Source organism: Schistocerca gregaria, unplaced genomic scaffold (genome assembly GCF_023897955.1).
Source record: "Schistocerca gregaria isolate iqSchGreg1 unplaced genomic scaffold, iqSchGreg1.2 ptg000174l, whole genome shotgun sequence".
Classification (NCBI taxonomy): Eukaryota; Metazoa; Arthropoda; class Insecta; order Orthoptera; family Acrididae; genus Schistocerca; species Schistocerca gregaria.
In genome coordinates this window covers 3,981,413-4,053,501 of record NW_026061726.1, presented here as the reverse complement: position 1 = coordinate 4,053,501, position 72,089 = coordinate 3,981,413, and positions in this window count along the sequence as shown.

The window sequence follows — 72,089 nt, the reverse complement described above, 5'->3', positions numbered from 1 at the left end:
ATTACTCTCCTGGAGAAACGGCCGCATGGTGCTCATTGTGTACAACGCTGATTCAACTTCTGTGTTTCATAAACACTCTGAAGGTCCACAGATTACAGAATGCCTCCAGATGTGCTTCGGAAACAACTACTAGTCTTCCAGTGAACGATCAAAGCGTAGACAGTGTAAGACATTACTCCCATGGAGAAAAGTCCTCATGGTGCTTATTGTGTTCAATGCCGATGCAATTTCTGTGTTTCATAAACACACTAAAGTTCCACAGATTACAGAATGCCTCCAGATGTGCTTCGGAAACTACTACTAGCCTTCCAGTGAACGATCAAAGCGTAGACAGTTTAAGACATTACTCTCATGGAGAAAGTCCACATGGTGCTTATTGTGCTCAATGCCGATTCAATTTCTGTGTTTGATCAACACTCTGAAGGTCCACAGAATACAGAATGCCTTCAGATGTGCTTCGTAAACTACTACTAGTCTTCCAGTGAACGATCAAAGCGTAGACAGTTGAGGACTTTACTCCCATGGAGAAAAGTCCGCATGGTGCTTATTGTGTTCAATGCCGATGAAATTTCTGTGTTTCATCAACACTCTGAAGGTCCACAGATTACAGAATGCCTCCAGATGAGCTTCGGAAACTACTACTTGTCTTCCAGTGAACGATCAAAGCGTAGACAGTTTAAGACATTACTCTCATGGAGAAACGTCCGCATGGTGCTTATTGTGTACAACGCTGATTCAACTTCTGTGTTTCATCAACACTCTGAAGGTCCACAGATTACAGAATGCCTCCAGATGTGCTTCGGAAACAACTACTAGTCTTCCAGTGAACGATCAAAGCGTAGACAGTGTAAGACATTACTCCCATGGAGAAAGGTCCTCATGGTGCTTATTGTGTTCAATGCCGATGCAATTTCTGTGTTTCATAAACACTCTAAAGTTCCACAGATTACAGAATGCCTCCAGATGTGCTACGGAAACTACTACTAGCCTTCCAGTGAACGATCAAAGCGTAGACAGTTTAAGACATTACTCTCATGGAGAAAGTCCACATGGTGCTTATTGTGCTCAATGCCGATTCAATTTCTGTGTTTGATCTACACTCTGAAGGTCCACAGATTACAGAATGCCTCCAGATGTGCTTCGGAAACTGCTACTAGTCTTACAGTGAACGATCAAGTCGGAGACACTTTAAGACATTACTGTCATGGGGAAATGTCCGCATGGTGCTTATTGTGTTCAATGGCGATGCAATTTCTTTGTTTCATCAACACTCTGAATGTCCACAAATTGCTGAGTTCATCCAGATGTGCTTCGGAAACTACTACTAGTCTTCCAGTTAACGATCAAAGCGTCGACAGTTTAAGACATTACTCCGATGGAGAAAAGTCCAGATGGTGCTTATTGTGTTCAATGCCGATGCAATTTTTGTGTTTCATCAACACTCTGAAGTTTCACAGATTACAGAATGCATCCAGATGTTCTTCGGAAACTACTACTAGTCTTCCAGTGAACGATCAAAGCGTAGACAGTTTAAGACATTACTCTCATGGAGAAACGTCTGCATGGTGCTTATTGTGTATAACGCTGATTCAACTTCTGTGTTTCATCAACACTCTGATGGTCCACAGATTACAGAATGCCTCCAGATGTGCTTCGGAAACAACTACTAGTCTTCCAGTGAACGATCAAAGCGTTGACAGTGTAAGACATTACTCCCATGGAGAAAAGTACTCATGGTGCTTATTGTGTTCAATGCCGATACAATTTGTGTGTTTCATAAACACTCTAAAGTTCAACAGATTACAGAATTCCTCCAGATGTGCTTCGGAAACTACTACTAGTCTTCCAGTGTACGATCAAAGCGTAGACAGAGTAAGACATTAGTCCCATGGAGAAAAGTCCGCATGGTGCTTATTGTGTTCAATGCCGATGCACTTTCTCTGTTTCATCAACACTCTGAAGGTCCACAGACAACAGAATGTCTCCAGATGAGCTTCGGAAATTACTACTAGTCTTCCAGTGAACGATCAAAGCGTAGACAGTTTAAGACATTACTCCCATGGAGAAAAGTCCGCATGGTGCTTATTGTGTTCAATGCCGAGTCAATTTCTGTGTTTCATCAACACTCTGAAGGTCCACAGATTACAGAATGCCTCCAGATGAGCTTCGGAAACTACTACTAGTTTTCCAGTGTACGATAAAAGCGTAGACAGTTTAAGACATTACTCTCATGGAGAAAGTCCACATGGTGCTTATTGTGTTCAATGCCGATTCAATTTCTGTATTTGATCAACACTCTGAAGGTCAACAGAATACAGAATGCTTCCAGATGTGCTTCGTAAACTGCTAATAGTCTTCCAGTGAACGATCAAAGCGTAGACAGTTTAAGACATTACTCCCATGGAGAAAAGTCCGAATGGTGCTTATTGTGTTCAACGCCAATGCAAGTTTTGTGTTTCATCAACACTCTGAAGGTCCACAGATTACGGAATGCTTACAGATGTGCTTCGGAGACTGCGACTGGTCTTCCAGGGAACGATCAAAGTATAGACAGTTTAAGACATTACTCCCATGGAGAAAAGTCCGCATGGTGCTTATTGTGTTCAATGCCGATGAAATTTCTGTGTTTCAACAACACTCTGAAGGTCCACAGATTACAGAATGCCTCCAGATGAGCTTCGGAAACTACTACTAGTCTTCCAGTGAACAATCAAAGCGTAGACAGTTTAAGACATTACTCTCCTGGAGAAACGTCCGCATGGTGCTCATTGTGTACAACGCTGATTCAACTTCTGTGTTTCATAAACACTCTGAAGGTCCACAGATTACAGAATGCCTCCAAATGTGCTTCGGAAACAACTACTAGTCTTCCAGTGAACGATCAAAGCGTAGACAGTGTAAGACATTACTCCCATGGAGAAAAGTCCTCATGGTGCTTATTGTGTTCAATGCCGATGCAATTTCTGTGTTTCATAAACACACTAAAGTTCCACAAATTACAGAATGCCTCCAGATGTGCTTCGGAAACTACTACTAGCCTTCCAGTGAACGATCAAAGCGTAGACAGTTTAAGACATTACTCTCATGGAGAAAGTCCACATGGTGCTTATTGTGCTTAATGCCGATTCAATTTCTGTGTTTGATCAACACTCTGAAGGTCCACAGAATACAGAATACCTTCAGATGTGCTTCGTAAACTACTACTAGTCTTCCAGTGAACGATCAAAGCGTAGACAGTTGAGGACTTTACTCCCATGGAGAAAAGTCCGCATGGTGCTTATTGTGTTCAATGCCGATGAAATTTCTGTGTTTCATCAACACTCTGAAGGTCCACAGATTACACAATGCCTCCAGATGTGCTTCGGAAACAACTACTAGTCTTCCAGTGAACGATCAAAGCGTAGACAGTGTAAGACATTACTCCCATGGAGAAAGGTCCTCATGGTGCTTATTGTGTTCAATGCCGATGCAATTTCTGTGTTTCATAAACACTCTAAAGTTCCACAGATTACAGAATGCCTCCAGATGTGCTACGGAAACTACTACTAGCCTTCCAGTGAACGATCAAAGCGTAGACAGTTTAAGACATTACTCTCATGGAGAAAGTCCACATGGTGCTTATTGTGCTCAATGCCGATTCAATTTCTGTGTTTGATCTACACTCTGAAGGTCCACAGATTACAGAATGCCTCCAGATGTGCTTCGGAAACTGCTACTAGTCTTACAGTGAACGATCAAGTCGGAGACACTTTAAGACATTACTGTCATGGGGAAATGTCCGCATGGTGCTTATTGTGTTCAATGGCGATGCAATTTCTTTGTTTCATCAACACTCTGAATGTCCACAAATTGCTGAGTTCATCCAGATGTGCTTCGGAAACTACTACTAGTCTTCCAGTTAACGATCAAAGCGTCGACAGTTTAAGACATTACTCCGATGGAGAAAAGTCCAGATGGTGCTTATTGTGTTCAATGCCGATGCAATTTTTGTGTTTCATCAACACTCTGAAGTTTCACAGATTACAGAATGCATCCAGATGTTCTTCGGAAACTACTACTAGTCTTCCAGTGAACGATCAAAGCGTAGACAGTTTAAGACATTACTCTCATGGAGAAACGTCTGCATGGTGCTTATTGTGTATAACGCTGATTCAACTTCTGTGTTTCATCAACACTCTGATGGTCCACAGATTACAGAATGCCTCCAGATGTGCTTCGGAAACAACTACTAGTCTTCCAGTGAACGATCAAAGCGTTGACAGTGTAAGACATTACTCCCATGGAGAAAAGTACTCATGGTGCTTATTGTGTTCAATGCCGATACAATTTGTGTGTTTCATAAACACTCTAAAGTTCAACAGATTACAGAATTCCTCCAGATGTGCTTCGGAAACTACTACTAGTCTTCCAGTGTACGATCAAAGCGTAGACAGAGTAAGACATTAGTCCCATGGAGAAAAGTCCGCATGGTGCTTATTGTGTTCAATGCCGATGCACTTTCTCTGTTTCATCAACACTCTGAAGGTCCACAGACAACAGAATGTCTCCAGATGAGCTTCGGAAATTACTACTAGTCTTCCAGTGAACGATCAAAGCGTAGACAGTTTAAGACATTACTCCCATGGAGAAAAGTCCGCATGGTGCTTATTGTGTTCAATGCCGAGTCAATTTCTGTGTTTCATCAACACTCTGAAGGTCCACAGATTACAGAATGCCTCCAGATGAGCTTCGGAAACTACTACTAGTTTTCCAGTGTACGATAAAAGCGTAGACAGTTTAAGACATTACTCTCATGGAGAAAGTCCACATGGTGCTTATTGTGTTCAATGCCGATTCAATTTCTGTATTTGATCAACACTCTGAAGGTCAACAGAATACAGAATGCTTCCAGATGTGCTTCGTAAACTGCTAATAGTCTTCCAGTGAACGATCAAAGCGTAGACAGTTTAAGACATTACTCCCATGGAGAAAAGTCCGAATGGTGCTTATTGTGTTCAACGCCAATGCAAGTTTTGTGTTTCATCAACACTCTGAAGGTCCACAGATTACGGAATGCTTACAGATGTGCTTCGGAGACTGCGACTGGTCTTCCAGGGAACGATCAAAGTATAGACAGTTTAAGACATTACTCCCATGGAGAAAAGTCCGCATGGTGCTTATTGTGTTCAATGCCGATGAAATTTCTGTGTTTCAACAACACTCTGAAGGTCCACAGATTACAGAATGCCTCCAGATGAGCTTCGGAAACTACTACTAGTCTTCCAGTGAACAATCAAAGCGTAGACAGTTTAAGACATTACTCTCCTGGAGAAACGTCCGCATGGTGCTCATTGTGTACAACGCTGATTCAACTTCTGTGTTTCATAAACACTCTGAAGGTCCACAGATTACAGAATGCCTCCAAATGTGCTTCGGAAACAACTACTAGTCTTCCAGTGAACGATCAAAGCGTAGACAGTGTAAGACATTACTCCCATGGAGAAAAGTCCTCATGGTGCTTATTGTGTTCAATGCCGATGCAATTTCTGTGTTTCATAAACACACTAAAGTTCCACAAATTACAGAATGCCTCCAGATGTGCTTCGGAAACTACTACTAGCCTTCCAGTGAACGATCAAAGCGTAGACAGTTTAAGACATTACTCTCATGGAGAAAGTCCACATGGTGCTTATTGTGCTTAATGCCGATTCAATTTCTGTGTTTGATCAACACTCTGAAGGTCCACAGAATACAGAATACCTTCAGATGTGCTTCGTAAACTACTACTAGTCTTCCAGTGAACGATCAAAGCGTAGACAGTTGAGGACTTTACTCCCATGGAGAAAAGTCCGCATGGTGCTTATTGTGTTCAATGCCGATGAAATTTCTGTGTTTCATCAACACTCTGAAGGTCCACAGATTACACAATGCCTCCAGATGAGCTTCGGAAACTACTACTTGTCTTCCAGTTAACGATCAAAGCGTAGACAGTTTAAGACATTACTCTCATGGAGAAACGTCCGCATGGTGCTTATTGTGTACAACGCTGATTCAACTTCTGTGTTTCATCAACACTCTGAAGGTCCACTGATTACAGAATGCCTCCAGATGTGCTTCGGAAACAACTACTAGTCTTCCAGTGAACGATCAAAGCGTAGACAGTGTAAGACATGACTCCCATGGAGAAAGGTCCTCATGGTGCTTATTGTGTTCAATGCCGATGCAATTTCTGTGTTTCATAAACACTCTGAAGTTCCACAGATTACAGAATGCCTCCAGATGTGCTTCGGAAACTACTACTAGCCTTCCAGTGAACGATCAAAGCGTAGACAGTTTAAGACATTACTCTCATGGAGAAAGTCAACATGGTGCTTATTGTGCTCAATGCCGATTCAATTTCTGTGTTTGATCTACACTCTGAAGGTCCACAGATTACAGAATGCCTCCAGATGTGCTTCGGAAACTACTACTAGTCTTCCAGTGAACGATCAAGGCGGAGACACTTTAAGACATTACTGTCATGGAGAAATGTCCGCATGGTGCTTATTGTGTTCAATGCCGATGCAATTTCTTTGTTTCATCAACACTCTGAATGTCCACAAATTGCTGAATGCATCCAGATGTGCTTCGGAAACTACTACTAGTCTTCCAGTGAACGATCAAAGCGTCGACAGTTTAAGACATTACTCCCATGGAGAAAATTTCGCATGGTGCTTATTGTGTTCAATGCCGATGAATTTTTGTGTTTCATGAACACTCTGAAGATCCACAGATTACAGAATGCCTCCAGATGTGCTTCGGAAACTACTACTAGTCTTCCAGTGAACGATCAAAGCGTAGACAGTGTAAGACATTACTCCCATGGAGAAAAGTCCTCATGGTGCTTATTGTGGTCAATGCCGATGCAATTTCTGTGTTTCATAAACACACTAACGTTCCACAGATTACAGAATACCTCCAGATGTGCTTCGGAAACTACTACTAGCCTTCCAGTGAAGGATCAAAGCGTAGACAATTTAAGACATTAATCTCATGGAGAAAGTCCACATGGTGCTTATTGTGCTCAATGCAGATTCAATTTCTGTGTTTGATCAACACTCTGAAGGTCCACAGAATACAGAATGCCTTCAGATGTGCTTCGTAAACTACTACTAGTCTTCCAGTGAACGATCAAAGCGTAGACAGTTGAAGACATTACTCCCATGGAGAAAAGTCCGCATGGTGCTTATTGTGTTCAATGTCGATGAAATTTCTGTGTTTCATCAACACTCTGAAGGTCCACAGATTACAGAATGCCTCCAGATGAGCTTCGGAAACTACTACTAGTCTTCCAGTGAACGATCAAAGCGTAGACAGTTTAAGACATTACTCTCATGGAGAAACGTCCACATGGTGCTTATTGTGTTCTATGTAGATGCAATTTCTGTGTTTCATAAATACTCTAAAGTTCCACAGATTACAGAATGCATCCAGATGAGCTTCGGAAACTGCTACTAGTCTTCCAGTGAACGATCAAAGCTTCGACAGTTTAAGACAATACTCCCATGGAGAAAAGTCCAGATGGTGCCTATTGTGTTCAATGCCGATGCAATATTTATGTTTCATCAACAGTCTGAAGGTCCACTGATTACAGAATGCATCCAGATGTGCTTCGGAAACTACTACTAGTCTTCCAGTGAACGATCAAAGCGTAGACAGTTTAAGACATTACTCTCATGGAGAAACGTCTGCATGGTGCTTATTGAGTATAACGCTGATTCAACTTCTGTGTTTCATCAACACTCTAAAGGTAAACAGATTACAGAATGCCTCCAGATGTGCTTCGGAAACAACTACTTGTCTTCCAGTGAACGATCAAAGCGTAGACAGTGCAAGACATTACTCCCATGGAGAAAAGTACTCGTGGTGCTTATTGTGTTCAATGCCGATCCAATTTCTGTGTTTCATAAACACTCTAAAGTTCCACAGATTACAGAATGCCTCCAGATGTGCTACGGAAACTACTACTAGTCTTCCAGTTTACGATCAAAGCGTAGACAGTTCAAGACATTACTCCCATGGAGGAAAGTCCGCATGGTGCTTATTGTGTTCAATGCCGATGAAATTTCTGTGTTTCAACAACACTCTGAAGGTCCACAGATTACAGAATGCCTCCAGATGAGCTTCGGAAACTACTACTAGTCTTCCAGTGAACAATCAAAGCGTAGACAGTTTAAGACATTACTCTCCTGGAGAAACGTCCGCATGGTGCTCATTGTGTACAACGCTGATTCAACTTCTGTGTTTCATAAACACTCTGAAGGTCCACAGATTACAGAATGCCTCCAAATGTGCTTCGGAAACAACTACTAGTCTTCCAGTGAACGATCAAAGCGTAGACAGTGTAAGACATTACTCCCATGGAGAAAAGTCCTCATGGTGCTTATTGTGTTCAATGCCGATGCAATTTCTGTGTTTCATAAACACACTAAAGTTCCACAAATTACAGAATGCCTCCAGATGTGCTTCGGAAACTACTACTAGCCTTCCAGTGAACGATCAAAGCGTAGACAGTTTAAGACATTACTCTCATGGAGAAAGTCCACATGGTGCTTATTGTGCTTAATGCCGATTCAATTTCTGTGTTTGATCAACACTCTGAAGGTCCACAGAATACAGAATACCTTCAGATGTGCTTCGTAAACTACTACTAGTCTTCCAGTGAACGATCAAAGCGTAGACAGTTGAGGACTTTACTCCCATGGAGAAAAGTCCGCATGGTGCTTATTGTGTTCAATGCCGATGAAATTTCTGTGTTTCATCAACACTCTGAAGGTCCACAGATTACACAATGCCTCCAGATGAGCTTCGGAAACTACTACTTGTCTTCCAGTTAACGATCAAAGCGTAGACAGTTTAAGACATTACTCTCATGGAGAAACGTCCGCATGGTGCTTATTGTGTACAACGCTGATTCAACTTCTGTGTTTCATCAACACTCTGAAGGTCCACTGATTACAGAATGCCTCCAGATGTGCTTCGGAAACAACTACTAGTCTTCCAGTGAACGATCAAAGCGTAGACAGTGTAAGACATGACTCCCATGGAGAAAGGTCCTCATGGTGCTTATTGTGTTCAATGCCGATGCAATTTCTGTGTTTCATAAACACTCTGAAGTTCCACAGATTACAGAATGCCTCCAGATGTGCTTCGGAAACTACTACTAGCCTTCCAGTGAACGATCAAAGCGTAGACAGTTTAAGACATTACTCTCATGGAGAAAGTCAACATGGTGCTTATTGTGCTCAATGCCGATTCAATTTCTGTGTTTGATCTACACTCTGAAGGTCCACAGATTACAGAATGCCTCCAGATGTGCTTCGGAAACTACTACTAGTCTTCCAGTGAACGATCAAGGCGGAGACACTTTAAGACATTACTGTCATGGAGAAATGTCCGCATGGTGCTTATTGTGTTCAATGCCGATGCAATTTCTTTGTTTCATCAACACTCTGAATGTCCACAAATTGCTGAATGCATCCAGATGTGCTTCGGAAACTACTACTAGTCTTCCAGTGAACGATCAAAGCGTCGACAGTTTAAGACATTACTCCCATGGAGAAAATTTCGCATGGTGCTTATTGTGTTCAATGCCGATGAATTTTTGTGTTTCATGAACACTCTGAAGATCCACAGATTACAGAATGCCTCCAGATGTGCTTCGGAAACTACTACTAGTCTTCCAGTGAACGATCAAAGCGTAGACAGTGTAAGACATTACTCCCATGGAGAAAAGTCCTCATGGTGCTTATTGTGGTCAATGCCGATGCAATTTCTGTGTTTCATAAACACACTAAAGTTCCACAGATTACAGAATACCTCCAGATGTGCTTCGGAAACTACTACTAGCCTTCCAGTGAAGGATCAAAGCGTAGACAGTTTAAGACATTAATCTCATGGAGAAAGTCCACATGGTGCTTATTGTGCTCAATGCAGATTCAATTTCTGTGTTTGATCAACACTCTGAAGGTCCACAGAATACAGAATGCCTTCAGATGTGCTTCGTAAACTACTACTAGTCTTCCAGTGAACGATCAAAGCGTAGACAGTTGAAGACATTACTCCCATGGAGAAAAGTCCGCATGGTGCTTATTGTGTTCAATGTCGATGAAATTTCTGTGTTTCATCAACACTCTGAAGGTCCACAGATTACAGAATGCCTCCAGATGAGCTTCGGAAACTACTACTAGTCTTCCAGTGAACGATCAAAGCGTAGACAGTTTAAGACATTACTCTCATGGAGAAACGTCCACATGGTGCTTATTGTGTTCTATGTAGATGCAATTTCTGTGTTTCATAAATACTCTAAAGTTCCACAGATTACAGAATGCATCCAGATGAGCTTCGGAAACTGCTACTAGTCTTCCAGTGAACGATCAAAGCTTCGACAGTTTAAGACAATACTCCCATGGAGAAAAGTCCAGATGGTGCCTATTGTGTTCAATGCCGATGCAATATTTATGTTTCATCAACAGTCTGAAGGTCCACTGATTACAGAATGCATCCAGATGTGCTTCGGAAACTACTACTAGTCTTCCAGTGAACGATCAAAGCGTAGACAGTTTAAGACATTACTCTCATGGAGAAACGTCTGCATGGTGCTTATTGAGTATAACGCTGATTCAACTTCTGTGTTTCATCAACACTCTAAAGGTAAACAGATTACAGAATGCCTCCAGATGTGCTTCGGAAACAACTACTTGTCTTCCAGTGAACGATCAAAGCGTAGACAGTGCAAGACATTACTCCCATGGAGAAAAGTACTCGTGGTGCTTATTGTGTTCAATGCCGATCCAATTTCTGTGTTTCATAAACACTCTAAAGTTCCACAGATTACAGAATGCCTCCAGATGTGCTACGGAAACTACTACTAGTCTTCCAGTTTACGATCAAAGCGTAGACAGTTCAAGACATTACTCCCATGGAGGAAAGTCCGCATGGTGCTTATTGTGTTCAATGCCGATGCACTTTCTGTGTTTCATCAACACTCTGAAGGTCCACAGATTACAGAATGCCTCCATATGAGCTTCGGAAACTACTACTAGTCTTCCAGTGAACGATCAAAGCGTAGACAGTTTAAGACATTACTCTCATGGAGAAACGTCTGCATGGTGCTTATTGTGTATAACGCTCATTCAACTTCTGTGTTTCATCAACACTATGAAGGTCCACAGATTACAGAATGCCTCCAGATGTGCTTCGGAAACAAATACTAGTCTACCAGTGAACGATCAAAGCGTAGACAGTGTAAGACATTACTCCCATGGAGAAAAGTACTCATGGTGGTTATTGTGTTCAATGCCGATGCAATTTCTGTGTTTCATAAACACTCTAAAGTTCCACAGATTACAGAATGCCTCCAGATGTGCTTCGGAAACTACTACTAGTCTTCCAGTGTACGTTCAAAGCATAGACAGTTTAACACATTACTCCCATGGAGAAAAGTCCGCATGGTGCTTATTGTGTTCAATGCCGATGCAATTTCTGTGTTTCATCAACACTCTGAAGGTCCACAGATTACAGAATGCCTCCAGATGTGCTTCGAAAACTACTACTAGTCTTCCAGGGAACGATCAAAGCGTAGACAGTTTGAGACATTCCTCCATGGAGAAAAGTCCGAATGGTGTTTATTGTGTTCAATGCCGATGCAATTTCTGTGTTTCATCAAGACTCTGAAGGTCCACAGATTACAGAATGCCTTCAGATGAGCTTCGGAAACTACTACTAGTCTTTCAGGGAACGATCAAAGCGTAGACAGTTTGAGTCATTCCTCCCATGGAGAAACGTCCGCATGGTGCTTATTGTGTTCTATGCCGATGCAATTTCTGTGTTTCATAAACACTCTAAAGTTCCGCAGATTACAGAATGCATCCAGATGAGCTTCGGAAACTACTACTAGTCTTCCAGTGCACGATCAAAGCGTAGACAGTTTAAGACATTACTCCCATGGAGAAAACTCCGCATGGTGATTATTGTGTTCAATGCCGATGCAATTTCTTTGTTTCATCAACACTCTGAAGGTCCACAGATTGCTGAAGGCATCCAGATGTGCTTCGGAAACTACTACTAGTCTTCCAGTGAACGATCAAAGTGTCGACAGTTTAAGACATTACTCCCATGGAGAAAAGTCCAGATGGTGCTAATTGTGTTCAATGCCGATGCAATATTTATGTTTCATCAACAGTCTGAAGGTCCACAGATTACAGAATGCATCCAGAGGTGCTTCGGAAACTACTACTAGTCTTCCAGGGAACGATAAAAGCGTAGACAGATTGAGACATTACTCCCATGGAGAAAAGTCCGCATGGTGCTTATTGTGTTCAATGCCGGTGCAATTTCTGTGTTTCATCAACACTCTGAAGTTCCACAGATTACAGATTGACTCCAGATGTGTATCGGAAACTACTACTAGTCTTCCAGTGTACGATCAAAGCGTAGACAGTTTAAGACATTACTCCCATGGAGAAAAGTCTGCATGGTACTTATTGTCTTCAATAAGGATGCAATTTTTATGTTTCATCAACACACTGAAGGTCCACAGATTACAGAATGCATCCAGATGTGCTTCGGAAACTACTACTAGTCTTCGGGGAACGATCAAAGCGTAGACAGTTTGAGTCATTCCTCCCATGGAGAAAAGTCCGCATGATGCTTATTGTGTTCAATGCCGATGCAATTTTTGTGTTTCATGAACACTCTGAAGTTACACAGATTACAGAATGCCTTCAGATGAGCTTCGGAAACTACTACTAGTCTTCCAGGGAACGATCAAAGCGTAGACAGTTTGAGACATTCCTCCCATGGAGAAACGTCCGCATGGTGCTTATTCTGTTCAATGCCGATGCAATTTTTGTGTTTCATCAACACTCTGAAAGTCCACAGATTACAGAATGCATCCAGATGTGCTTCGGAAACTATTACTAGTTTTCCAGGGAGTGATAAAATCGTAGACAGTTTGAGACATTCCTCCCATGGAGAAAAGTCCGCATGGCGCTTATTGCGTTCAATACCGATTCAATTTCTGTCTTTCTTCAACAATCTGAAGGTCCACAGATTACAGAATGCCTCCAGATGTGGTTCGGAAAGTACTACTACACTTCCAGGGAACGATCAAAGCGTAGACAGTTTAAGACATTACTCCCATGGAGAAAAGTCCCCATGGTGCTTATTGTGTTCAATGCCGTTGCAATTTTTGTGTTTCATCAACACTCTGAAGGTCCACAGATTACAGATTGCACCCATATGTGCTTCGGAAACTACTACTAGTCTTCCAGGGAACGATCAAAGCGTAGACAGTTTAAAACATTACTCCGATGGAGAAAAGTCCGCATGGTGCTTATCCTGTTCAATGCCGATGCAATTTCTCTGTTTCATCAACACACTGAAGGTCCACAGATTACAGAATGCCTCCAGATGAGCTTCGGAAACTACTACTAGTCTTCCAGTGAACGATCAAGGCGGACACACTTTAAGACATTAGCGTCATGGATAAAAGTCCGCATGGTGCTTATTGTGTTCAATGGAGATGCAATTTCTTTGTTTCATCAACACTCTGAAGGTCCACAGATTGCAGAATGCATCAAGATGTGCTTCGGAAACTACTACTTGTCTTTCAGTGAACGATCAAAGCGTCGACAGTTTAAGACATTACTCCCATGGAGAAAAGTCCGAATGGTGCTTATTGTTTTCGACGCCAATGCTAGGTTTGTGTTTCATCAATACTCTGAACGTCCACAGATTACGGAATGCTTACAGATGTGCTTCGGAGACTGCTACTGGTCTTACAGGAAACGATCAAAGTACAGACAGTTTAAGACATTACTCCCATGGAAAAAAGTCCGCATGGTATTTATTGTATTCAATGCCGATGCAATTTTTGTGTTTCATCAACACTCTGAAGGTCCACAGATTAAAGAATGCCTCCAGATGTGCTTCGGAAACTACTACTAGTCTTCCAGGGAACGATCAAAGCGTAGACAGTTTAAGACATTACTCCCATGGAGAAAAGTCCGCATGGTGCTTATTGTGTTCAATGCCGATGCAATTTCTGTGTTTCATCAACACTCCGAAAGTCCACAGATTACAGAAAGCCTCCAGATGTGCTTCGGAAACTACTACTAGTCTTCCAGGGAACGATCAAAGCGTAGACAGTTTAAGACATTACTCCCATGGAGAAAAGCCCGCATGGTGCTTATTGTGTTCAATGCCGATGCAATTTCTGTGTTTCATCAAGACTCTGAAGGTCCTCAGATTACAGAATGCATCCAGATGTGCTTTGGAAACTACAACTAGTCTTCCAGGGAACGATGAAAGTGTAGACAGTTTAAGACATTACTCCCATGGATAGAAGTCCGCATGGTGCTTATTGTTTTCAATGCCGATGCAATTTTTGTGTTTCATCAACACTCTGAACGTCCACAGATTACAGAATGCCTCCAGATGTGCTTCGGATACTACTACTAGTCTTTCAGGGAACGATCAAAGCATAGACAGTTTAAGACGTTACTCCAATAGAGATAAGTCCGCATGGTGCATATCGTATTCAATGCCGATGCAATTATTGTGTTTCATCAACACTCTGAAAGTCCACAGATTGCAGAATGCATCCAGATGTCCTTCGGAAACTACTACTAGTCTTACAGGGATCGATCAAAGCGTAGACAGTTTAAGATATTACTCCCATGGAGAAAAGCCCGCATGGTGCTTATTGTGTTCAATGCCGATGCAATTTCTGTGTTTCATCAAAACTCTGAAGGTCCACAGATTACAGAATGCATCCAGATGTGCTTCGAAAACTACTACTAGTCTTCCAGAGAACGATCAAAGCGTAGACAGTTTGAGTCATTCCTCCCATGGAGGAAAGACCGCATGGTGCTTATTGTGTTAAATGCCGATGCAATTTTTGTGTTTCATCAACACTCTGAAAGTCCACAGATTACAGAATGCCTTCAGATGAGCTTCGGAAACTACTACTAGTCTTCCAGGGAACGATCAAAGCGTATACAGTTTGAGACAATCCTCCCATGGAGAAAAGTACGCATGGTGCTAATTGTGTTCAATTCCGATGCAATTTTTGTGTTTCATCAACACTCTGAAGGTCCACAGATTACAGAATGCATCCAGATGTACTTCGGAAACTACTACTAGTCTTCCAGGGAGCGATCAAAGCGTAGACATTTTAAGACATAAGTCTCATGGAGAAAAGTACGCTTTGTGCTTATTGTGTTTAATGCCGATGCAATTTCTTTGTTTCATTAACACTCTGAAGGTCCACAGATTACAGAATGCATCCATATGTGCTTCGGAAACTACTTTTATCCTTCCAGGGAACGATCAAAGCGTAGACAGTTTAAGACATTACTCCTATGGAGAAAAGTCTGCATGGTGCTTAATGTGTTCAATGCCGATTCAATTTCTGTGTATCATCAACACTCTGAAGGTCCACAGATTACAGTATGCATCTAGATGTGCTTCGGAAAGTACTACTAGTCTTCCAGGGAACGATCAAAGCGTAGTCAGTTTAAGACATTACTCAAATAGAGAAAAGTCCGCATGGTGCTTATTGTGTTCAATGCTGATGCAATTTCTGTGTTTCATCATCATTCTGAAGGTCCACAGATTACAGAATGCCTCCAGATGTGGTTCGGAAAGTACTACTAGTCTTCCAGGGAATGATCAAAGCGTAGACAGTTTAAGACATTACTCCCGTGGAGAAAAGTCCGCATAGTGCTTATTGTTTTCAATGCCGATGCAATTTTTGTGTTTCATCAACACTCTGAAGGTCCACAGATTACAGAATGCCTCCAGATGTGCTTCGAAAACTACTACTAGTCTTTCAGGGAACGATCAAAGCGTAGACAGTTTAAGACATTACTCCCACAGAGAAAAGTTCGCATGGTGCATATTGTATTCAATGCCGATGCAATCTTTGTGTTTCATCAACACTCTGAAGCTCCACAGATTACAGAATGCATCCATATGTGCTTCAGAAACTACTACTAGTCTTCCAGGGAACGATCAAAACGTAGACAGTTTAACACATTACTCCCTTGGAGAAAAGTCCGAATTGTGCTTATTGTGTTCAATGCCGATTCAATTTCTGTGTTTCATCAACACCCTGAAGGTCCACAGATCACAGCGTGCATCTAGATGTGCTTCGGAAACTACTACTAGTCTTCCAGGGAACGAACAAAGCGTAGACAGTTTAAGACATTACTCCCATGGAGAAAAGTCCGCATGGTGTTTATTGTGTTCAATGCCGATGCAATTTCTGTGTTTCATCAACACTCCGAAGGTCCACAGATTACAGAATGCCTCCAGATGTGCTTCGGAAACTACTACTAGTCTTCCAGGGAACGATCAAAGCGTAGACAGTTTAAGACATTACTCCCATGGAGAAAAGCCCGCATGGTGCTTATTGTGTTCAATGCCGATGCAATTTCTGTGTTTCATCAAGACTCTGAAGGTCCACAGATTACAGAATGCATCCAGATGTGCTTTGGAAACTACAACTAATCTTCCAGGGAACGATCAAAGTGTAGACAGTTTAAGACATTACTCCTATGGATAGAAGTTCGCATGGTGCTTATTGTGTTCACTGCCGATGCAATTATTGTGTTTCATCAACACTCTGAAGGTCCACAGCATACAGAATGCCTCCAGATGTGCTTCGGAGACTACTACTAGTCTTTCAGGGAACGATCAAAGCGTAGACAGTTTAAGACGTTACTCCAAAAGAGAAAAGTCCGCATGGTGCATATTGTATTCAATGGCGATGCAATTTTTGTGTTTCATCAACACTCTGAAAGTCCACAGATTACAGAATGCATCCAGATGTCCTTCGGAAACTACTACTAGTCTTCCAGGGATCGATCAAAGCGTAGACATTTTAAGACATTACTCCAATGGAGAAAAGTCAGTATGGTGCTTATTGTGTTCAATGCCGATGCAATTTTTGTGTTTCATCAACACTCTGAAGGTCCACAGATTACAGCTTGCATCTAGATTTGCTTCGGAAACTACTACTAGTCTTCCTTGGAACGAACAAAGCGTAGACAGTTTAAGACATTACTTCCATGGAGGAAAGTCTGCATGGTGCTTATTGTGTTCAATGCCGATGCAATTTCTGTGTTTCATCAACACTCTGAAGGTCCACAGATTACAGAATGCATCCAGATGTGCTTCGAAAACTACTACTAGTCTTCCAGAGAACGATCAAAGCGTCGACAGTTTGAGACATTCCTCCCATGGAGAAAAGTCCACATGGTGCTTATTGTGTTAAATGCCGATGCAATTTCTGTGTTTCATCAAGACTCTGAAGGTCCACAGATTACAGAATGCATCCGGATGTTCTTCGGAAACTACTACTAGTCTTCCAGGGAGCGATCAAAGCGTAGACATTTTAAGACATTACTCCCATGGAGAAAAGTACGCTTTGTGCTTATTGTGTTTAATGCCGATGCAATATCTTTGTTTCATTAACACTCTGAAGGTCCACAGATTACAGAATGCATCCATATGTGCTTCGGAAACTACTTCTATCCTTCCAGGGAACGATCAAAGCGTAGACAGTTTAAGACATTACTCCTATGGAGAAAAGTCTGCATGGTGCTTAATGTGTTCAATGCCGATGCAATTATTATGTTTCATCAACACTCTGAAGGTCCACAGATTACAGAATGCCTTCAGATGAGCTCCAGAAACTAGTACTAGTCTTCCAGGGAACGATCAAAGCGTAGACAGTTTGAGACATTCCTCCCATTGAGAAAAGTCCGCATGGTACTTATTGTGTTCAATGCCGAAGCAATTTTTGTGTTTCATCAATACTCTGAAGGTCCAAAGATTACAGAATGCCTCCAGATGTGCTTCGGAAACTACTACTAGTCTTTCAGGGAACGATCAAAGCGTGGACAGTTTAACACATTACTCCCACAGAGAAAAGTTCGCATGGTGCATATTGTATTCAATGCCGATGCAATTTTTGTGTTTCATCATCATTCTGAAGGTCCACAGATTACAGAATGCCTCCAGATGTGCTTCGGAAACTACTACTAGTCTTTCAGGGAACGATCAAAGCGTAGACAGTTTAAGACATTACTCCCACAGAGAAAAGTTCGCATGGTGCATATTGTATTCAATGCCGATGCAATTTTTGTGTTTCATCAACACTCTGACAGTCCACAGATTACAGAATGCATCCAGATGTCCTTCGGAAACCACTACTAGTCTTCCAGGGAGCGATCAAAGCGTAGACATTTTAAGACAGAACTCCCATGGAGAAAAGTACGCTTTGTGCTTATTGTGTTTAATGCCGATGCAATTTCTTTGTTTCATTAACACTCTGAAGGTCCACAGATTACAGAATGCATCCAGATGTGCTTCGGAAATTACTACTAGTCTTCCAGGGAACGATCAAAGCGTAGACTGTTTAAGACATTACTCCCATGGAGAAAAGTCCGCATGGTGCTTTTTGTGTTCAATGCCGATGCAATTTTTGTGTTTTGTCAACACTCTGAAGGTCCACAGATTACAGAATGCCGCCAGATGTGCTTTGAAAACTACTACTAGTCTTCCAGAGAACGATGAAAGCGTAGACAGTTTGAGACATTCCTCCCATGGAGAAAAGTCCGCATAGTGCTTATTGTGTTCAATGCCGATGCAATTTCTGTGTTTCATCAAGACTCTGAAGGTCCACAGATTACAGAATGCCTTCAGATGAGCTTCGGAAACTACTACTAGTCTTCCAGGGAACGATCAAAGCGTAGACAGTTTAAGACATTACTCCCATGGAGAAAAGCCCGCATGGTGCTTATTGCGTTCAATGCCGATGCAATTTCTGTGTTTCATCAAGACTCTGAAGGTCCACAGATTACAGAATGCATCCAGATGTGCTTCGGAAACTACTACTAGTCTTCCAGGGAACGATCAAAGTGTAGACAGTTTAAGACATTACTCCCATGGAGAAAAGTCGGCATGGTGCTTATTGTGTTCAATGCCGATGCAATTATTGTGTTTCATCAACACTCTGAAGGTCCACAGATTACAGAATGCCTTCAGATGAGCTTCAGAAACTACTACTAGTCTTCCAGGGAACGATCAAAGCGTAGACAGTTTGAGACATTCCTCCCATGGAGACGAGTCCGCATGGTGCTTATTGTGTTCAATGCCGATGCAATTTTTGTGTTTCATCAACACTCAGAAGGTCCAAAGATTACAGAATGCATCCAAATGTGCTTCGGAATCTACTACTAGTCTTCCAGGGAGCGATCAAAGCGTAGACATTTTAAGACATAACTCCCATGGAGAAAAGTACGCTTTGTGCTTATTATGTTTAACGCCGATGCATTTCTTTGTTACATTAACACTCTGAAGGTAAACAGATTACAGAATGCATCCAGATGTGCTTCGGAAATTACTACTAGTCTTCCAGGGAACAATCAAAGCGTAGACAGTTTAAGACATTACTCCCATGGAGAAAAGTACGCATGGTGCTTTTTGTGTTCAATGCCAATGCAATTTCTGTGTTTCATCAACGCTCTGAAGGTCCAGAGATTACGGTATGCCTGCAGATGTGCTTCGGAGGCTGCTACTGGCCTTCCAATTAACGATCAAAGCATAGACAGTTTAAGACATTACCCCCATGGAAAAAAGTCCGTATGGTTTTTAGTGTATTCAATGCCGATGCAATTATTGTGTTTCATCAACACTCTGAAGGTCCACAGATTACAGAATGCCTCCAGATGTGCTTCGAAAACTACCACTAGTCTTCCAGGGAACGATCAAAGCGTAGACAGTTTAAGACATTACTCCCATGGAGAAAAGCCCGCATGGTGCTTATTGTATCAATGCCGATGCAATTTCTGTGTTTCATCAACACTCCGAAGGTCCACAGATTACAGAATGCCTCCAGATGTGCTTCGAAAACTACCACTAGTCTTCCAGGGAACGATCAAAGCGTAGACAGTTTAAGACATTACTCCCATGGAGAAAAGCCCGCATGGTGCTTATTGTGTTCAATGCCGATGCAATCTCAGTGTTTCATCAAGACTCTGAAGGTCCACAGATTACAGAATGCCTTCAGATGAGCTTCGGAAACTTCTACTAGTCTTCCAGGGAACGATCAAAGCGTAGACAGTTTGAGACATTCCTCCCATGGAGAAAAGTACGCATGGTGCTTATTGTGTTCAATGCCGATGCAATTTTTGTGTTTCATCAACACTCTGAAGGTCCACAGATTACAGCTTGCATCTAGATTTGCTTCGGAAACTACTACTAGTCTTCCTTGGAACGAACAAAGCGTAGACAGTTTAAGACATTACTTCCATGGAGGAAAGTCTGCATGGTGCTTATTGTGTTCAATGCCGATGCAATTTCTGTGTTTCATCAACACTCTGAAGGTCCACAGATTACAGAATGCATCCAGATGTGCTTCGAAAACTACTACTAGTCTTCCAGAGAACGATCAAAGCGTCGACAGTTTGAGACATTCCTCCCATGGAGAAAAGTCCACATGGTGCTTATTGTGTTAAATGCCGATGCAATTTCTGTGTTTCATCAAGACTCTGAAGGTCCACAGATTACAGAATGCATCCGGATGTTCTTCGGAAACTACTACTAGTCTTCCAGGGAGCGATCAAAGCGTAGACATTTTAAGACATTACTCCCATGGAGAAAAGTACGCTTTGTGCTTATTGTGTTTAATGCCGATGCAATTTCTTTGTTTCATTAACACTCTGAAGGTCCACAGATTACAGAATGCATCCATATGTGCTTCGGAAACTACTTCTATCCTTCCAGGGAACGATCAAAGCGTAGACAGTTTAAGACATTACTCCTATGGAGAAAAGTCTGCATGGTGCTTAATGTGTTCAATGCCGATGCAATTATTATGTTTCATCAACACTCTGAAGGTCCACAGATTACAGAATGCCTTCAGATGAGCTCCAGAAACTAGTACTAGTCTTCCAGGGAACGATCAAAGCGTAGACAGTTTGAGACATTCCTCCCATTGAGAAAAGTCCGCATGGTACTTATTGTGTTCAATGCCGAAGCAATTTTTGTGTTTCATCAATACTCTGAAGGTCCAAAGATTACAGAATGCCTCCAGATGTGCTTCGGAAACTACTACTAGTCTTTCAGGGAACGATCAAAGCGTGGACAGTTTAACACATTACTCCCACAGAGAAAAGTTCGCATGGTGCATATTGTATTCAATGCCGATGCAATTTTTGTGTTTCATCATCATTCTGAAGGTCCACAGATTACAGAATGCCTCCAGATGTGCTTCGGAAACTACTACTAGTCTTTCAGGGAACGATCAAAGCGTAGACAGTTTAAGACATTACTCCCACAGAGAAAAGTTCGCATGGTGCATATTGTATTCAATGCCGATGCAATTTTTGTGTTTCATCAACACTCTGACAGTCCACAGATTACAGAATGCATCCAGATGTCCTTCGGAAACCACTACTAGTCTTCCAGGGAGCGATCAAAGCGTAGACATTTTAAGACAGAACTCCCATGGAGAAAAGTACGCTTTGTGCTTATTGTGTTTAATGCCGATGCAATTTCTTTGTTTCATTAACACTCTGAAGGTCCACAGATTACAGAATGCATCCAGATGTGCTTCGGAAATTACTACTAGTCTTCCAGGGAACGATCAAAGCGTAGACTGTTTAAGACATTACTCCCATGGAGAAAAGTCCGCATGGTGCTTTTTGTGTTCAATGCCGATGCAATTTTTGTGTTTTGTCAACACTCTGAAGGTCCACAGATTACAGAATGCCGCCAGATGTGCTTTGAAAACTACTACTAGTCTTCCAGAGAACGATGAAAGCGTAGACAGTTTGAGACATTCCTCCCATGGAGAAAAGTCCGCATAGTGCTTATTGTGTTCATTGCCGATGCAATTTCTGTGTTTCATCAAGACTCTGAAGGTCCACAGATTACAGAATGCCTTCAGATGAGCTTCGGAAACTACTACTAGTCTTCCAGGGAACGATCAAAGCGTAGACAGTTTAAGACATTACTCCCATGGAGAAAAGCCCGCATGGTGCTTATTGCGTTCAATGCCGATGCAATTTCTGTGTTTCATCAAGACTCTGAAGGTCCACAGATTACAGAATGCATCCAGATGTGCTTCGGAAACTACTACTAGTCTTCCAGGGAACGATCAAAGTGTAGACAGTTTAAGACATTACTCCCATGGAGAAAAGTCGGCATGGTGCTTATTGTGTTCAATGCCGATGCAATTATTGTGTTTCATCAACACTCTGAAGGTCCACAGATTACAGAATGCCTTCAGATGAGCTTCAGAAACTACTACTAGTCTTCCAGGGAACGATCAAAGCGTAGACAGTTTGAGACATTCCTCCCATGGAGACGAGTCCGCATGGTGCTTATTGTGTTCAATGCCGATGCAATTTTTGTGTTTCATCAACACTCAGAAGGTCCAAAGATTACAGAATGCATCCAAATGTGCTTCGGAATCTACTACTAGTCTTCCAGGGAGCGATCAAAGCGTAGACATTTTAAGACATAACTCCCATGGAGAAAAGTACGCTTTGTGCTTATTATGTTTAACGCCGATGCATTTCTTTGTTACATTAACACTCTGAAGGTAAACAGATTACAGAATGCATCCAGATGTGCTTCGGAAATTACTACTAGTCTTCCAGGGAACAATCAAAGCGTAGACAGTTTAAGACATTACTCCCAGGGAGAAAAGTACGCATGGTGCTTTTTGTGTTCAATGCCAATGCAATTTCTGTGTTTCATCAACGCTCTGAAGGTCCAGAGATTACGGTATGCCTGCAGATGTGCTTCGGAGGCTGCTACTGGCCTTCCAATTAACGATCAAAGCATAGACAGTTTAAGACATTACCCCCATGGAAAAAAGTCCGTATGGTTTTTAGTGTATTCAATGCCGATGCAATTATTGTGTTTCATCAACACTCTGAAGGTCCACAGATTACAGAATGCCTCCAGATGTGCTTCGAAAACTACCACTAGTCTTCCAGGGAACGATCAAAGCGTAGACAGTTTAAGACATTACTCCCATGGAGAAAAGCCCGCATGGTGCTTATTGTGTTCAATGCCGATGCAATTTCTGTGTTTCATCAACACTCCGAAGGTCCACAGATTACAGAATGCCTCCAGATGTGCTTCGAAAACTACCACTAGTCTTCCAGGGAACGATCAAAGCGTAGACAGTTTAAGACATTACTCCCATGGAGAAAAGCCCGCATGGTGCTTATTGTGTTCAATGCCGATGCAATCTCAGTGTTTCATCAAGACTCTGAAGGTCCACAGATTACAGAATGCATCCAGATGTGCTTTGGAAACTACTATTAGACTTCCAGGGATCGTTCAAAGTGTAGACTGTTTAAGACATTACTCCCATGGAGAAAAGTCCGCATGCTGCATATTGTGTTCAATGCCGATGCAATTATTGTGCTTCATCAACACTCTGAAGGTTCACAGATTACAGAATGCCTTCTGATGAGCTTCGGAAACTACTACTAGTCTTCCAGGGAACGATCAATGCGTAGACAGTTTCAGACATTCCTCCCATGGACAAAATTACGCATGGTGCTTATTGTGTTCAATGCCGATGCCATTTTTGTGTTTCATCAACACTCTGAAGGTCCACAGATTACAGAATGCATCCAGATGTGCTTCGGAAACTGCTACTAGTCTTCCAGGGAGCGATCAAAGCGTAGACATTTTAAGACATAACTCCCATGGAGAAAAGTACGCTTTGCGCTTATTATGTTTAATGCCGATGCAATTTCTTTGTTTCATTAACTCTGTGAAGGTCCACAGATCACAGAATGCATCCAGATGTGCTTCGGAAATTACTACTAGTCTTGCAGGGAACGATCAAAGCGTAGACAATTTAAGACATTACTCCCATGGAGAAAAGGCTGCATGGTGCTTTTTGTGTTCAATGCCGATGCAATTTTTGTGTTTCATCAACACTCTGAAGGTCCACAGATTACAGAATGCCTCCAGATGTGCTTCGAAAACTACTACTAGTCTTCCATAGAACGATCAAAGCGTAGACAGTTTGAGACATTCCTCCCATGGAGAAAAGCCCGCATGGTGCTTATTGTGTTCAATGCCGATGCAATTTCTGTGTTTCATCAAGACTCTGAAGGTCCACAGATTACAGAATGCCTTCAGATGAGGTTCGGAAACTACTACTCGTCTTCCAGGGAACGATCAAAGCGTAGACAGTTTAAGACATTACTCCCATGGAGAAAAGCCCGCATGGTGCTTATTGTGTTCAATGCCGATGCAATTTCTGTGTCTCATCAAGACTCTGAAGGTCCACAGATTACAGAATGCATCCAGATGTGCTTTAGAAACTACTATTAGTCTTCCAGGGAACGATCAAAGTGTAGACAGGTTAAGACATTACTCCCATGAAGAAAAGTCCGCATGGTGCTTATTGTGTTCAATGCCGATGCAATTATTGTGGTTCATCAACACTCTGAAGGTCCACAGATTACAGAATGCCTTCAGATGAGCTTCGGAAACTTCTACTAGTCTTCCAGGGAACGATCAAAGCGTAGACAGTTTGAGACATTCCTCCCATGGAGAAAAGTACGCATGGTGCTTATTGTGTTCAATGCCGATGCAATTTTGTGTTTCATCAACACTCTGAAGGTCCACAGATTACAGAATGCATCCAGATGTGCTTCGGAAACTACTACTAGTCTTCCAGGGAGCGATCAAAGCGTAGACATTTTAAAACATAACTCCCATGGAGAAAAGTACGTTTTGTGCATATTGTGTTTAATGCCGATGCAATTTCTTTGTTACATTAACACTCTGAAGGTCTACAGATTACAGAATGCATCCAGATGGGCTTCGGAAATTACTACTAGTCTTCCAGGGAACGATCAAAGCGTAGACAGTTTAAAACATTACTCCCATGGAGAAAAGTCCGCATGGTGCTTTTTGTGTTCAATTCCGATGCAATTTCTAAGTTTCATCAACACTCTGAAGGTCCAGAGATTACGGAATGCCTACAGATGTGCCTCGGAGACTGCTAATGGCCTTCCAGTTAACGATCAAAGCATAGACAGTTTAAGACATTACCCCCATGGAAAAAAGTCCGTATGGTTTTTAGTGTATTCAATGCCGATGCAATTTTTGTGTTTCATCAACACTCTGAAGGTCCACAGATTACAGAATGCCACCAGATGTGCTTCGGAAACTACTACTAGTCTTCCAGGGAACGATCAAAGCGTAGACAGTTTAAGACATTACTCCCATGTTGAAAAGTCTGCATGGTGCATATTGTATTAAATGCCGATGCAATTTTTATGTTTCATCAACACTCTGAAGGTCCACGGATTACAGAATGCCTCCAGATGGGCTTCGAAAACTGCTACTAGTCTTCCAGTGAACGATCAAAGCGTAGACAGTTTAAAACATTACTCCCATGGAGAAAAGTCCGCATAGTGCTTTTTGTGTTCAATGCCGATGCAATTTCTGTGTTTCATCAACACTCTGAAGGTCCAGAGATTACGGAATGCCTACAGATGTGCTTCGGTGACTGCTACTGGCCTTCCAGTTAACGATCAAAGCATAGACAGTTTAAGACATTACCCCCATGGAAAAAAGTCCGTATGGATTTTAGTGTATTCAATGCCGATGCAATTTTTGTGTTTCATCAGCACTCTGAAGGTCCACAGATTACAGAATGCCACCAGATGTGTTTCGGAAACTACTACTAGTCTTCCAGGGAACGATCAAAGCGTAGACAGTTTAAGACATTACTCCCATGTTGAAAAGTCTGCATGGTGCATATTGTATTAAATGCCGATGAAATTTTTATGTTTCATCAACACTCTGAAGGTCCACGGATTACAGAATGCCTCCAGATGTGCTTCGAAAACTACTATTAGTCTTCCAGTGAACGATCAAAGCGTAGACAGTTTAAGACATTACTCCCATGGAGAAAAGTACGCATGGTGCTTATTGAGTTCAATGCCGATGAAAAATTCTGTGTTTCATCTACACTCTGAAGGTCCACAGATTACAGAATGCCTCCAGATGTGCTTCGGAAACTACTACTAGTCTTCCAGTGTACGATCAAAGCTTAGACAGTTTAAGACATTACTCCCATGGAGAAAAGTCCGCATGGTGCTTATTTTTTTCAATGCCGATGCAATTTTTGTGTTTCATCAACACTCTGAAGGTCCACAGATTACAGAATGCATCCAATTGTGCTTCGGAAACTACTACTAGTCTTCCAGGGAGCGATCAAAGCGTAGACATTTTAAGACATAACTCCCATGGAGAAAAGTACGCTTGTGCTTATTGTGTTTAATGCCGATGCAATTTCTTTGTTTCATTAACACTCTGAAGGTCCACAAATTACAGAATGCATCCAGATGTGCTTCGGAAACTACTACTGGTCTTCCAGGGTGCGATCAAAGCGTAGACATTTTAAGACATAACTCCCATGGAGAAAAGTACGCTTTGCGCTTATTGTGTTCAATGCCGATGCAATTTCTGTGTTTCATCAAGACTCTGAAGGTCCACAGATTACAGAATGCATCCAGATGAGCTTTGGAAACTACTACTAGTCTTCCAGGGAACGATCAAAGTGTAGACAGTTTAAGACATTACTCCAATGGAGAAAAGTCCGCATGGTGCTTACTGTGTTCAATGCCGATACAATTATTGTGTTTCATCAAGACTCTGAAGGTCCACAGATTACAGAATGCCATCAGATGTGATTAGGAAACTACTACTAGTCTTCCAGGGAACGATCAAAGCGTAGACAGTTTAAGACATTACTCCCATGTTGAAAAGTCTGCATGGTGCATATTGTATTAAATGCCGATGAAATTTTTATGTTTCATCAACACTCTGAAGGTCCACGGATTACAGAATGCCTCCAGATGTGCTTCGAAAACTACTATTAGTCTTCCAGTGAACGATCAAAGCGTAGACAGTTTAAGACATTACTCCCATGGAGAAAAGTACGCATGGTGCTTATTGAGTTCAATGCCGATGAAAAATTCTGTGTTTCATCTACACTCTGAAGGTCCACAGATTACAGAATGCCTCCAGATGTGCTTCGGAAACTACTACTAGTCTTCCAGTGTACGATCAAAGCTTAGACAGTTTAAGACATTACTCCCATGGAGAAAAGTCCGCATGGTGCTTATTTTTTTCAATGCCGATGCAATTTTTGTGTTTCATCAACACTCTGAAGGTCCACAGATTACAGAATGCATCCAATTGTGCTTCGGAAACTACTACTAGTCTTCCAGGGAGCGATCAAAGCGTAGACATTTTAAGACATAACTCCCATGGAGAAAAGTACGCTTGTGCTTATTGTGTTTAATGCCGATGCAATTTCTTTGTTTCATTAACACTCTGAAGGTCCACAAATTACAGAATGCATCCAGATGTGCTTCGGAAACTACTACTGGTCTTCCAGGGTGCGATCAAAGCGTAGACATTTTAAGACATAACTCCCATGGAGAAAAGTACGCTTTGCGCTTATTGTGTTCAATGCCGATGCAATTTCTGTGTTTCATCAAGACTCTGAAGGTCCACAGATTACAGAATGCATCCAGATGAGCTTTGGAAACTACTACTAGTCTTCCAGGGAACGATCAAAGTGTAGACAGTTTAAGACATTACTCCAATGGAGAAAAGTCCGCATGGTGCTTACTGTGTTCAATGCCGATACAATTATTGTGTTTCATCAAGACTCTGAAGGTCCACAGATTACAGAATGCCATCAGATGTGATTAGGAAACTACTACTAGTCTTCCAGGGAATTATCAAAGCGTAGACAGTTTAAGACATTACTCACATGTGGAAAAGTCTGCATTGTGCATATTGTATTAAATGCCGATGATATTTTTATGTTTCATCAACACTCTGAAGGTCCACGGATTACAGAATGCCTCCAGATGTGCTTCGAAAACTACTATTAGTCTTCCAGTGAACGATCAAAGCGTAGACAGTTTAAGACATTACTCCCATGGAGAAAAGTACGCATGGTGCTTATTGAGTTCAATGCCGATGAAAAACTCTGTGTTTCATCAACACTCTGAAGGTCCACAGATTACAGAATGCCTCCAGATGTGCTTCGGAAACTACTACTAGTCTTCCAGTGTACGATCATAGCTTAGACAGTTTAAGACATTACTCCCATGGAGAAAAGTCCGCATGGTGCTTATTTTTTTCAATGCCGATGCAATTTTTGTGTTTCATCAACACTCTGAAGGTCCACAGATTACAGAATGCATCCAATTGTGCTTCGGAAACTACTACTAGTCTTCCAGGGAGCGATCAAAGCGTAGACATTTTAAGACATAACTCCCATGGAGAAAAGTACGCCTTGTGCTTATTGTGTTTAATGCCGATGCAATTTCTTTGTTTCATTAACACTCTGAAGGTCCACAGATTACAGAATGCATCCAGATGTGCTTCGGAAACTACTACTGGTCTTCCAGGGAGCGATCAAAGCGTAGACATTTTAAGACATAACTCCCATGGAGAAAAGTACGCTTTGCGCTTATTGTGTTCAATGTCGATGCAATTTCTGTGTTTCATCAAGACTCTGAAGGTCCACAGATTACACAATGCATCCAGATGTGCTTTGGAAACTACTACTAGTCTTCCAGGGAACGATCAAAGTGTAGACCGTTTAAGACATTACTCCAATGGAGAAAAGTCCGCATGGTGCTTACTGTGTTCAATGCCGATGCAATTATTGTTTTTTATCAACACTCTGAAGGTCCACAGATTACAGAATGCCTTCACATGAGCTTCGGAAACTACTACTAGTCTTCCAGGGAACGATCAAAGCGTAGACTGTTTGAGACATTCCTCCGATGGAGAAAGGTCCGCATGGTGCTTATTTTGTTCAATGCCGATGCAATTTTTGTGTTTCATCAAGACTCTGAAGGTCCACAGATTACACAATGCATCCAGATGTGCATGGAAACTACTACTAGTCTTCCAGGGAACGATCAAAGTGTAGACAGTTTAAGACATTACTCCCATGGAGAAAAGTCCGCATGGTGCTTATTGTGTTCAATGCCGATGCAATTATTGTGGTTCATCAACACTCTGAAGGGTTACAGATTACAGAATGCCTTCAGATGAGCTTCGGAAACTACTACTAGTCTTCCAGGGAACGATCAAAGCGTAGACAGTTTGAGACATTCCTCCCATGGAGAAAAGTACGCATGGTGCTTATTGTGTTCAATGCCGATGCAATTTTGTGTTTCATCAACACTCTGAAGGTACACAGATTACAGAATGCATCCAGATGTGCTTCGGAAACTACTACTAGTCTTCCAGGGAGCGATCAAAGCGTAGACATTTTAAGACATAACTCCCATGGAGAAAAGTACGCTTTGTGCTTATTGTGTGTAATGCCGATGCAATTTCTTTGTTACATTAACACTCTGAAGGTCCACAGATTACAGAATGCATCCAGATGTGCTTCGGAAATTACTACTAGTGTTCCAGGGAACGATCAAAGCGTAGACAGTTTAAAAAATTACTCCCATGGAGAAAAGTCCGCATGGTGCTTTTTGTGTTCAATGCCGATGCAATTTCTGTGTTTCATCAACACTCTGAAGGTCCAGAGATTACGGAATGCCTACAGATGTGCCTCGGAGACTGCTAATGGCCTTCAAGTTAACGATCAAAGCATAGACAGCTTAAGACATTACCCCCATGGAAAAAAGTCCGTATGGTTTTTAGTGTATTCAATGCCGATGCAATTTTTGTGTTTCATCAACACTCTGAAGGTCCACAGATTACAGAATGCCACCAGATGTGCTTCGGAAACTACTTCTAGTCTTCCAGTTAACGATCAAAGCGTAGACAGTTTAAGACATTACTCCCATGTTGAAAAGTCTGCATGGTGCATATTGTATTAAATGCCGATGCAATTTTTATGTTTCATCAACACTCTGAAGGTCCACGGATTACAGAATGCCTCCAGATGTGCTTCGAAAACTACTACTAGTCTTCCAGTGAACGATCAAAGCGTAGACAGTTTAAAACATTACTCCCATGGAGAAAAGTCCGCATGGTGCTTTTTGTGTTCAATGCCGATGCAATTTCTGTGTTTCATCAAAACTCTGAAGGTCCAGAGATTACGGAATGCCTACAGATGTGCTTCGGTGTCTGCTAGTGGCCTTCCAGTTAAAGATCAAAGCGTAGACAGTTTAAGACATTACTCCCATGGAGAAAAGTACGAATGGTGCTTATTGAGTTCAATGCCGATGAAAAATTCTGTGTTTCATCAACACTCTGAAGGTCCACAGATTACAGAATGCCTCCAGATGTGCTTCGGAAACTACTACTAGTCTTCCAGGGAGCGATCAAAGCGTAGACATTTTAAGACATAACTCCCATGGAGAAAAGTACGCCTTGTGCTTATTGTGTTTAATGCCGATGCAATTTCTTTGTTTCATTAACACTCTGAAGGTCCACAGATTACAGAATGCAACCAGATGTGCTTCGGAAACTACTACTGGTCTTCCAGGGAGCGATCAAAGCGTAGACATTTTAAGACATAACTCCCATGGAGAAAAGTACGCTTTGCGCTTATTGTGTTCAATGTCGATGCAATTTCTGTGTTTCATCAAGACTCTGAAGGTCCACAGATTACACAATGCATCCAGATGTGCTTTGGAAACTACTACTAGTCTTCCAGGGAACGATCAAAGTGTAGACCGTTTAAGACATTACTCCAATGGAGAAAAGTCCGCATGGTGCTTACTGTGTTCAATGCCGATGCAATTATTGTTTTTTATCAACACTCTGAAGGTCCACAGATTACAGAATGCCTTCACATGAGCTTCGGAAACTACTACTAGTCTTCCAGGGAACGATCAAAGCGTAGACAGTTTGAGACATTCCTCCGATGGAGAAAGGTCCGCATGGTGCTTATTTTGTTCAATGCCGATGCAATTTTTGTGTTTCATCAAGACTCTGAAGGTCCACAGATTACACAATGCATCCAGATGTGCTTTGGAAACTACTACTAGTCTTCCAGGGAACGATCAAAGTGTAGACAGTTTAAGACATTACTCCCATGGAGAAAAGTCCGCATGGTGCTTATTGTGTTCAATGCCGATGCAATTATTGTGGTTCATCAACACTCTGAAGGGTTACAGATTACAGAATGATTTCAGATGAGCTTCGGAAACTACTACTAGTCTTCCAGGGAACGATCAAAGCGTAGACAGTTTGAGACATTCCTCCCATGGAGAAAAGTACGCATGGTGCTTATTGTGTTCAATGCCGATGCAATTTTGTGTTTCATCAACACTCTGAAGGTACACAGATTACAGAATGCATCCAGATGTGCTTCGGAAACTACTACTAGTCTTCCAGGGAGCGATCAAAGCGTAGACATTATAAGACATAACTCCCATGGAGAAAAGTACGCTTTGTGCTTATTGTGTGTAATGCCGATGCAATTTCTTTGTTACATTAACACTCTGAAGGTCCACAGATTACAGAATGCATCCAGATGTGCTTCGGAAATTACTACTAGTGTTCCAGGGAACGATCAAAGCGTAGACAGTTTAAAAAATTACTCCCATGGAGAAAAGTCCGCATGGTGCTTTTTGTGTTCAATGCCGATGCAATTTCTGTGTTTCATCAACACTCTGAAGGTCCAGAGATTACGGAATGCCTACAGATGTGCCTCGGAGACTGCTAATGGCCTTCAAGTTAACGATCAAAGCATAGACAGCTTAAGACATTACCCCCATGGAAAAAAGTCCGTATGGTTTTTAGTGTATTCAATGCCGATGCAATTTTTGTGTTTCATCAACACTCTGAAGGTCCACAGATTACAGAATGCCACCAGATGTGCTTCGGAAACTACTTCTAGTCTTCCAGGGAACGATCAAAGCGTAGACAGTTTAAGACATTACTCCCATGTTGAAAAGTCTGCATGGTGCATATTGTATTAAATGCCGATGCAATTTTTATGTTTCATCAACACTCTGAAGGTCCACGGATTACAGAATGCCTCCAGATGTGCTTCGAAAACTACTACTAGTCTTCCAGTGAACGATCAAAGCGTAGACAGTTTAAAACATTACTCCCATGGAGAAAAGTCCGCATGGTGCTTTTTGTGTTCAATGCCGATGCAATTTCTGTGTTTCATCAAAACTCTGAAGGTCCAGAGATTACGGAATGCCTACAGATGTGCTTCGGTGTCTGCTAGTGGCCTTCCAGTTAAAGATCAAAGCGTAGACAGTTTAAGACATTACTCCCATGGAGAAAAGTACGAATGGTGCTTATTGAGTTCAATGCCGATGAAAAATTCTGTGTTTCATCAACACTCTGAAGGTCCACAGATTACAGAATGCCTCCAGATGTGCTTCGGAAACTACTACTAGTCTTCCAGGGAACGATCAAAGTGTAGACAGTTTAAGACATTACTCCCATGGAGAAAAGTCCGCAGGGTCCTTATTTTTTTCAATGCCGATGCAATTTTTGTGTTTCATCAACACTCTGAAGGTCCACAGATTACAGAATGCATCCAATTGTGCTTCGGAAACTACTACTAGTCTTCCAGGGAGCAATCAAAACGTAGACATTTTAAGACATAACTCCCATGGAGAAAAGTACGCTTTGTGCTTATTGTGTTTAATGCCGATGCAATTTCTTTGTTTCATTAACACTCTGAAGGTCCACAGATTACAGAATGCATCCAGATGTGCTTCGGAAACTACTACTGGTCTTCCAGGGAGCGATCAAATCGTAGACATTTTATGACATAACTCCCATGGAGAAAAGTACGCTTTGCGCTTATTGTGTTCAATGCCGATGCAATTTCTGTGTTTCATCAAGACTCTGAAGGTCCACAGATTACAGAATGCATCCAGATGAGCTTTGGAAACTACTACTAGTCTTCCAGGGAACGATCAAAGTGTAGACAGTTTAAGACATTACTCCAATGGAGAAAAGTCCGCATGGTGCTTACTGTGTTCAATGCCGATGCAATTATTGTGTTTCATCAACACTCTGAAAGTCCACAGATTACAGAATGCCTTCACATGAGCTTCGGAAACTACTACTAGTCTTCCAGGGAACGATCAAAGCGTAGACAGTTTGAGACATTCCTCCCATGGAGAAAGGTCCGCATGGTGCTTATTTTGTTCAATGCCGATGCAATTTTTGTGTTTCATCAAGACTCTGAAGGTCTACAGATTACACAATGCATCCAGATGTGCTTTGGAAACTACTACTAGTCTTCCAGGGAGCGATCAAAGCGTAGACATTTTAAGACATAACTCCCATGGAGAAAAGTACGCTTTGTGCTTATTGTGTTTAATGCCGATGCAATTTCTTTGTTACATTAACACTGTGAAGGTCCACAGATTACAGAATGCATCCAGATGGGCTTCGGATATTACTACTAGTCTTCCAGGGAACGATCAAAGCGTAGACAGTTTAAAACATTACTCCCATGGAGAAAAGTCCGCATGGTGCTCTTTGTGTTCAATGCCGATGCAATTTCTGTGTTTCATCAACACTCTGAAGGTCCAGAGATTTCGGAATGCCTACAGATGTGCTTCGGAGACTGCTACTGGCCTTCCAGTTAACGATCAAAGCATAGACAGTTTAAGACATTACCCCCATGGAAAAAAGTCCGTATGGTTTTTAGTGTATTCAATGCCGATGCAATTTTTGTTTTTCATAAACACTCTGAAGGTCCACAGATTACAGGATGCCATCAGATGTGCTTAGGAAACTACTACTAGTCTTCCAGGGAACAATCAAGGCGTAGACAGTTTAAGACATTACTCCCATTTTGAAAAGTCTGCATGGTGCATCTTGTATTAAATGCCGATGCAATTTTTATTTTTCATCAACACTGTGAAGGTCCACGGATTACAGAATGCCTCCAAATGTGCTTCGAAAACTACTACTAGTCTTCCAGTGAACAATCAAAGCGTACACAGTTTAAGACATTACTCCCATGGAGAAAAGTCCGCATGGTGCTTTTTGTGTTCAATGCCGATGCAATTTCAGTGTTTCATCAACACTTTGAAGGTCCAAAGATTACGGAATGCCTACAGATGTGCTTTGGAGACTGCTACTGGCCTTCCAGTTAACGATCAAAGCATAGACAGTTTAAGACATTACCCCCATGGAAAAAAGTCCGTATGGTTTTTATTGTATTCAATGCCGATGCAATTTTTGTGTCTCATCAACACTCTGAAGGTCCACAGATTAAAGAATGCCATCAGATATGCTTAGGAAACTACTACTAGTCTTCCAGGGAACCTTCAAAGCGTAGACAGTTTAAGACATTACACCCATGTAGAAAAGTCTGCATGGTGCATATTGTATTAAATGCATATGCAATTTTTATGTTTCATCAACACTCTGAAGGTCCACAGATTACAGAATGTCTCCAGATGTGCTTCGAAAACTACTACCAGTCTTCCAGTGAACGATCAAAGCGTAGACATTATAAGACATTACTCCCATGGAGAAAAGTACGCATGGTGCTTATTGAGTTCACTGCCGATGAAAAATTTTGTGTTTCATCAACACTCTGAAGGTCCACAGATTACAGAATGCATCCAGATGTGCTTCGGAAACTACTACTAGTCTTCCAGTGAACGATCAAAGCGTAGACAGTTTAAGACATTACTCTCATGGAGAAACGTCTGCATGGTGCTTATTGTGTATAACGCTGATTCAACTTCTGTGTTTCATCAACACTCTGAAGATCCAGAGATTACGGAATGCCTACAGATGTGCCTCGGAGACTGCTAATGGCCTTCCAGTTAACGATCAAAGCATAGACAGCATAAGACATTACCCCCATGGAAAAAAGTCCGTATGGTTTTTAGTGTATTCAATGCCGATGCAATTTTTGTGTTTCATCAACACTCTGAAGGTCCACAGATTACAGAATGCCACCAGATGTGCTTCGGAAACTACTACTGGCCTTCCAGTTAACGATCAAAGCGTAGACAGTTTAAGACATTACTCCCATGGAGAAAAGTACGTATGGTGCTTATTGAGTTCAATGCCGATGAAAAATTCAGTGTTTCATCAACACTCTGAAGGTCCACAGATTACAGAATGCCTCCAGATGTGCTTCGGAAACTACTACTAGTCTTCCAGTGTACGATCAAAGCTTAGACAGTTTAAGACATTACTCCCATGGAGAAAAGTCCGCAGGGTCCTTATTTTTTTCAATGCCGATGCAATTTTTGTGTTTCATCAACACTCTGAAGGTCCACAGATTACAGAATGCATCCAATTGTGCTTCGGAAACTACTACTAGTCTTCCAGGGAGCGATCAAAGCGTAGACATTTTAAGACATAACTCCCATGGAGAAAAGTACGCTTTGTGCTTATTGTGTTTAATGCCGATGCAATTTCTTTGTTTCATTAACACTCTGAAGGTCCACAGATTACAGAATGCATCCAGATGTGCTTCGGAAACTACTACTGGTCTTCCAGGGAGCGATCAAAGCGTAGACATTTTAAGACATAACTCCCATGGAGAAAAGTACGCTTTGCGCTTATTGTGTTCAATGCCGATGCAATTTCTGTGTTTCATCAAGACTCTGAAGGTCCACAGATTACAGAATGCATCCAGATGAGCTTTGGAAACTACTACTAGTCTTCCAGGGAACGATCAAAGTGTAGACAGTTTAAGACATTACTCCAATGGAGAAAAGTCCGCATGGTGCTTAGTGTGTTCAATGCCGATGCAATTATTGTGTTTCATCAACACTCTGAAGGTCCACAGATTACAGAATGCCTTCACATGAGCTTCGGAAACTACTACTAGTCTTCCAGGGAACGATCAAAGCGTAGACAGTTTGAGATATTCCTCCCATGGAGAAAGGTCCGCATGGTGCTTATTTTGTTCAATGCCGATGCAATTTTTGTGTTTCATCAAGACTCTGAAGGTCCACAGTTAACACAATGCATCCAGATGTGCTTTGGAAACTACTACTAGTCTTCCAGGGAGCGATCAAAGCGTAGACATTTTAAGACATAACTCCCATGGAGAAAAGTACGCTTTGTGCTTATTGTGTTTAATGCCGATGCAATTTCTTTGTTACATTAACACTCTGAAGGTCCACAGATTACAGAATGCATCCAGATGGGCTTCGGAAATTACTACTAGTCTTCCAGGGAACGATCAAAGCGTAGACAGTTTAAAACATTACTCCCATGGAGAAAAGTCCGCATGGTGCTTTTTGTGTTCAATGCCGATGCAATTTCTGTGTTTCATCAACACTCTGAAGGTCCAGAGATTACGGAATGCCTACAGATGTGCTTCGGAGACTGCTACTGGCCTTCCAGTTAACGATCAAAGCATAGACAGTTTAAGACATTACCCCCATGGAAAAAAGTCCGTATGGTTTTTAGTGTATTCAATGCCGATGCAATTTTTGTTTTTCATAAACACTCTGAAGGTCCACAGATTACAGGATGCCATCAGATGTGCTTAGGAAACTACTACTAGTCTTCCAGGAAACAATCAAGGCGTAGACAGTTTAAGACATTACTCCCATGTTGAAAAGTCTGCATGGTGCATATTGTATTAAATGCCGATGCAATTTTTATTTTTCATCAACACTGTGAAGGTCCACGGATTACAGAATGCCTCCAGATGTGCTTCGAAAACTACTACTAGTCTTCCAGTGAACGATCAAAGCGTACACAGTTTAAGACATTACTCCCATGGAGAAAAGTACGCATGGTGCATATTGTATTCAATGCCGATGCAATTTTTGTGTTTCATCAACACTCTGAAGGTCCACAGATTACAGAATGCCACCAGATGTGCTTCGGAAACTACTACTAGTCTTCCGGGGAACGATCAAAGCGTAGACAGTTTAAGACATTACTCCCATGTTGAAAAGTCTGCATGGTGCATATTGTATTAAATGCCGATGCAATTTTTATGTTTCATCAACACTCTGAAGGTCCACGGATTACAGAATGCCTCCAGATGTGCTTCGAAAACTACTACTAGTCTTCCAGTGAACGATCAAAGCGTAGACAGTTTAAAACATTACTCCCATGGAGAAAAGTCCGCATGGTGCTTTTTGTGTTCAATGCCGATGCAATTTCTGTGTTTCATCAAAACTCTGAAGGTCCAGAGATTACGGAATGCCTACAGATGTGCTTCGGTGACTGCTACTGGCCTTCCAGTTAACGAGCAAAGCGTAGACAGTTTAATACATTACTCCCATGGAGAAAAGTACGCATGGTGCTTATTGAGTTCAATGCCGATGAAACATTCTGTGTTTCATCAACACTCTGAAGGTCCACAGATTACAGAATGCCTCCAGATGTGCTTCGGAAACTACTACTAGTCTTCCAGTGTACGATCAAAGCTTAGACAGTTTAAGACATTACTCATATGGAGAAAAGTCCGCAGGGTCCTTATTTTTTTCAATGCCGATGCAATTTTTGTGTTTCATCAACACTCTGAAGGTCCACAGATTACAGAATGCATCCAATTGTGCTTCGGAAACTTCTACTAGTCTTCCAGGGAGCGATCAAAGCGTAGACATTTTAAGACATAACTCCCATGGAGAAAAGTACGCTTTGTGCTTATTGTGTTTAATGCCGATGCAATTTCTTTGTTTCATTAACACTCTGAAGGTCCACAGATTACAGAATGCATCCAGATGTGCTTCGGAAACTTCTACTGGTCTTCCAGGGAGCGATCAAAGCGTAGACATTTTAAGACATAACTCCCATGGAGAAAAGTACGCTTTGCGCTTATTGTGTTCAATGCCGATGCAATTTCTGTGTTTCATCAAGACTCTGAAGGTCCAAAGATTACAGAATGCATCCAGATGAGCTTTGGAAACTACTACTAGTCTTCCAGGGAACGATCAAAGTGTAGACAATTTAAGACATTACTCCAATGGAGAAAAGTCCGCATGGTGCTTACTGTGTTCAATGCCGATGCAATTATTGTGTTTCATCAACACTCTGAAGGTCCACAGATTACAGAATGCCTTCACATGAGCTTCGGAAACTACTACTAGTCTTCCAGGGAACGATCAAAGCGTAGACAGTTTGAGACATTCCTCCCATGGAGAAAGGTCCGCATGGTGCTTATTTTGTTCAATGCCGATGCAATATTTGTGTTTCATCAAGACTCTGAAGGTCCACAGATTACACAATGCATCCAGATGAGCTTCGGAAATTACTACTAGTCTTCCAGGGAACGATCAAAGCGTAGACAGTTTAAAACATTACTCCCATGGAGAAAAGTCCGCATGGTGCTTTTTGTGTTCAATGCCGATGCAATTTCTGTGTTTCATCAACACTCTGAAGGTCCAGAGATTACGGAATGCCTACAGATGTGCTTTGAAGACTGCTACTGGCCTTCCAGTTAACGATCAAAGCATAGACAGTTTAAGACATTACCCCCATGGAAAAAAGTCCGTATGGTTTTTAGTGTATTCAATGCCGATGCAATTTTTGTTTTTCATAAACACTCTGAAGATCCACAGATTACAGGATGCCATCAGATGTGCTTAGGAAACTACTACTAGTCTTCCAGAGAAAAATCAAGGCGTAGACAGTTTAAGACATTACTCCCATGTTGAAAAGTCTGCATGGTGCATATTGTTTTAAATGCCGATGCAATTTTTATTTTTCATCAACACTGTGAAGGTCCACGGATTACAGAATGCCTCCAGATGTGCTTCGAAAACTACTACTAGTCTTCCAGTGAACGATCAAAGCGTACACAGTTTAAGACATTACTCCCATGGAGAAAAGTCCGCATGGTGCTTTTTGTGTTCAATGCCGATGCAATTTCTGTGTTTCATCAACACTCTGAAGGTCCAAAGATTACGGAATGCCTACAGATGTGCTTTGGAGACTGCTACTGGCCTTCCAGTTAACGATCAAAGCATAGACAGTTTAAGACATTACCCCCATGGAAAAAAGTCCGTATGGTTTTTATTGTATTCAATGCCGATGCAATTTTTGTGTTTCATCAACACTCTGAAGGTCCACAGATTAAAGGATGCCATCAGATGTGCTTAGGAAACTACTACTAGTCTTCCAGGGAACCTTCAAAGCGTAGACAGTTTAAGACATTACACCCATGTTGAAAAGTCTGCATGGTGCATATTGTATTAAATGCCGATGCAATTTTTATGTTTCATCAACACCTTGAATGTCCACAGATTACAGAATGCCTCCAGATATGCTTCGAAAACTACTACTAGTCTTCCAGTGAACGATCAAAGCGTAGACAGTTTAAGACATTACTCCCATGGAGAAAAGTACGCATGGTGCTTATTGAGTTCAATGCCGATGAAAAATACTGTGTTTCATCAACACTCTGAAGGTCCACAGATTACAGAATGCATCCAGATGTGCTTCGGAAACTACTACTAGTCTTCCAGGGAGCGATCAAATAGTAGACATTTTAAGACATAACTCCCATGGAGAAACGTACGCTTTGTGCTTATTGTGTTTAATGCCGATGCACTTTCTTTGTTACATTAACACTCTGAAGGTCCACAGATTACAGAATGCATCCAGATGTGCTTCGGAAATTACTACTAGTCTTCCAGGGAACGATCAAAGCGTAGACAGTTTAAAACATTACTCCCATGGAGAAAAGTCCGCATGGTGCTTTTTGTGTTCAATGCCGGTGCAATTTCTGTGTTTCATCAACACTCTGAAAGTCCAGAGATTACGGAATGCCTACAGATGTGCTTTGGAGACTGCTACTGGTCTTCCAGTTAACGATCAAAGCATAGACAGTTTAAGACATTACCCCCATGGAAAAATGTCCGTATGGTTTTGATTGTATTCAATGCCGATGCAATTTTTGTGTTTCATCAACACTCTGAAGGTCCACAGATTACAGAATGCCTCCAGATGTGCTTCGGAAACTACTACTAGTCTTCCAGTGTACGATCAAAGCTTAGACAGTTTAAGACATTACTCCCATGGAGAAAAGTCCGCATGGTGCTTATTTTTTTCAATGCCGATGCAATTTTTGTGTTTCATCAACACTCTGAAGGTCCACAGATTACAGAATGCATCCAATTGTGCTTCGGAAACTACTACTAGTCTTCCAGGGAGCGATCAAAGCGTAGACATTTTAAGACATAACTCCCATTGAGAAAAGTACGCTTTGTGCTTATTGTGTTTAATGCCGATGCAATATCTTTGTTTCATTAACACTCTGAAGGTCCACAGATTACAGAATGCATCCAGATGTGCTTCGGAAACTACTACTGGTCTTCCAGGGAGCGATCAAAGCGTAGACATTTTAAGACATAACTCCCATGGAGAAAAGTACGCTTTGTGCTTATTGTGTTCAATGCCGATGCAATTTCTGTGTTTCATCAAGACTCTGAAGGTCCAGAGATTACGGAATGCCTACAGATGTGCCTCGGAGACTGCTAATGGCCTTCCAGTTAACGATCAAAGCATAGACATTTTAAGACATTACCCCCTTGGAAAAAAATCCGTATGGTTTTTAGTGTATTCAATGCCGATGCAATTTTTGTGTTTCAACAACACTCTGAAGGTCCACAGATTACAGAATGCAACCAGATGTGCTTCGGAAACTACTACTAGTCTTCCAGGGAACGATCAAAGCGTAGACAGTTTAAGACATTACTCCCATGTTGAAAAGTCTGCATGGTGCATATTGTATTAAATGTCGATGCAATTTTTATGTTTCATCAACACTCTGAAGGTCCACGGATTACAGAATGCCTCCAGATGTGCTTCGAAAACTACTACTAGTCTTCCAGTGAACGATCAAAGCGTACACAGTTTAAGACATTACTCCCATGGAGAAAAGTCCCCATGGTGCTTTTTGTGTTCAATGCCGATGCAATTTCTGTGTTTCATCAACACTCTGAAGGTCCAAAGATTACGGAATGCCTACAGATGTGCTTTGGAGACTGCTACTGGCCTACCAGTTAACGATTAAAGCATAGACAGTTTAAGACATTACCCCCATGGAAAAAAGTCCGTATGGTTTTTATTGTATTCAATGCCGATGCAATTTTTGTGTTTCATCAACACTCTGAAGGTCCACAGATTACAGGATGCCATCAGATGTGCTTAGGATACTACTACTAGTCTTCCAGGGAACGATCAAAGCGTAGACAGTTTAAGACATTACTCCCATGTTGAAAAGTCTGCATGGTGCATATTGTATTAAATGCCGATGCAATTTTTATGTTTCATCAACACTCTGAAGGTCCACAGATTACAGAATGCCTCCAGATGTGCTTCGAAAACTACTACTAGTCTTCCAGGAAGCGATCAAAGCGTAGACATTTTAAGACATAACGCCCATGGAGAAAAGTACGCTTTGTGCTTATTGTGTTTAATGCCGATGCAATTTCTTTGTTTCATTAACACTCTGAAGGTCCACAGATTACAGAATGCATCCAGATGTGCTTCGGAAACTACTACTGGTCTTCCAGGTAGCGATCAAAGCGTAGTCATTTTAAGACATAACTCCCATGGTGAAAAGTACGCTTTGCGCTTATTGTGTTCAATGCCGATGCAATTTCTGTGTTTCATCAAGACTCTGAAGGTCCAAAGATTACAGAATGCATCCAGATGAGCTTTGGAAACTACTACTAGTCTTCCAGGGAACGATCAAAGCGTAGACAGTTTAAAACATTACTCCCATGGAGAAAAGTCCGCATGGTGCTTTTTGTGTTCAATGCCGATGCAATTTCTGTGTTTCATCAAAACTCTGAAGGTCCAGAGATTACGGAATGCCTACAGATGTGCTTCGGTGACTGCTACTGGCCTTCCAGTTAACGAGCAAAGCGTAGACAGTTTAATACATTACTCCCATGGAGAAAAGTACGCATGGTGCTTATTGAGTTCAATGCCGATGAAACATTCTGTGTTTCATCAACACTCTGAAGGTCCACAGATTACAGAATGCCTCCAGATGTGCTTCGGAAACTACTACTAGTCTTCCAGTGTACGATCAAAGCTTAGACAGTTTAAGACATTACTCATATGGAGAAAAGTCCGCAGGGTCCTTATTTTTTTCAATGCCGATGCAATTTTTGTGTTTCATCAACACTCTGAAGGTCCACAGATTACAGAATGCATCCAATTGTGCTTCGGAAACTACTACTAGTCTTCCAGGGAGCGATCAAAGCGTAGACATTTTAAGACATAACTCCCATGGAGAAAAGTACGCTTTGTGCTTATTGTGTTTAATGCCGATGCAATTTCTTTGTTTCATTAACACTCTGAAGGTCCACAGATTACAGAATGCATCCAGATGTGCTTCGGAAACTACTACTGGTCTTCCAGGGAGCGATCAAAGCGTAGACATTTTAAGACATAACTCCCATGGAGAAAAGTACGCTTTGCGCTTATTGTGTTCAATGCCGATGCAATTTCTGTGTTTCATCAAGACTCTGAAGGTCCAAAGATTACAGAATGCATCCAGATGAGCTTTGGAAACTACTACTAGTCTTCCAGGGAACGATCAAAGTGTAGACAATTTAAGACATTACTCCAATGGAGAAAAGTCCGCATGGTGCTTACTGTGTTCAATGCCGATGCAATTATTGTGTTTCATCAACACTCTGAAGGTCCACAGATTACAGAATGCCTTCACATGAGCTTCGGAAACTACTACTAGTCTTCCAGGGAACGATCAAAGCGTAGACAGTTTGAGACATTCCTCCCATGGAGAAAGGTCCGCATGGTGCTTATTTTGTTCAATGCCGATGCAATATTTGTGTTTCATCAAGACTCTGAAGGTCCACAGATTACACAATGCATCCAGATGAGCTTCGGAAATTACTACTAGTCTTCCAGGGAACGATCAAAGCGTAGACAGTTTAAAACATTACTCCCATGGGAAAAGTCCGCATGGTGCTCATTTTTTTCAATGCCGATGCAATTTTTATTTTTCATCAACACTGTGAAGGTCCACGGATTACAGAATGCCTCCAGATGTGCTTCGAAAACTACTACTAGTCTTCCAGTGAACGATCAAAGCGTACACAGTTTAAGACATTACTCCCATGGAGAAAAGTCCGCATGGTGCTTTTTGTGTTCAATGCCGATGCAATTTCTGTGTTTCATCAACACTCTGAAGGTCCAAAGATTACGGAATGCCTACAGATGTGCTTTGGAGACTGCTACTGGCCTTCCAGTTAACGATCAAAGCATAGACAGTTTAAGACATTACCCCCATGGAAAAAAGTCCGTATGGTTTTTATTGTATTCAATGCCGATGCAATTTTTGTGTTTCATCAACACTCTGAAGGTCCACAGATTAAAGGATGCCATCAGATGTGCTTAGGAAACTACTACTAGTCTTCCAGGGAACCTTCAAAGCGTAGACAGTTTAAGACATTACACCCATGTTGAAAAGTCTGCATGGTGCATATTGTATTAAATGCCGATGCAATTTTTATGTTTCATCAACACCTTGAAGGTCCACAGATTACAGAATGCCTCCAGATATGCTTCGAAAACTACTACTAGTCTTCCAGTGAACGATCAAAGCGTAGACAGTTTAAGACATTACTCCCATGGAGAAAAGTACGCATGGTGCTTATTGAGTTCAATGCCGATGAAAAATACTGTGTTTCATCAACACTCTGAAGGTCCACAGATTACAGAATGCATCCTGATGTGCTTCGGAAACTACTACTAGTCTTCCAGGGAGCGATCAAAGCGTAGACATTTTAAGACATAACTCCCATGGAGAAAAGTACGCTTTGTGCTTATTGTGTTTAATGCCGATGCACTTTCTTTGTTACATTAACACTCTGAAGGTCCACAGATTACAGAATGCATCCAGATGTGCTTCGGAAATTACTACTAGTCTTCCAGGGAACGATCAAAGCGTAGACAGTTTAAAACATTACTCCCATGGAGAAAAGTCCGCATGGTGCTTTTTGTGTTCAATGCCGGTGCAATTTCTGTGTTTCATCAACACTCTGAAAGTCCAGAGATTACGGAATGCCTACAGATGTGCTTTGGAGACTGCTACTGGTCTTCCAGTTAACGATCAAAGCATAGACAGTTTAAGACATTACCCCCATGGAAAAATGTCCGTATGGTTTTGATTGTATTCAATGCCGATGCAATTTTTGTGTTTCATCAACACTCTGAAGGTCCACAGATTACAGAATGCCTCCAGATGTGCTTCGGAAACTACTACTAGTCTTCCAGTGTACGATCAAAGCTTAGACAGTTTAAGACATTACTCCCATGGAGAAAAGTCCGCATGGTGCTTATTTTTTTCAATGCCGATGCAATTTTTGTGTTTCATCAACACTCTGAAGGTCCACAGATTACAGAATGCATCCAATTGTGCTTCGGAAACTACTACTAGTCTTCCAGGGAGCGATCAAAGCGTAGACATTTTAAGACATAACTCCCATTGAGAAAAGTACGCTTTGTGCTTATTGTGTTTAATGCCGATGCAATATCTTTGTTTCATTAACACTCTGAAGGTCCACAGATTACAGAATGCATCCAGATGTGCTTCGGAAACTACTACTGGTCTTCCAGGGAGCGATCAAAGCGTAGACATTTTAAGACATAACTCCCATGGAGAAAAGTACGCTTTGTGCTTATTGTGTTCAATGCCGATGCAATTTCTGTGTTTCATCAAGACTCTGAAGGTCCAGAGATTACGGAATGCCTACAGATGTGCCTCGGAGACTGCTAATGGCCTTCCAGTTAACGATCAAAGCATAGACAGTTTAAGACATTACCCCCTTGGAAAAAAATCCGTATGGTTTTTAGTGTATTCAATGCCGATGCAATTTTTGTGTTTCAACAACACTCTGAAGGTCCACAGATTACAGAATGCAACCAGATGTGCTTCGGAAACTACTACTAGTCTTCCAGGGAACGATCAAAGCGTAGACAGTTTAAGACATTACTCCCATGTTGAAAAGTCTGCATGGTGCATATTGTATTAAATGTCGATGCAATTTTTATGTTTCATCAACACTCTGAAGGTCCACGGATTACAGAATGCCTCCAGATGTGCTTCGAAAACTACTACTAGTCTTCCAGTGAACGATCAAAGCGTACACAGTTTAAGACATTACTCCCATGGAGAAAAGTCCCCATGGTGCTTTTTGTGTTCAATGCCGATGCAATTTCTGTGTTTCATCAACACTCTGAAGGTCCAAAGATTACGGAATGCCTACAGATGTGCTTTGGAGACTGCTACTGGCCTTCCAGTTAACGATTAAAGCATAGACAGTTTAAGACATTACCCCCATGGAAAAAAGTCCGTATGGTTTTTATTGTATTCAATGCCGATGCAATTTTTGTGTTTCATCAACACTCTGAAGGTCCACAGATTACAGGATGCCATCAGATGTGCTTAGGATACTACTACTAGTCTTCCAGGGAACGATCAAAGTGTAGACAGTTTAAGACATTACTCCCATGTTGAAAAGTCTGCATGGTGCATATTGTATTAAATGCCGATGCAATTTTTATGTTTCATCAACACTCTGAAGGTCCACAGATTACAGAATGCCTCCAGATGTGCTTCGAAAACTACTATTAGTCTTCCAGTGAACGATCAAAGCGTAGACAGTTTAAGACATTACTCCCATGGAGAAAAGTACGCATGGTGCTTATTGAGTTCAATGCCGATGAAAAATTCTGTGTTTCAACAACACTCTGAAGGTCCACAGATTACAGAATGCCTCCAGATGTGTTTCGGAAACTACTACTAGTCTTCCAGTGTACGATCAAAGCTTAGACAGTTTAAGACATTACTCCCATGGGAAAAGTCCGCATGGTGCTCATTTTTTTCAATGCCGATGCAATTTTTGTGTTTCATCAACACTCTGAAGGTCCACAGATTACAGAATGCATCCAATTGTGCATCGGAAACTACTACTAGTCTTCCAGGGAGCGATCAAAGCGTAGACATTTTAAGACATAACGCCCATGGAGAAAAGTACGCTTTGTGCTTATTGTGTTTAATGCCGATGCAATTTCTTTGTTTCATTAACACTCTGAAGGTCCACAGATTACAGAATGCATCCAGATGTGCTTCGGAAACTACTACTGGTCTTCCAGGTAGCGATCAAAGCGTAGTCATTTTAAGACATAACTCCCATGGTGAAAAGTACGCTTTGCGCTTATTGTGTTCAATGCCGATGCAATTTCTGTGTTTCATCAAGACTCTGAAGGTCCACAGATTACAGAATGCATCCAGATGAGCTTTGGAAAGTACTACTAGTCTTCCAGGGAACGATCAAAGTGTAGACAGTTTAAGACATTACTCCAATGGAGAAAAGTCCGCATGGTGCTTACTGTGTTCAATGCCGATGCAATTATTGTGTTTCATCAACACTCTGAAGGTCCACAGATTACAGAATGCCTTCACATGAGCTTCGGAAACTACTACTAGTCTTCCAGGGAACGATCAAAGCGTAGACAGTTTGAGACATTCCTCCCTTGGAGAAAGGTCCGCATGGTGCTTATTTTGTTCAATGCCGATGCAATTTCTGTGTTTCATCAGCACTCTGAAGGTCCAGAGATTACGGAATGCCTACAGATGTGCTTTGGAGACTGTTACTGGCCTTCCAGTTAACGATCAAAGCATAGACAGTTTAAGACATTACCCCATGGAAAAAAGTCCGTATGGTTTTTATTGTATTCAATGCCGATGCAATTTTTTTGTTTCATCAACACTCTGAAGTTCCACAGATTACAGAATGCCATCAGATGTGATTAGGAAACTACTACTAGTCTTCCAGGGAACGATCAAAGCGTAGACAGTTTAAGACATTACTCCCATGTTGAAAAGTCTGCATGGTGCATATTGTATTAAATGCCGATGAAATTTGTATGTTTCATCAACACTCTGAGGGTCCACAGATTACAGAATGCCTCCAGATGTGCTTCGAAAACTACTATTAGTCTTCCAGTGAACGATCAAAGCGTAGACAGTTTAAGACATTACTCCCATGGAGAAAAGTACGCATGGTGCTTATTGAGTTCAATGCCGATGAAAAATTCTGTGTTTCATCAACACTCTGAAGGTCCACAGATTACAGAATGCCTCCAGATGTGCTGATAGTTTAGTGTGCTAAATACGTTTGCTGCCCCTTTATATCTGTAGAGTATCGTCATCTCTTAAGTAATTTCCAGTAAAAAAACTTCTGAACCACTGTTTACATAGTCGCGAGTAGGCCTAATTTTTCGTACACGTATTTTCATTGTTTTCCGGTAACTTAATTGTCTTTCTGTCACTAAAATAGATTTGTACCATGAGTGTAAAGTGCCTGACGTGCCGTAGGATCGTTAGCTCCGGGGTCTGGTGTGATGGATGTAGTAACTTTTTTCATTGGGGCGACTGTAGTGGCGTGGGAATTGGGAAAATGAGCGAGACTCATCAGTGGTTCTGTAGGCTATGCAGTAGAGATAGGAAGATTGTGGAACAGGAGGGGAAAATTGCTGCCCTTCAGGCTGAGTTAGATGAGGCTAGGCGAGAACTGGGCAGGTTAAGGGGGGAGAAGGGTAAACAGGGGTGGGAAGTGGCAACAGGCATGAGGAACAGGCCAAGAAATTCTTCTGACCGCTTTGTTATTAATGTGCAAAATAGGTTTGACCTGTTGCCTCAGTCAGAAACTGATGAGCCTCTCACAGAAGTAGATGTACACAGGGCTCAACAAGCTTTCAGCAGCAAATTGATTAAGAACGTAGGGAAGTCTGCAAAGAGAAAGAAAGTCTTGTTGCTAGGTAGTTCGCATGCTAGGGGTGTGGGCCAACTTCTGCAGGATGAATTAGGGTTGGATTACCAGGTCACAAGTTTTTTCAAACCTAGTGCTGAATTTGGGCCGGTTACAGAGGATTTAGGTTCACTATGTAAAGGTTTTACTAAGGAGGACACCGTGGTTATTGTGGGTGGGCCGGGCAACAGTATTGACAGAGATCCGGGGTACAGCATAGAGTGTGACCTGGCAAAGATTGCATCGGCATCGAATCATACCAGTGTTGGGTTTGTGTCGGTTCTGGTACGCCACGACCGACCTCATTTGACCTCTTCTGTCAGGAGAGTTAATTTGGAGTTGGAGCGGCTACTTGGATCTGGTGCGGGGTCACACATTGGTGTGGTTCGTGTTGATTCACTCTGTAGGTGGGACTATACTAGACATGGCCTACACCTCAACAGGAAAGGGAAGGGTAAACTGGCTGGGCTGATAGCAGGAAATTTAAAGGGGGGAGGAACTACATCTCATGGTGGAAACTCTTTTTTAGTGTAAGATCAGTGTCCAGTGGGAAACTCAGCCATGCAAGTACTAAAGATGTCAAAAAAGTTCAAGATAGTTGCAAAAGTAAAATGAAAAATGTTAGTATATTTCATCAAAATATTGGGGGATTGAACAATAAAATTGATGAGCTTCTGCTTTGTTTAGAAGATATAGAAACTGAGAATGTAATAGATGTACTATGCCTGTCTGAGCATCACATTGTCACTGATATGCAAAAGGTTAGCATCAATGGGTACAAATTAGCTGCACATGTAAGTAGAGATAATATGATGAGAGGAGGAGTTGCCATATATGTCAAAAGCTTCCACAGTGCAAAAAATTTAGAAACTAAAAAATTTTGTGTAGAGCAACATATGGAAGCATGTGCCACTGAACTTAAACTAAAGGATGGCATTTTCATAATTGTAACAGTGTATAGGTCCCCCTCAGGGAATTTCCAGCTATTTCTGGAAAACTTGGATGCTTTGTTGTGCTATCTGTCAGACAGGGGGAAGCAAATTATCATTTGTGGGGATTTCAATGTTGATTTCCTGAAAGAGTGTAATAGGAAGAATGACCTTTTAGTATTACTCAGTTCTTTCAATTTGAGCTCCGTTATTGATTTTCCTACTCGGATAACAAAGAACAGCAGTACATTGATAGATAACTTTTTTATAGACCAAGATAAGTTTAAGGACATAAATGCTTATCCTGTTGAGAATGGTCTTTCAGATCATAGTGCACAGCTTGTTACAGTACATGACATAGCTCCATGCAGTATAATAAATCAGACTTTCAAAGCAGTGCGTTCAATTAACAATATAAATATTGCAAACTTTAGGGAAAGCCTACAGCAGCTAGACTGGGATGAAGTGTATAAGGAACCCGATGCAAACTTGAAATATAACTTATTTTACAATACATTTTTAAGGGTATTTGAAAATTGTTTTCCCAAGAAAATAGTTAAACATAATTCCAAGAAAACATATAATAAACCTTGGCTAACTAAAGGAATAAGAATATCTTGCAACCGCAAAAGAGAACTGTATCTAACAGCAAGATGGAGTACTGACCCCGAAATTGTTCAATATTATAAAAACTATTGTGCGGTACTAAGAAAAGTTATTAAAAAGTCCAGAAGCATGTGTATCATGTCTGAGATCAGTAACTCTGATAATAAAATTAAAGCAATTTGGAATATTATTGAAAGGGAAACAGGGCAACCAAGAGCACAGGAAGACTTTAGTGCAATAAAATTGAATGACAAGTGCACTAACAAACAATCAGAAATTGAAAATATTTTGAATAATCATTTTTTAAATGTTGTGGAGAAAATAGGATCTAGATCTTCACTAGAAGAGGCAAGGCTATTAATAGAAGAGGCCATACCTGCACAGTTTGAAACAGCTGTAATTCCACCAACCTCTCCCTCTGAAATCAGTAAAATAATAAACTCACTCAAAAGTAAAAGCTCTTACGGAATTGATGGCATTTCCAGCAAAGTACTTAAAGCTTGTTCCCCACAGATAAGTAGAATTCTCAGCCACGTATGTAATAGCTCTTTGGAGCAGGGTGTTTTCCCTGATAGACTGAAATATGCCATTGTAAAACCATTGCATAAAAAGGGGGATATGTCGGATGTCAACAACTACCGCCCAATCTCTCTTCTGACAGCTCTATCAAAAATTTTTGAGAAAGTAATGTATTCAAGAGTAGCCTCCCATATTTGTAAAAATAAAGTACTAACAAAATGTCAGTTTGGTTTTCAGAAAGGCTTTTCAACAGAAAATGCTATATATGCTTTCACTGATCAAATATTAAATGCTCTGAATAACCGGACATCACCCATTGGTATTTTTTGTGATCTCTCAAAGGCCTTTGATTGTGTAAATCATGGAATTCTTTTAGATAAGCTAAATCATTATGGTTTGAGTGGGGCAGTGCACAAATGGTTTAATTCATACTTAACTGGAAGAATGCAGAAAGTTGAAATAAGTGGTTCGTGTAATGTTAAAACAGCTGATTCCTCAAACTGGGGTGCTATCAAGCACGGGGTCCCACAGGGTTCGGTCTTAGGTCCTTTACTGTTCTTGATATACATTAATGACTTACCATTCCACATTGATGAAGATGCAAAGTTAGTTCTTTTTGCTGATGATACAAGTATAGTAATAACATCCAAAAACCAAGAACTAAGTGATGTAATTGTAAATGATGTTTTTCACAAAATTATTAAGTGGTTCTCAGCAAACGGACTCTCTTTAAATTTTGATAAAACACAGTATATACAGTTCCGTACAGTAAATGGCAAAACTCCAGTAATAAATATAGAATTTGAACAGAAGTCTGTAGCTAAGGTAGAATTTTCAAAATTTTTAGGTGTGTCCATTGATGAGAGGTTAAACTGGAAGCAACACATTGATGGTCTGCTGAAACGTCTGAGTTCAGCTACGTATGCTATTAGGGTTATTGCAAATTTTGGTGATAAGAATCTCAGTAAATTAGCTTACTATGCCTACTTTCATTCACTGCTTTCGTATGGCATCATATTCTGGGGTAATTCATCGTTGAGTAGAAAAGTATTCATTGCACAAAAACGTGTAATCAGAATAATTGCTGGAGCCCACCCACGGTCATCCTGCAGACATCTATTTAAGGATCTAGGGATCCTCACAGTAACCTCACAGTATATATATTCCCTTATGAAATTTGTTGATAATAATCCAACCCAATTCAAAAGTAATAGCAGTGTGCATACCTATAACACCAGGAGAAAGGATGATCTTCACTATGCAGGGTTAAATCTGACTTTGGCACAGAAAGGGGTAAATTATGCTGCCACAAAAGTCTTTGGGCACCTACCAAACAGCATCAAAAGCCTGACAGATAGCCAACTAACATTTAAAAATAAATTAAAAGAATTTCTAGATGACAACTCCTTCTACTCATTGGCTGAATTTTTAGAAATAAAGTAAAAAAAAAAAAAAAAAAAAAAAAAAAGAAAACCTTAATCATTAGTGTCATGCAATATTTTGTGTAATGTAATTTCTTGTACAGACATCTTTTATTAACCTGACACGTTCCACATCATTACGAAGTGTCGTATTCATGATCTATGGAACAAGTATTAATCTAATCTAATCTAATCTAATCTTCGTAAACTACTACTAGTCTTCCAGTGTACGATCAAAGCTTAGACAGTTTAAGACATTACTCCCATGGAGAAAAGTCCACATGGTGCTTATTTTTTTCAATGCCGATGCAATTTTTGTGTTTCATCAACACTCTGAAGGTCCACAGATTACAGAATGCATCCAATTGTGCTTCGGAAACTACTACTAGTCTTCCAGAGAGCGATCAAAGCGTAGACATTTTAAGACATAACTCCCATAGAGAAAAGTACGCTTTGTGCTTATTGTGTTTAATGCCGATGCAATTTCTTTGTTTCATTAACACTCTGAAGGTCCACAGATTACAGAATGCATCCAGATGTGCTTCTGAAACTACTACTGGTCTTCCAGGGAGCGATCAAAGTGTAGACATTTTAAGACATAACTCCCATGGAATAAAGTACGGTTTGCGCTTATTGTGTTCAATGCCGATGCAATTTCTGTGTTTCATCTAGACTCTGAAGGTCCACAGATTACAGAATGCATCCAGATGTGCTTTGGAAACTACTACTAGTCTTCCAGGGAACGATCAAATTGTAGACAGTTTAAGACATTACTCCAATGGAGAAAAGTCCGCATGGTGCTAACTGTGTTCAATGCCGATGCAATTATTGTGTTTCATCGACACTCTGAAGGTCCACAGATTACAGAATGCCTTCACATGAGCTTCGGAAACTACTACTAGTCTTCCAAGGAACGATCAAAGCGTAGACAGTTTGAGACATTCCTCCCATGGAGAAAGGTCCGCATGGTGCTTATTTTGTTCAATGCCGATGCAATTTTTGTGTTTCATCAAGACTCTGAAGGTCCACAGATTACACAATGCATCCAGATGTGCTTTGGAAACTACTACTAGTCTTCCAGGGAGCGATCAAAGCGTAGACATTTTAAGACATAACTCCCATGGAGAAAAGTACGCTTTGTGCTTATTGTGTTTAATGCCGATGCAATTTCTTTGTTACATTAACACTCTGAAGGTCCACAGATTACAGAATGCATCCAGATGGGCTTCGGAAATTACTACTAGTCTTCCAGGGAACGATCAAAGCGTAGACAGTTTTAAACATTACTCCCATGGAGAAAAGTCCGCATGGTGCTTTTTGTGTTCAATGCCGATGCAATTTCTGTGTTTCATCAACACTCTGAAGGTCCAGAGATTACGGAATGCCTACAGATGTGCTTCGGAGACTGCTACTGGCCTTCCAGTTAACGATCAAAGCATAGACAGTTTAAGACATTACCCCCATGGAAAAAAGTCCGTATGGTTTTTAGGGTATTCAATGACGATGCAATTTTTGTTTTTCATAAACACTCTGAAGGTCCACAGATTACAGAATGCCACCAGATGTGCTTCGGAAACTACTACTAGACTTCCAGGGAACAATCAAGGCGTAGACAGTTTAAGACATTACTCCCATTGAGAAAAGTCCGCATGGTGCTTTTTGTGTTCAATGCCGATGCAATTTCTGTGTTTCATCAACACTCTGAAGGTCCAGAGATTACGGAATGCCTACAGATGTGCTTCGGAGACTGCTACTGGCCTTCCAGTTAACGATCAAAGCATAGACGGTTTAAGACATTACCCCCATGGAAAAAAGTCCGTATGGTTTTTAGTGTATTCAATGCCGATGCAATTTTTGTTATTCATAAACACTCTGAAGGTCCACAGATTACATAATGCCACCAGATGTGCTTCGGAAACTACTACTAGTCTTCCAGGGAACGATCTAAGCGTAGACAGTTTAAGACATTACTCCCATGTTGAAAAGTCTGCATGGTGCATATTGTATTAAATGCCGATGCAATTTTTATGTTTCATCAACACTCTGAAGGTCCACGGATTACAGAATGCCTCCAGATGTGCTTCGAAAACTACTACTAATCTTCCAGTGAACGATCAAAGCGTACACAGTTTAAGACATTACTCCCATGGAGAAAAGTCCGCATGGTGCTTTTTGTGTTCAATGCCGATGCAATTATTGTGTTTCTTCAACACTCTGAAGGTCCACAGATTACAGAATGCCTTCAGATGAGCTTCGGAAACTACTACTAGTCTTCCAGGGAACGATCAAACGTAGACAGTTTGAGACATTCCTCCCATGGAGAAAAGTACGCATGGTGCTTATTGTGTTCAATGCCGATGCAATTTTTGTGTTTCATCAACACTCTGAAGGTCCACAGATTACAGAATGCATCCAGATGTGCTTCGGAAACTACTACTAGTCTTCCAGGGAGCGATCAAAGCGTCGACATTTTAAGACATAACTCCCATGGAGAAAACTACGCTTTGTGCTTATTGTGTTTAATGCCGATGCAATTTCTTTGTTACATTAACACTCTGAAGGTCCACAGATTACAGAATGCATCCAGATGGCCTTCGGAAATTACTACTAGTCTTCCAGGGAACGATCAAAGCGTAGACAGTTTAAAACATTACTCCCATGGAGAAAAGTCCGCGTAGTGCTTTTTGTGTTCAATGCCGATGCAATTTCTGTGTTTCATCAACACTCTGAAGGTCCAGAGATTACGGAATGCCTACAGATGTGCCTCGGAGACTGCTAATGGCCTTCCAGTTAACGATCAAACATAGGCAGTTTAAGACATTACCCCCATGGAAAAAAGTCCGTATGGTTTTTAGTGTATTCAATGCCGATGCAATTTTTGTGTTTCATCAACACTCTGAAGGTCCACAGATTACAGAATGCGACCAGATGTGCTTCGGAAACTACTACTAGCCTTCCAGGGAACGATCAAAGCGTAGACAGTTTAAGACATTACTCCCATGTTGAAAAGTCTGCATGGTGCATATTGTATTAAATGCCGATGCAATTTTTATGTTTCATCAACACTCTGAAGGTCCACGGATTACAGAATGAATCCAGATGTGCTTCGAAAACTACTACTAGTCTTCCAGTGAACGATCAAAGCGTACACAGTTTAAAACATTACTCCCATGGAGAAAAGTCCGCATGGTGCTTTTTGTGTTCAATGCCGATGCAATTTCTGTGTTTCATCAACACTCTGAAGGTCCAAAGATTACGGAATGCCTACAGATGTGCTTTGGAGACTGCTACTGGCCTTCCAGTTAACGATCAAAGCATAGACAGTTTAAGACATTACCCCCATGGAAAAAAGTCCGTATGGTTTTTATTGTATTCAATGCCGATGCAATTTTTGTGTTTCATCAACACTCTGAAGGTCCACAGATTACAGGATGCCATCAGATGTGCTTAGGAAACTACTACTAGTCTTCCAGGGAACGATCAAAGCGTAGACAGTTTAAGACATTACTCCCATGTTGAAAAGTCTGCATGGTGCATCTTGTATTAAATGCCGATGCAATTTTTATGTTTCATCAACACTCTGAAGGTCCACAGATTACAGAATGCATCCAATTGTGCTTCGGAAACTACTATTAGTCTTCCAGTGAACGATCAAAGCGTAGACAGTTTAAGACATTACTCTCATGGAGAAAAGTACGCATGGTGCTTATTGAGTTCAATGCCGATGAAAAATTCTGTGTTTCATCAACACTCTGAAGGTCCACAGATTACAGAATGCCTCCAGATGTGCTTCGGAAACTACTACTAGTCTTCCAGTGTACGATCAAAGCTTAGACAGTTTAAGACATTACTCCCATGGAGAAAAGTCCGCATGGTGCTTATTTTTTTCAATGCCGATGCAATTTTTGTGTTTCATCAACACTCTGAAGGTCCACAGATTACAGAATGCATCCAATTGTGCTTCGGAAACTACTACTAGTCTTCCAGGGAGCGATCAAAGCGTAGACATTTTAAGACATAACGCCCATGGAGAAAAGTACGCTTTGTGCTTATTGTGTTTAATGCCGATGCAATTTCTTTGTTTCATTAACACTCTGAAGGTCCACAGATTACAGAATGCATCCAGATGTGATCGGAAACTACTACTGGTCTTCCAGGGAGCGATCAAATCGTAGACATTTTAAGACATAACTCCCATGGAGAAAAGTACGCTTTGCGCTTATTGTGTTCAATGCCGATGCAATTTCTGTGTTTCATCAAGACTCTGAAGGTCCACAGATTACAGAATGCATCCAGATGTGCTTTGGAAACTACTACTAGTCTTCCAGGGAACGATCAAAGTGTAGACAGTTTAAGACATTACTCCAATGGAGAAAAGTCCGCATGGTGCTTACCGTGTTCAATGCCGATGCAATTATTGTGTTTCATCAACACTCTGAAGGTCCACAGATTACAGAATGCCTTCACATGAGCTTCGGAAACTACTACTAGTCTTCCAGGGAACGATCAAAGCGTAGACAGTTTGAGACATTCCTCCCATGGAGAAAGGTCCGTATGGTGCTTATTTTGTTCAATGCCGATGCAATTTTTGTGTTTCATCAAGTCTCTGAAGGTCCACAGATTACACAATGCATCCAGATGTGCTTTGGAAACTACTACTAGTCTTCCAGGGAACGATCAAAGTGTGGACAGTTTAAGACATTACTCCCATGGAGAAAAGTCCGCATGGTGCTTATTGTGTTCAATGCCGATGCAATTATTGTGTTTCATCAACACTCTGAAGGTCCACAGATTACAGAATGCCTTCAGATGAGCTTCGGAAACTACTACTAGTCTTCCAGGGAACGATCAAACGTAGACAGTTTGAGACATTCCTCCCATGGAGAAAAGTACGCATGGTGCTTATTGTGTTCAATGCCGATGCAATTTTTGTGTTTCATCAACACTCTGAAGGTCCACAGATTACAGAATGCATCCAGATGTGCTTCGGAAACTACTACTAGTCTTCCAGGGAGCGATCAAAGCGTCGACATTTTAAGACATAACTCCCATGGAGAAAACTACGCTTTGTGCTTATTGTGTTTAATGCCGATGCAATTTCTTTGTTACATTAACACTCTGAAGGTCCACAGATTACAGAATGCATCCAGATGGCCTTCGGAAATTACTACTAGTCTTCAAGGGAACGATCAAAGCGTAGACAGTTTAAAACATTACTCCCATGGAGAAAAGTCCGCGTGGTGCTTTTTGTGTTCAATGCCGATGCAATTTCTGTGTTTCATCAACACTCTGAAGGTCCAGAGATTACGGAATGCCTACAGATGTGCCTCGGAGACTGCTAATGGCCTTCCAGTTAACGATCAAACATAGGCAGTTTAAGACATTACCCCCATGGAAAAAAGTCCGTATGGTTTTTAGTGTATTCAATGCCGATGCAATTTTTGTGTTTCATCAACACTCTGAAGGTCCACAGATTACAGAATGCGACCAGATGTGCTTCGGAAACTACTACTAGTCTTCCAGGGAACGATCAAAGCGTAGACAGTTTAAGACATTACTCCCATGTTGAAAAGTCTGCATGGTGCATATTGTATTAAATGCCGATGCAATTTTTATGTTTCATCAACACTCTGAAGGTCCACGGATTACAGAATGCCTCCAGATGTGCTTCGAAAACTACTACTAGTCTTCCAGTGAACGATCAAAGCGTACACAGTTTAAAACATTACTCCCATGGAGAAAAGTCCGCATGGTGCTTTTTGTGTTCAATGCCGATGCAATTTCTGTGTTTCATCAACACTCTGAAGGTCCAGAGATTACGGAATGCCTACAAATGTGCTTCGGTGACTGCTACTGGCCTTCCAGTTAACGATCAAAGCATAGACAGTTTAAGACATTACCCCCATGGAAAAAAGTCCGTATGGTTTTTAGTGTATTCAATGCCGATGCAATTTTTGTGTTTCATCAACACTCTGAAGGTCCACAGATTACAGAATGCCACCAGATGTGCTTCGGAAACTACTACTAGTCTTCCAGGGAACGATCAAAGCGTAGACAGTTTAAGACATTACTCCCATGTTGAAAAGTCTGCATGGTGCATATTGTATTAAATGCCGATGCAATTTTTATGTTTCATCAACACTCTGAAGCTCCACAGATTACAGAATGCCTCCAGATGTGCTTCGAAAACTACTATTAGTCTTCCAGTGAACGATCAAAGCGTAGACAGTTTAAGACTCTACTCTCATGGAGAAAAGTACGCATGGTGCTTATTGAGTTCAATGCCGATGAAAAATTCTGTGTTTCATCAACACTCTGAAGGTCCACAGATTACAGAATGCCTCCAGATGTGCTTCGGAAACTACTACTAGTCTTCCAGTGTACGATCAAAGCTTAGACAGTTTAAGACATTTCTCCCATGGAGAAAAGTCCGCATGGTGCTCATTTTTTTCAATGCCGATGCAATTTTTGTGTTTCATCAACACTCTGAAGGTCCACAGATTACAGAATGCCTTCACATGAGCTTCGGAAACTACTACTAGTCTTCCAGGGAACGATCAAAGTGTAGACAGTTTAAGACATTACTCCCATGGAGAAAGGTCCGCATGGTGCTTATTGTGTTCAATGCCGATGCAATTATTGTGTTTCATCAACACTCTGAAGGTCCACAGATTACAGAATGCCTTCAGATGAGCTTCGGAAACTACCACTAGTCTTCTAGGGAACGATTAAAGCGTAGACAGTTTGAGACATTCCTCCCATGGAGAAAAGTACGCATGGTGCTTTTTGTGTTCAATGCCGATGCAATTTTTGTGTTTCATCAACACTCTGAAGGTCCACAGATTACAGAATGCATCCGGATGTGCTTCGGAAACTACTACTAGTCTTCCAGGGAGCGATCAAAGCGTCGACATTTTAAGACATAACTCCCCTGGAGAAAACTACGCTTTGTGCTTATTGTGTTTAATGCCGATGCAATTTCTTTGTTACATTAACACTCTGAAGGTCCACAGATTACAGAATGCATCCAGATGGCCTTCGGAAATTACTACTAGTCTTCCAGGGAACGATCAAAGCGTAGACAGTTTAAAACATTACTCCCATGGAGAAAAGTCCGCGTGGTGCTTTTTGTGTTCAATGCCGATGCAATTTCTGTGTTTCATCAACACTCTGAAGGTCCAGAGATTACGGAATGCCACCAGATGTGCTTCGGAAACTACTACTAGACTTCCAGGGAACAATCAAGGCGTAGACAGTTTAAGACATTACTCCCATTGAGAAATGTCCGCATGGTGCTTTTTGTGTTCAATGCCGATGCAATTTCTGTGTTTCATCAACACTCTGAAGGTCCAGAGATTACGGAATGCCTACAGATGTGCTTCGGAGACTGCTACTGGCCTTCCAGTTAACGATCAAAGCATAGACGGTTTAAGACATTACCCCCATGGAAAAAAGTCCGTATGGTTTTTAGTGTATTCAATGCCGATGCAATTTTTGTTATTCATAAACACTCTGAAGGTCCACAGATTACATAATGCCACCAGATGTGCTTCGGAAACTACTACTAGTCTTCCAGGGAACGATCAAAGCGTAGACAGTTTAAGACATTACTCCCATGTTGAAAAGTCTGCATGGTGCATATTGTATTAAATGCCGATGCAATTTTTATGTTTCATCAACACTCTGAAGGTCCACGGATTACAGAATGCCTCCAGATGTGCTTCGAAAACTACTACTAATCTTCCAGTGAACGATCAAAGCGTACACAGTTTAAGACATTACTCCCATGGAGAGAAGTCCGCATGGTGCTTTTTGTGTTCAATGCCGATGCAATTTCTGTGTTTCATCAACACTCTGAAGGTCCAAAGATTACGGAATGCCTACAGATGTGCTTTGGAGACTGCTACTGGCCTTCCAGTTAACGATCAAAGCATAGACAGTTTAAGACATTACCCCCATGGAAAAAAGTCCGTATGGTTTTCATTGTATTCAATGCCGATGCAATTTTTGTGTTTCATCAACACTCTGAAGGTCCACAGATTACAGGATGCCATCAGATGTGCTTAGGAAACTACTACTAGTCTTCCAGGGAACGATCAAAGCGTAGACAGTTTAAGACATTACTCCCATGTTGAAAAGTCTGCATGGTGCATCTTGTATTAAATGCCGATGCAATTTTTATGTTTCATCAACACTCTGAAGGTCCACAGATTACAGAATGCATCCAATTGTGCTTCGGAAACTACTATTAGTCTTCCAGTGAACGATCAAAGCGTAGACAGTTTAAGACATTACTCTCATGGAGAAAAGTACGCATGGTGCTTATTGAGTTCAATGCCGATGAAAAATTCTGTGTTTCATCAACACTCTGAAGGTCCACAGATTACAGAATGCCTCCAGATGTGCTTCGGAAACTACTACTAGTCTTCCAGTGTACGATCAAAGCTTAGACAGTTTAAGACATTACTCCCATGGAGAAAAGTCCGCATGGTGCTTATTTTTTTCAATGCCGATGCAATTTTTGTGTTTCATCAACACTCTGAAGGTCCACAGATTACAGAATGCATCCAATTGTGCTTCGGAAACTACTACTAGTCTTCCAGGGAGCGATCAAAGCGTAGACATTTTAAGACATAACGCCCATGTAGAGAAGTAAGCTTTGTGCTTATTGTGTTTAATGCCGATGCAATTTCTTTGTTTCATTAACACTCTGAAGGTCCACAGATTACAGAATGCATCAAGGTGTGATCGGAAACTACTACTGGTCTTCCAGGGAGCGATCAAATCGTAAACATTTTAAGACATAACTCCCATGGAGAAAAGTACGCTTTGCGCTTATTGTGTTCAATGCCGATGCAATTTCTGTGTTTCATCAAGACTCTGAAGGTCCACAGATTACAGAATGCATTCAAATGAGCTTTGGAAACTACTACTAGTCTTCCAGGGAACGATCAAAGTGTAGACAGTTTAAGACATTACTCCAATGGAGAAAAGTCCGCATGGTGCTTACCGTGTTCAATGCCGATGCAATTATTGTGTTTCATCAACACTCTGAAGGTCCACAGATTACAGAATGCCTTCACATGAGCTTCGGAAACTACTACTAGTCTTCCAGGGAACGATCAAAGCGTAGACAGTTTGAGACATTCCTCCCATGGAGAAAGGTCCGTATGGTGCTTATTTTGTTCAATGCCGATGCAATTTTTGTGTTTCATCAAGACTCTGAAGGTCCACAGATTACACAATGCATCCAGATGTGCTTTGGAAACTACTACTAGTCTTCCAGGGAACGATCAAAGTGTAGACAGTTTAAGACATTACTCCCATGGAGAAAAGTCCGCATGGTGCTTATTGTGTTCAATGCCGATGCAATTATTGTGTTTCATCAACACTCTGAAGGTCCACAGATTACAGAATGCCTTCAGATGAGCTTCGGAAACTACTACTAGTCTTCCAGGGAACGATCAAACGTAGACAGTTTGAGACATTCCTCCCATGGAGAAAAGTACGCATGGTGCTTATTGTGTTCAATGCCGATGCAATTTTTGTGTTTCATCAACACTCTGAAGGTCCACAGATTACAGAATGCATCCAGATGTGCTTCGGAAACTACTACTAGTCTTCCAGGGAGCGATCAAAGCGTCGACATTTTAAGACATAACTCCCATGGAGAAAACTACGCTTTGTGCTTATTGTGTTTAATGCCGATGCAATTTCTTTGTTACATTAACACTCTGAAGGTCCACAGATTACAGAATGCATCCAGATGGCCTTCGGAAATTACTACTAGTCTTCCAGGGAACGATCAAAGCGTAGACAGTTTAAAACATTACTCCCATGGAGAAAAGTCCACGTGGTGCTTTTTGTGTTCAATGCCGATGCAATTTCTGTGTTTCATCAACACTCTGAAGGTCCAGAGATTACGGAATGCCTACAGATGTGCCTCGGAGACTGCTAATGGCCTTTTAGTTAACGATCAAACATAGACAGTTTAAGACATTACCCCCATGGAAAAAAGTCCGTATGGTTTTTAGTGTATTCAATGCCGATGCAATTTTTGTGTTTCATCAACACTCTGAAGGTCCGCAGATTACCGAATGCCACCAGATGTGCTTCGGAAACTACTACTAGTCTTCCAGGGAACGATCAAAGCGTAGACAGTTTAAGACATTACTCCCATGTTGAAAAGTCTGCATGGTGCATATTGTATTAAATGCCGATGCAATTTTTATGTTTCATCAACACTCTGAAGGTCCACGGATTACAGAATGCCTCCAGATGTGCTTCGAAAACTACTACTAGTCTTCCAGTGAACGATCAAAGCGTACACAGTTTAAGACATTACTCCCATTGAGAAAAGTCCGCATGGTGCTTTTTGTGTTCAATGCCGATGCAATTTCTGTGTTTCATCAACACTCTGAAGGTCCAGAGATTACGGAATGCCTACAGATGTGCTTCGGAGACTGCTACTGGCCTTCCAGTTAACGATCAAAGCATAGACGGTTTAAGACATTACCCCCATGGAAAAAAGTCCGTATGGTTTTTAGTGTATTCAATGCCGATGCAATTTTTGTTATTCATAAACACTCTGAAGGTCCACAGATTACATAATGCCACCAGATGTGCTTCGGAAACTAGTACTAGTCTTCCAGGGAACGATCAAAGCGTAGACAGTTTAAGACATTACTCCCATGTTGAAAAGTCTGCATGGTGCATATTGTATTAAATGCCGATGCAATTTTTATGTTTCATCAACACTCTGAAGGTCCACGGATTACAGAATGCCTCCAGATGTGCTTCGAAAACTACTACTAATCTTCCAGTGAACGATCAAAGCGTACACAGTTTAAGACATTACTCCCATGGAGAGAAGTCCGCATGGTGCTTTTTGTGTTCAATGCCGATGCAATTTCTGTGTTTCATCAACACTCTGAAGGTCCAAAGATTACGGAATGCCTACAGATGTGCTTTGGAGACTGCTACTGGCCTTCCAGTTAACGATCAAAGCATAGACAGTTTAAGACATTACCCCCATGGAAAAAAGTCCGTATGGTTTTTATTGTATTCAATGCCGACGCAATTTTTGTGTTTCATCAACACTCTGAAGGTCCACAGATTACAGGATGCCATCAGATGTGCTTAGGAAACTACTACTAGTCTTCCAGGGAACGATCAAAGCGTAGACAGTTTAAGACATTACTCCCATGTTGAAAAGTCTGCATGGTGCATCTTGTATTAAATGCCGATGCAATTTTTATGTTTCATCAACACTCTGAAGGTCCACAGATTACAGAATGCATCCAATTGTGCTTCGGAAACTACTATTAGTCTTCCAGTGAACGATCAAAGCGTAGACAGTTTAAGACATTACTCTCATGGAGAAAAGTACGCATGGTGCTTATTGAGTTCAATGCCGATGAAAAATTCTGTGTTTCATCAACACTCTGAAGGTCCACAGATTACAGAATGCCTCCAGATGTGCTTCGGAAACTACTACTAGTCTTCCAGTGTACGATCAAAGCTTAGACAGTTTAAGACATAACTCCCATGGAGAAAGGTCCGTATGGTGCTTATTGTGTTCAATGCCGATGCAATTTCTGTGTTTCATCAAGACTCTGAAGGTCCACAGATTACAGAATGCATCCAGATGAGCTTTGGAAACTACTACTAGTCTTCCAGGGAACGATCAAAGTGTAGACAGTTTAAGACATTACTCCAATGGAGAAAAGTCCGCATGGTGCTTACCGTGTTCAATGCCGATGCAATTATTGTGTTTCATCAACACTCTGAAGGTCCACAGATTACAGAATGCCTTCACATGAGCTTCGGAAACTACTACTAGTCTTCCAGGGAACGATCAAAGCGTAGACAGTTTGAGACATTCCTCCCATGGAGAAAGGTCCGTATGGTGCTTATTTTGTTCAATGCCGATGCAATTTTTGTGTTTCATCAAGACTCTGAAGGTCCACAGATTACACAATGCATCCAGATGTGCTTTGGAAACTACTACTAGTCTTCCAGGGAACGATCAAAGTGTAGACAGTTTAAGACATTACTCCCATGGAGAAAAGTCCGCATGGTGCTTATTGTGTTCAATGCCGATGCAATTATTGTGTTTCATCAACACTCTGAAGGTCCACAGATTACAGAATGCCTTCAGATGAGCTTCGGAAACTACTACTAGTCTTCCAGGGAACGATCAAACGTAGACAGTTTGAGACATTCCTCCCATGGAGAAAAGTACGCATGGTGCTTATTGTGTTCAATGCCGATGCAATTTTTGTGTTTCATCAACACTCTGAAGGTCCACAGATTACAGAATGCATCCAGATGTGCTTCGGAAACTACTACTAGTCTTCCAGGGAGCGATCAAAGCGTCGACATTTTAAGACATAACTCCCATGGAGAAAACTACGCTTTGTGCTTATTGTGTTTAATGCCGATGCAATTTCTTTGTTACATTAACACTCTGAAGGTCCACAGATTACAGAATGCATCCAGATGGCCTTCGGAAATTACTACTAGTCTTCCAGGGAACGATCAAAGCGTAGACAGTTTAAAACATTATCCCCATGGAGAAAAGTCCGCGTGGTGCTTTTTGTGTTCAATGCCGATGCAATTTCTGTGTTTCATCAACACTCTGAAGGTCCAGAGATTACGGAATGCCTACAGATGTGCCTCGGAGACTGCTAATGGCCTTCCAGTTAACGATCAAACATAGACAGTTTAAGACATTACCCCCATGGAAAAAAGTCCGTATGGTTTTTAGTGTATTCAATGCCGATGCAATTTTTGTGTTTCATCAACACTCTGAAGGTCCGCAGATTACCGAATGCCACCAGATGTGCTTCGGAAACTACTACTAGTCTTCCAGGGAACGATCAAAGCGTAGACAGTTTAAGACATTACTCCCATGTTGAAAAGTCTGCATGGTGCATATTGTATTAAATGCCGATGCAATTTTTATGTTTCATCAACACTCTGAAGGTCCACGGATTACAGAATGCCTCCAGATGTGCTTCGAAAACTACTACTAGTCTTCCAGTGAACGATCAAAGCGTAGACAGTTTAAGACTTTACTCTCATGGAGAAAAGTACGCATGGTGCTTATTGAGTTCAATGCCGATGAAAAATTCTGTGTTTCATCAACACTCTGAAGGTCCACAGATTACAGAATGCCTCCAGATGTGCTTCGGAAACTACTACTAGTCTTCCAGTGTACGATCAAAGCTTAGACGGTTTAAGACATTACTCCCATGGAGAAAAGTCCGCATGGTGCTCATTTTTTTCAATGCCGATGCAATTTTTGTGTTTCATCAACACTCTGAAGGTCCACAGATTACAGAATGCCTTCACATGAGCTTCGGAAACTATTACTAGTCTTCCAGGGAACGATCAAAGTGTAGACAGTTTAAGACATTACTCCCATGGAGAAAAGTCCGCATGGTGCTTATTGTGTTCAATGCCGATGCAATTATTGTGTTTCATCAACACTCTGAAGGTCCACAGATTACAGAATGCCTTCAGATGAGCTTCGGAAACTACTACTAGTCTTCTAGGGAACGATTAAAGCGTAGACAGTTTGAGACATTCCTCCCATGGAGAAAAGTACGCATGGTGCTTATTGTGTTCAATGCCGATGCAATTTTTGTGTTTCATCAACACTCTGAAGGTCCACAGATTACAGAATGCATCCAGATGTGTTTCGGAAACTACTACTAGTCTTCCAGGGAGCGATCAAAGCGTATACATTTTAAGACATAACTCCCATGGAGAAAAGTACGCTTTGTGCTTATTGTGTTTAATGTCGATGCAATTTCTTTGTTACATTAACACTCTGAAGGTCCACAGATTACAGAATGCATCCAGATGGGCTTCGGAAATTACTACTAGTCTTCCAGGGAACGATCAAAGCGTAGACAGTTTAAAACATTACTCCCATGGAGAAAAGTCCGCATGGTGCTTTTTGTGTTCAATGCCGATGCAATTTCTGTGTTTCATCAACACTCTGAAGGTCCAAAGATTACGGAATGCCTACAGATGTGCTTTGGAGACTGCTACTGGCCTTCCAGTTAACGATCAAAGCATAGACAGTTTAAGACATTACCCCCATTGAAAAAAGTCCGTATGGTTTTTATTGTAATTAATGCCGATGCAATTTTTGTGTTTCATCAACACTCTGAAGGTTAACAGATTACAGGATGCCATCAGATGTGCTTAGGAAACTACTACTAGTCTTCCAGGGAACGATCAAAGCGTAGACATTTTAAGACATAACTCCCATGGAGAAAAGTACGCTTTGTGCTTATTGTGTTTAATGCCGATGCAATTTCTTTGTTTCATTAACACTCTGAAGGTCCACAGATTACAGAATGCATCCAATTGTGCTTCGGAAACTACTACTAGTCTTCCAGGGAGCGATCAAAGCGTAGACATTTTAAGACATAACTCCCATGGAGAAAAGTACGCTTTGTGCTTATTGTGTTTAATGCCGATGCAATTTCTTTGTTTCATTAACACTCTGAAGGTCCACAGATTACAGAATGCATCCAGATGTGCTTCGGAAACTACAACTGGTCTTCCAGGGAGCGATCAAAGCGTAGACAGTTTAAAACATTACTCCCATGGAGAAAAGTCCGCATGGTGCTTTTTGTGTTCAATGCCGATGCAATTTCTGTGTTTCATCAACACGCTGAAGGTCCAAAGATTACGGAATGCCTACAGATGTGCTTCGGAGGCTGCTACTGGATTTCCAGTTAACGATCAAAGCATAGACGGTTTAAGACATTACCCCTACGGAAAAAAGGCCGTATGGTTTTTAGTGTATTCAATGCCGATGCAATTTTTGCTTTTCATAAACACTCTGAAGGTCCACAGATTACAGAATGCCACCAGGTGTGTTTCGGAAACTACTACTAGTCTTCCAGGTAACGATCAAAGCGTAGACAGTTTAAGACATTACTCCCACGTTGAAAAGTCTGCATGGTGCATATTGTATTAAATGCCGATGCAATTATTATCTTTCATCAACACTCTGAAGGTCCACAGATTACAGAATGATTCCAGATGTGCTTCGAAAACTACTACTAGTCTTCTAGGGAACGATCAAAGCGTACACAGTTTAAGACATTACTCCCATGGAGAAAAGTCCGCATGGTGCTTTTTGTGTTCAATGCCGATGCAATTTCTGTGTTTCATCAACACTCTGAAGGTCCAAAGATTACGGAATGCCTACAGATGTGCTTTGGAGACTGCTACTGGCCTTCCAGTTAACGATCAAAGCATAGACAGTTTAAGACATTACCCCCATGGAAAAAAGTCCGTATGGTTTTTATTGTATTTAATGCCGATGCAATTTTTGTGTTTCATCAACACTCTGAAGGTCCACAGATTACAGGATGCCATCAGATTTGCTTAGGAAACTACTACTAGTCTACCAGGGAACGATCAAAGCGTAGACAGTTTAAGACATTACTCCCAAGTTGAAAAGTCTGCATGGTGCATATTGTATTAAATGCCGATGCAATTTTTATGTTTCATCAACACTCCGAAGGTCCACAGATTACAGAATGCCTCCAGATGTGCTTCGAAAACTACTATTAGTCTTCCAGTGAACGATCAAAGCGTAGACAGTTTAAGACATTACTCACATGGAGAAAAGTACGCATGGTGCTTATTGAGTTCAATGCCGATGAAAAATTCTGTGTTTCATCAACACTCTGAAGGTCCACAGATTACAGAATGCCTCCAGATGTGCTTCGGAAACTACTACTAGTCTTCCAGTGTACGATTAAAGCTTAGACAGTTTAAGACATTACTCCCATGGAGAAAAGTCCGCATGGTGCTTATTTTTTTCAATGCCGATGCAATTTTTGTGTTTCATCAACACTCTGAAGGTCCACAGATTACAGAATGCATCCAATTGTGCTTCGGAAACTACTACTAGTCTTCCAGGGAGCGATCAAAGCGTAGACATTTTAAGACATAACTCCCATGGAGAAAAGTACGCTTTGTGCTTATTGTGTTTAATGCCGATGCAATTTCTTTGTTTCATTAACACTCTGAAGGTCCACAGATTACAGAATGCATCCAGATGTGCTTCGGAAACTACAACTGGTCTTCCAGGGAGCGATCAAAGCGTAGACAGTTTAAAACATTACTCCCATGGAGAAAAGTCCGCATGGTGCTTTTTGTGTTCAATGCCGATGCAATTTCTGTGTTTCATCAACACGCTGAAGGTCCAAAGATTACGGAATGCCTACAGATGTGCTTCGGAAACTACTACTAGTCTTCCAGGGAACGATCAAAGTGTAGACAGTTTAAGACATTACTCCAATGGAGAAAAGTCCGCATGGTGCTTTCTGTGTTCAATGCCGATGCAATTATTGTGTTTCATCAACACTCTGAAGGTCCACAGATTACAGAATGCCTTCACATGAGCTTCGGAAACTACTACTAGTCTTCCAGGGAACGATCAAAGCGTAGACAGTTTGAGACATTCCTCCCATGGAGAAAGGTCCGCATGGTGCTTATTTTGTTCAATGCCGATGCAATTTTTGTGTTTCATCAAGACTCTGAAGGTCCACAGATTACGCAATGCATCCAGATGTGCCTTGGAAACTACTACTAGTCTTCCAGGGAACGATCAAAGTGTAGACAGTTTAAGACATTACTCCCATGGAGAAAAGTCCGCATGGTGCTTATTGTGTTCAATGCCGACGCAATTATTGTGTTTCATCAACACTCTGAAGGTCCACAGATTACAGAATGCCTTCAGATGAGCTTCGGAAACTACTACTAGTCTTCCAGGGAACGATCAAAGCGTAGACAGTTTGAGACATTACTCCCATGGAGAAAAGTCCGCATGGTGCTTATTGTGTTCAATGCCGATGCAATTTTTGTGTTTCATCAACACTCTGAAGGTCCACAGATTACAGAATGCGTATAGATGTGCTTCGGAAACTACTACTAGTCTTCCAGGGAGCGATCAAAGCGTAGACATTTTAAGACATATCTCCCATGGAGAAAAGTACACTTTGTGCTTATTGTGTTTAATGCCGATGCAATTTCTTTGTTACATTAAATCTCTGAAGGTCCACAGATTACAGAATGCATCTAGATGGGCTTCGGAAATTACTACTAGTCTTCCAGGGAACGATCAAAGCGTAGACAATTTAAAACATTACTCCCATGGAGAAAAGTCCGCATGGTGCTTTTTGTGTTCAATGCCGATGCAATTTCTGTGTTTCATCAACACTCTGAAGGTCCAGAGATTACGGAATGCCTACAGATGTGCTTCGGAGACTGCTACTGGCCTTCCAGTTAACGATCAAAGCATAGACAGTTTAAGACATTACCCCCATGGAAAAAAGTCCGTATGGTTTTTAGTGTATTCAATGCCGATGCAATTTTTGTTTTTCATAAACACTCTGAAGGTCCACAGATTACAGAATGCCTCCAGATGTGCTTCGGAAACTCTTACTAGTCTTCCAGGGAACGATCAAATCGTAGACAGTTTAAGACATTTCTCCCATGTTGAAAAGTCTGCATGGTGCATATTGTATTAAATGCCAATGCAATTTTTATGTTTCATCAACACTCTGAAGGTCCACGGATTACAGAATGCCTCCAGATGTGCTTCGAAAACTACTACTAGTCTTCCAGTGAACGATCAAAGCGTACACAGTTTAAGACATTACTCCTATGGAGAAAAGTCCGCATGGTGCTTTTTGTGTTCAATGCCGATGCAATTTCTGTGTTTCATCAACACGCTGAAGGTCCAAAGATTACGGAATGCCTACAGATGTGCTTTGGAGACTGCTACTGGCCTTCCAGTTAACGATCAAAGCATAGACAGTTTAAGACATTACCCCCATGGAAAAAAGTCCGTATGGTTTTTATTGTATTCAATGCCGATGCAATTTTTGTGTTTCATCAACACTCTGAAGGTCCACAGATTACAAAATGCCATCAGATGTGCTTAGGAAACTACTACTAGTCTTCCAGGGAACGATCAAAGCGTAAACAGTTTAAGACATTACTCCCATGTTGAAAAGTCTGCATGGTGCATATTGTATTAAATGCCGATGAAATTTTTATGTTTCATCAACACTCTGAAGGTCCACAGATTACAGAATGCCTCCAGATGTGCATCGAAAACTACTATTAGTCTTCCAGTGAACGATCAAAGCGTAGACAGTTTAAGTCATTACTCCCATGGAGAAAAGTACGCATGGTGCTTATTGAGTTCAATGCCGATGAAAAATTCTGTGTTTCATCAACACTCTGAAGGTCCACAGATTACAGAATGCCTCCAGATGTGCTTCGGAAACTACTACTAGTCTTCCAGTGAACGATCAAAGCGTAGACAGTTTAAGACATTACCCCCATGGAAAAAAGTCCGTATGGTTTTTATTGTATTCAATGCCGATGTAATTTTTGTGTTTCATCAACACTCTGAAGGTCCACAGATTACAGGATGCCATCAGATGTGCTTAGGAAACTACTACTAGTCTTCCAGGGAACGATCAAAGCGTAGACAGTTTAAGACGTTACACCCATGTTGAAAAGTCTGCATGGTGCATATTGTATTAAATGCCGATGCAATTTTTATGTTTCATCAACACTCTGAAGGTCCACAGATTACAGAATGCATCCAATTGTGCTTCGGAAACTACTACTAGTCTTCCAGTAAGCGATCAAAGCGTAGACATTTTAAGACATAACTCCCATGGAGAAAAGTACGCTTTGTGCTTCTTGTGTTTAATGCCGATGCAATTTCTTTGTTTCATTAACACGCTGAAGGTCCACAGATTACAGATTGCATCCAGATGTGCTTCGGAAACTACTACTAGTCATCCAGGGAGCGATCAAAGCGTAGACATTTTAAGACATAACTCCCATGGAGAAAATTACGCTTTGCGCTTATTGTGTTCAATGCCGATGCAATTTTTGTGTTTCATCACCACTCTGAAGGTCCACAGATTACAGATTGCACCCATATGTGCTTCGGAAACTACTACTAGTCTTCCAGGGAACGAACAAAGCATAGACAGTTTAAGACATTACCCCCATGGAAAAAAGTCCGTATGGTTTTTATTGTATTCAATGCCGATGCAATTTTTGTGTTTCATCAACACTCTGAAGGTCCACAGATTACAGGATGCCATCAGATGTGCTTCGGAAATTACTACTAGTCTTCCAGGGAACGATCAAAGCGTAGACAGTTTAAGACATTACTCCCATGGAGAAAAGTCCGCATGGTGCTTTTTGTGTTCAATGCCGATGCAATTTCTGTGTTTCATCAACATTCTGAAGGTCCAGAGATTACGGAATGCCTACAGATGTGCTTCGGAAACTACTACTAGTCTTCCAGGGAACGATCAAAGCGTAGACAGTTTAAGACATTACTCCCATGTTGAAAAGTCTGCATGGTGCATATTGTATTAAATGCCGATGCAATTTTTATGTTTCATCAACATTCTGAAGGTCGACAGATTACAGAATGCCTCCAGATGTGTTTCGAAAACTACTACTAGTCTTCCAGTGAACGATCAAAGCGTAGACAGTTTAAGACATTACTCCCATGGAGAAAAGTACGCATGGTGCTTATTGAGTTCAGTGCCGATGCAAAATTCTGTGTTTCATCAACACTCTGATGGTCCACAGGTTACAGAATGCATCCAGATGTGCTTCGGAAACTACTACTAGCCTTCCAGGGAGCGATCAAAGCGTAGACATTTTAAGACATAACTCCCTTGGAGAAAAGTACGCTTTGTGCTTATTGTGTTTAATGCCGATGCAATTTCTTTGTTTCATTAACACTCTGAAGGTCCACAGATTTCAGAATGCATCCAGATGTGCTTCGAAAACTACTACTAGTCTTCCAGGGAACGATCAAAGCGTAGACAGTTTAAGACATTACTCCCATGGAGAAAAGCCCGCATGGTGCTTATTGTGTTCACTGCCGATGCAATTTCTGTGTTTCATCAAGACTCTGAAGGTCCACAGATTACAGAATACATCCAGATGTGCTTTGGAAACTACTACTAGTCTTCCAGGGAACGATCAAAGTGTAGACAGTTTAAGACATTACTCCCATGGAGAAAAGTCCGCATGGTGCTTATTGTGTTCAATGCCGATGCAATTATTGTGTTTCATCAACACTCTGAAGGTCCACAGATTACAGAATGCCTTCACATGAGCTTCGGAAACTACTACTAGTCTTCCAGGGAACGATCAAAGCGTAGACAGTTTGAGACATCCCTCCAATGGAGAAAAGTCCGCATGGTGCTTATTGTGTTCAGTGCCGATGCTAAATTCTGTGTTTCATCAACACTCTGATGGTCCACAGGTTACAGAATGCATCCAGATGTGCTTCGGAAACTACTACTAGCCTTCCAGGGAGCGATCAAAGCGTAGACATTTTAAGACATAACTCCCTTGGAGAAAAGTCCGCATTGTGCTTTTTGTGTTCAATGCCGATGCAATTTCTGTGTTTCATCAACACTCTGAAGGTCCAGAGATTACGGAATGCCTACAGATGTGCTTCGGAAACTATTACTAGTCTTCCAGGGAGCGATCAAAGCGTAGACATTTTAAGACATAACTCCCTTGGAGAAAAGTACGCTTTGTGCTTATTGTGTTTAATGCCGATGCAATTTCTTTGTTTCATTAACACTCTGAAGGTAGACAGATTACAGAATGCATCCAGATGTGCTTCGGATATTACTACTAGTCTTCCAGGGAACGATCAAAGCGTAGACAGTTTAAGACATTACTCCCATGGAGAAAAGTCCGCATGGTGCTTATTATGTTCAAGGCCGATGCAA